The 70471-nt window shown below is 45.0% G+C and overlaps 4 protein-coding genes across 6 annotated transcripts; 3 read left to right on the forward strand and 1 right to left on the reverse strand.

Annotated features, from left to right (window-relative positions):
* Nucleotides 1–7240: 7240 nt before the first annotated feature.
* On the forward strand, nucleotides 7241–18267 carry SPARCL1 (SPARC like 1). Its single transcript, XM_075709522.1, has 10 exons — nucleotides 7241–7294; nucleotides 7423–7476; nucleotides 9074–10246; nucleotides 11410–11479; nucleotides 12136–12254; nucleotides 12858–12978; nucleotides 13760–13896; nucleotides 15596–15744; nucleotides 16680–16828; nucleotides 18239–18267. Exons 1-10 carry the CDS (start codon nucleotides 7241–7243, stop codon nucleotides 18265–18267), a joined length of 2055 nt encoding a protein of 684 aa, XP_075565637.1.
* An 11260-nt stretch (nucleotides 18268–29527) lies between these two features.
* NUDT9 (nudix hydrolase 9) lies at nucleotides 29528–38422 on the reverse strand. Its single transcript, XM_075709083.1, has 8 exons — nucleotides 38298–38422; nucleotides 36329–36562; nucleotides 34782–34877; nucleotides 33903–33989; nucleotides 32437–32548; nucleotides 31872–32018; nucleotides 31537–31621; nucleotides 29528–30123 (listed from the first exon to the last, which is right to left on the reverse strand). The coding sequence occupies exons 1-8, from the start codon at nucleotides 38420–38422 to the stop codon at nucleotides 29939–29941; spliced, it is 1071 nt and encodes a 356-aa protein (XP_075565198.1). The 3' UTR covers nucleotides 29528–29938.
* Nucleotides 38423–39189: 767 nt separating this feature from the next.
* Nucleotides 39190–47433, forward strand: LOC142593407 (estradiol 17-beta-dehydrogenase 11-like). 2 transcript variants are annotated; one of them, XM_075708828.1, is made up of 7 exons: nucleotides 39190–39414; nucleotides 41177–41284; nucleotides 41894–42025; nucleotides 43242–43348; nucleotides 44713–44850; nucleotides 45099–45215; nucleotides 46878–47433. In XM_075708828.1, exons 1-7 carry the CDS (start codon nucleotides 39205–39207, stop codon nucleotides 46963–46965), a joined length of 900 nt encoding a protein of 299 aa, XP_075564943.1. In that variant the 5' UTR covers nucleotides 39190–39204; the 3' UTR covers nucleotides 46966–47433. The 2 variants fall into 2 exon arrangements, with proteins under 2 accessions (XP_075564943.1, XP_075564942.1); XM_075708827.1 differs by lacking the exon at nucleotides 45099–45215 and having other exon boundaries at nucleotides 39193–39414.
* Nucleotides 47434–51495: 4062 nt separating this feature from the next.
* On the forward strand, nucleotides 51496–59226 carry LOC104036783 (estradiol 17-beta-dehydrogenase 11-like). 2 transcript variants are annotated; one of them, XM_075708818.1, is made up of 7 exons: nucleotides 51496–51746; nucleotides 53509–53616; nucleotides 54226–54357; nucleotides 55557–55663; nucleotides 57028–57165; nucleotides 57414–57530; nucleotides 58638–59226. In XM_075708818.1, the coding sequence occupies exons 1-7, from the start codon at nucleotides 51537–51539 to the stop codon at nucleotides 58723–58725; spliced, it is 900 nt and encodes a 299-aa protein (XP_075564933.1). In that variant the 5' UTR covers nucleotides 51496–51536; the 3' UTR covers nucleotides 58726–59226. The 2 variants fall into 2 exon arrangements, with proteins under 2 accessions (XP_075564933.1, XP_075564934.1); XM_075708819.1 differs by lacking the exon at nucleotides 53509–53616.
* The last annotated feature ends 11245 nt before the right edge of the window (nucleotides 59227–70471 follow it).

Genomic DNA, 70471 nt, shown 5'->3' on the forward strand with positions numbered 1-70471 from the left:
ATTCAAAAAGCAAGAGAACCTGCTAGGTCCCAGCTGTATGAGGTTTGCTATTTCAGTGGCCGACAACAACGCTGAATCAGAAACAACATAGAGAGACAGCAGGAAAGACTGCACTTTGCATCTCATCTATTCTTGAAATTCTCTCTAATTTTCAGTTGAAGATGCAGAATTCCTGCTATGAGCAGTGAGAAACAGTGAACCCTGGTGAAATTCCTGGGTGACTGAGCTGGACTAGTGTACAAAATGCATGTGGTACAGCATAGATGAGAAGGACAGGCATGCCAGATGCCATTACTTCAAGCCCTCTAGACAAAAATAATGTCATTGATCAGTATTTCAAGTGACTGCTGACACACATTATAATGGCAGCCCTTGTGAAGTCTTCTTCTCAGGGATAAGCTCACAAGTAGACTCTCTGATCCCCAAGAGTGCATTGTTTGAGTTTCAGCAAAGACGCCAGCAACTGCAAAATCACAAGGAGTGAAATAACACCCGAGCAGTAGGCTCCACAACTAAAGGCTGAAGGATGCAAGCAGTCATCTCAGCTAAAACTTGAACTGTTGAGTTATAACCTTTGGGTTTCCAAACAGAAGACACACAGTCATGAACATTTAAATGGCACTTTTTTTTTTATGCACTTATCTTAAGGATAAACTGACATTTAACTTGTCATCCAGTTTTCCAGCTTTCCCTACTGGAGGGGAAAGTGTTACAGTTTCCAAGTTCATCAAACCAAGTAGATGGATAAGCATTCAATCTTTTAAAACCTACTGATGTATCAGAGGTTTCAGTCACCCCGTCATACACTTCCGTAAGTCCGATCACAGGCTGGGACTGATGTTTGCCATGCTCAGCAGGCCCTCAGATGCATACAGAGATGACAATGCAGGGCTGTTGCGTGCAGCCCATACTCAGAGAGGCAACTCCTCTTCATAAAGCAGCTCTGCTCAAGTCCTGGCAGAGGCTCTCACGAGCTGGATGTACTCGCTATGCAGCAGCTGCAGGATCCTACCTTGGAGCTGTCTAACATGTCCCACTGCATCTGTGTTCAATAAGACTGAGTGCACCAAACCACCCCTAGCTCCATCTCAGCTCAGCAGCTGTGCACTGTCCTCTGAAAAAGGGTCATTCAGGGGTTGTTTACTCAGAGCAATTATCACATCCTCATCAAGAAAAGCAATTTTCGGGTTTTTTTTTTCCATTTTAAGCTGAGCTACACATATCCTGCTGGGAACCCCCTGCCATGGAATAAACAACTCAGAGCTCCTCCTCCAAGTTTCAGGCAAAACATATTCTTCTTTCCAAGCCTGAAAAAGGGGTGGAGGGCTTAGTGAGCATTGCTTTCTCAATACCCCAAGCTGAAATATTGTTAAATTCTTCATTTCTTTGTCAAAAAAAGCATATTCAAGAAATTTCATATTCATCTTTTGGCTAAGTTTTCCTACAGATTTTCCTGAAGAGTATTGTGACTGCATTTCTCCAGGGGGATGTCTGCTTGCTTTTAAAATAGCTTCTTGTGTAATAGTTCTTTACTGACAGTTCTATTAATCTCGTATGTTACAAAAGCTTCGTTTTAGAAATTCTGTTCTATAGGACAAATTTGGAAATTAAAGCAAGAAGAGAGTGTCTTCACATTTAGAATGCAGTGTAAAAAAAGTGAATGTCACTGCAGATCCTTGCATATGACAATTAGCTAATGCTCAATTTCTTCCATCACCATCATCTTAATTGGCATATATTACATACAACCCACAAGAGCTTTCTCATCCCTGCACCTTCTCAGGCTGGCTATTCTATTATTTCAGCAAAAATGACTTTTCCTTTCTAACACTGAAAGACTAAATGAGCAAGTACAAAAATCCCATTGCCATGAGCCACAACCTTTGCAGCAAAAAAGGGCTGTAGGCTTGCAGGAAGAGTTCCTTGTGTTTTTTTCCCCCCTCAATAATTAGCCTTACCCTTCAAGCTGCAAATCCCTTGGCTCCTGCTCCAGAAAACCACCTACAACCCTTCACATGGGTTACGTGTAGCAAGCAAAACAGATATCCTGGATTTTGGCAAAAGGTCTTGGCATATTGCACAACCAAGCCCCTGGAGCCTAACCAAACATGGAGTGACACCAACAGAAACACTCCTTTCACCCCTGGAGGACAGAAAGGACCGCAGCCCATTGTACAAAGATAATTTTTTTCTCCCTGTTGAAGTGGCTGTTGTGACTGACTTTGCAGCTTTTATAACAGTTATCCCAACACCCTATTGCTCGCTCTCCTTTCATGAGTACCATCAGGATTGAAAAAATCTTTGTGACTACAGCTATTGAACTCATCTGACAGTTTCCAGCCATCAGTTGCAAACAGCTCCCTGTACTGGCTGCACAATGGGACTGGTATCACAGGAAGGAGACACAGAATTACATGGTTAACTTTGAGCAGTCATGTCCACTATGAGGCTCCATCTAAACCCCAAAACTCCTTGCTCTGAAAACAGTGGGAGGAGACACTTACTGCACAGGAATTGGTATTCAGAAAGGCAAAACCCAGGAGTTAACACTGGCAATACTGGCACATGCATTACAGTTTAAGAGTGTGTTTTGAAATGCTACTTAATGTTCAGGGCACATTATCCTGCTGAATGAAAAAAAAAAGATACTCAACTAGACTATGTTCCCATACTCCATTCAAGGTGCTCAGGCTACCCCAAAAATTAAAGACATGCTTCCTGTGGGCCACTGTGGGTTAGTTACTAAGAGAAAACTACAAAAGCTGTGTCCTGCCACCTTAACTCAGATTTATTCCAACCACTTTTTCATTATTTGGACAAAGGTGGCAGAGGCAACTTTTACAGCCAGTGACAGAGCTGAATTTGAAAATTGTAATTATATGTAAAATCACAGAATCATAGAATTATTTAGATTGGAAAAGACCTTTAAGATCATCCAGTCCAACCATTAACCTATACCAAGTCCACCACTAAACCAGCTGAGGGTAGAGTAGTAATTTCATGTTTCCTGCCTTGGTGGCTGAATTATTTATAATGAGAGTAAAAACTAGGAATCATTAAGGTTGGAAAGGACCTCTAAGATCATCAGTCCAATCATCATCCACCCGAGAGTACTGAGGGAGCTGGCGGAGGAGCTTGCCAAGCCACTCTCCATCATCTATCAGCAGTCCTGGTTAACAGGGGAGGTCCCTGATGACTGGAGGCTTGCCAATGTGACACCCATCTACAAGAAGGGCCAGAAGGAGGATCCGGGGAACTACAGGCCTGTCAGCCTGACCTCGGTGCCGGGAAAGATTATGGAGAGGTTCATATTGAGCGAACTCCACAGGCAAGTACAGGTCAACCAGGGGATCAGACCCAGCCAGCATGGGTTCACGAAAGGCAGGTCCTGCTTGACCAACCTGATCTCCTTCTATGACCTGGTGACCCGCCTGGTAGATGATGGAAAGGCTGTGGATGTCATCTACCTGGACTTTAGCAAAGCTTTTGACACCGTCTCGCATAATATCCTCCTCGGGAAGCTGGCAGCTCACAGCTTGGACAGGCATACTCTTTGCTGGGTAAAGAACTGGTTGGGTGGCCGAGCCCAGAGAGTAGTGGTAAATGGTGCTAAGTCCAGTTGGCAGCCGGTCACGAGCGGTGTTCCCCAGGGCTCTGTTTTGGGGCCAATGTTGTTTAATATCTTTATCAACAATCTGGATGAAGGGATTGAGTGCACCCTCAGTAAGTTTGCAGATGACACCAAACTGGGTGGGAGTGTCGGTCTGCTCGAGGGTAGGATGGCCCTGCAGAGGGACCTGGACAGGCTGGACCGATGGGCCGAGGCCAACTGTATGAGATTCAACAAGGCCAAGTGCCGGGTCCTGCACTTCGGTCACAACAACCCCATGCAACACTAGAGGCTTGGGGAAGAGTGGCTGGAAAGCTGCCTGGCCGAAAAGGATCTGGGGGTGTTGGTAGATAGCCGGCTGAACATGAGCCAGCAGTGTGCCCAGGTGGCCAAGAAGGCCAACAGCATCCTGGCTTGTATCAGGAATGCTGTGGCCAGCAGGAGCAGGGAGGTGATTGTCCCCCTGTACTCGGCGCTGGTGAGGCCACACCTGGAATACTGTGTCCAGTTTTGGGCCCCTCAATACAAGAAAGACATTGAGGTGCTGGAGAGTGTTCAGAGAAGGGCAACAAGGCTGGTGAAGGGTATGGAGAACAAGTCTTATGAGGAGTGGCTGAGGGAACTGGGGTTGTTTAGTCTGGAGAAGAGGAGGCTGAGGGGAGACCTTATCGCTCTCTACAACTACCTGAAAGGAGGTTGTAGTGAGGTGGGTGTTGGTCTCTTCTCCCAAGTAGTTAGCAACAGGACGAGAGGAAATGGGCTCAAGCTGCGCCAGGGGAGGTTTAGAGTGGAAATTAGGAAAAATTTCTTTACAGAAAGGGTGGTCAAGCATTGGAAGAGGCTGCCCAGAGAGGTGGTGGAGTCACCATCCCTGGAAGTGTTCAAAAAACGGGTAGATGTGGCACTTCGGGATATGGTTTAGTCTAGTCTGCCCTTGATTGGTTTAGGTGGGCTTGGTAGTGTAGGTTAATGGTTGGACTGGATGATCTTAAAGGTCTTTTCCAACCTAAACGATTCTATGATTCTATGATCAACACCACCATGGCCACTAAACCATGTCCCAAAGTGCCACATCTACCCATGTTTTGATGGTGACTCATCATGTGCAGTTCAGCAACATGCAGAGCTTTTAATTTATAGTTCTCAAACTAGTTTACCAAAACAAATATGACAAATGAGATTTTTAGAAAAAGAAACTCAGTTAAGTGACAAGCCTAGAGCTGTGTTGCTCACCCAGAGCACAGAGATACAGAAATCAAGACTACCTGACTAATTCAAATACTTCTTTCCTCAGTCACTCACCAGGCCTTCAAAAGCATGCTATACAGTTTTTAGGCCTATACATGAAATTGGATTATGCCCCTGCATTTCTGGCAAGTCGCCTGCACGACCCTCAGTCTAACAAAACTTGCCTTGATCTGAAGAGACTGCCCATACAATGTCCAGTGAGGCATTTTGCATATGCTCATTAATGGCTTTTGTTGTATTCTGTCTTTCCCCCTGAAAACATCCTAACTCTGGATGCCAAAGAAATAACAGACAATTAGATAACAGATAATTTGGGGACTAAATAAGTTAACTGCAAGAAAAATGGTTTGCTTACTAGATATGCCCCGCTAATGAAGTATTTTGCTCTTCATTAACTAAAAGATATTGACATTAAATAACATGACACTTCAGATCTAAGCACAGGATGCTTTTGCAAGTTTGACACCAAAAATCAATGTAATGCTCAAAGTCCTTGCTTCACCATTCTGGCTACCATAAACACAAGCTCCCCTGGCATTCTCCTTTTAGGGTTTTGGGTTCCTCCCCCTCCTCAAGAAAACCCATCTGGGTGAACAAGATTTTAAAACCATACATCTAGCCTCATGTGACTGAGTACGGTTGACCTAACTGGCTGAAACCACTGCCAGTTTCTTCATATGCCAGGGAGTTCAACCAGCAAAAGACACGACGTTCTTCAACTAAGGACACGGTGATACGCGTTTCATTAGGAAAGGGGGAAGCAATGAAAAAGGACATATGTTAGGTGGAAAGTGAAAATATCTTAAAGGGCAAGGCGGGGGTGAAAATGGAGAAGAAAATTTCCAAGGAAGAACAGCCAGTAGAATGAGAGCAGAAACAGAAGCAGAGTGAAAATCCTACTGATTCGGTATGAATACAGAAAAAAGAACACAAGGAAATTAAAAAGAGTAAGAAACTAATGCAGTAAAAAAAAGAAGGGGAAATAGAAGCAATATGATTTGTTTATTTTTGCTTCTCCCACTGATACAGCTACAGATGTAGAAGCTTCCAGTTCATGTGCACTGCCAAAGTGAGAAAATTTGCTGTCGACATCCAAGGTAAAAATGAGTTGCCTGTCTTTCACTCACATGAGGGTATTAGCATAGACTGAAGAAACTCCTAATGTATTGCATGTTCTTCCAGCCATCCGTCTTGCACACTACTGTGCAGCGGAGTTGGGATGGTTGCTTCCAAAGCAGGACTGTGCCCATCTGTCAAGCAGCCCAGACAGCATTTCTGGGCTTTGAGACCTGCTGAGCAGAACTTCGCCACTTAATTCTTCTTACTACAGCCACAAAGGAGAGCAGCCAGGAGACAGCTTGGCTGTAGAGATGCCACAAACAGGGATTGTCTCAGAACTAAATAAAAAGGGACATTTTTTCACAAAGTAGTATCTCAGAAGAGTGGATAACGATTTACAGGGCTGAACCTATGTACATTCGTAACTCTGTCTTTTAGTAATACCACTAGAGTTTGTGAACACAGTGTACAGCTTAAGTTCTGTAAAAGAACTAAGACCAAAGTGACCTCTAGATAAGGTGGTCTAACGCCTGAGTTTACATACAAATGGACACTGAGTGGAAATTTTGTGGGTCTTCACACTAAGCAAGTGTCGAGCTTTAGCCTCAGCCTGCAACTAAGTACCATGCAGCTGCTCGCTCACTCCTCCTATCCCGATGGGATGGGGGAGAGAATCGGAGGAGTAAGAGTGAGAAAAACTCCTGGGTTGAGATAAGAACAGTTTAATAATTGAAATGAAGTAAAATGGTAATGATAATAATAACAATATAATAATAATAATAATAATATACAAAGCAAGTGATGCCCAGTGCAATTGCTCACCACCTGCCGACCGATACCCAGACAGTTCCCAAGCAGCGATTGCTGCTCCCTGGCCAACCCCCCCCCCCAGTTTCTATACTGAGCATGACGTCATATGGTATGGAATAGCCCTTTGGTCAGTTTGGATCAGCTATTCTGGCTGTGCCCCCTCCCAGCTTCTTGTGCACCTGGCAGAGCATGGGAAGCTGAAAAGTCCTTGACTAGCGTAAGCAGTACTTAGCAACAACTAAACCATCAGTGTGTTATCAACGTTATTCTCATACTAAATCCAAACCACAGCACTATGCCTGCTACTAGGAAGAAAATTAACTCTATTCCAGCTGAAACCAGGACAGCAAGTTACAGCAGCCACTACATTGCTTCCATCAGTCATTTCTAGACCATTCTAGACCATTATACCCAAATCCTAACTTTATTTCTTTTCATGTTGCTTGCAGAAAGGAAACCTCTAAACTCCACCACTGTACCATCAACTATTGTCTTCTACGAGATCTGAAAAGCATGAAGGCTTTAGCTCTCTTCATTTGTCTTGTAGGATCAGCTTTTGCTATTCCAGTAAGTCCTCATCATGCTATTGTTACTGGACACTTAATTTCCCATTCTGCGAATACTCTATGTTAGCCCATTGACCTATACAAGATTTTTATTTACATGCAGACATTGAATATATTTGTCTATTCTAGACACAGCCCTTAAACTACAAACTTGGAACCCATGGAAAGAAAACTCCAGAAAAGGTACTCTTCTTGTTCTTTAAACATTAAGAGGCAACCTGTATTGTTAATCTCAAATATATAAAACACATTAGCACATATGTAGTGGTCAGCGAATTGATTTAGGTTAAAAAAAAAATATATAGGCCACCCCTACCGCAAGAATTAGTACCAAGCATCTCACGCCTCGCATATTACATAGCTAGAAACAGGACAAAATCTAAAGCTCACAACAGAAGTTTCACTTATTGAAAAAATTACCTTAAATGAATCCCCACATACAATCATTACACCCATATTTGTACAAACAATAAGCTCCACTGACAATTGAACTTGTGGTTATTGCTACTCCAGTAAACAAGGAGGATGCAATCCTAAATTTATCACATGAAGTGATGATACGCAGTCTCAAACGTGTAAGAATTTTAGCCACCATGTGTTTCACTATTCACAATACAGAGCATTAGATACAGCTCATCTTGGAAAAGTACACTGTCGCTGACAAGCCAGATACACAGCCCTGACGGTAATGAGACAGATGACTTCAGCAGACCTATGCCATATGTGCATGCTAATGACAGAGCTCACAATTTTGCATTCATGGTTGACCGAAATTAAAATTCCTTTTTATTGCACCATTCTGGTGAGCATTTGTGGTTCAGACACAATGGACTTTGGCTCCAAGCCAATGAATGTTTTGGAACAACCAAATTCAGACCATGCTCTGTAGTAAGAAATGCAAAATCCCAACTCTTATGCTAACTTTTTAAAATTATGAATTATATTCATATGCAGCTTTCCAGATGCATTTCATGTCAATCCAGATGATGCTCTGCATTGTGAAAACCAAAAAATTAACTTTTCCTAATGAAGTATCCAGCAGAACAAATTATGGTATAAACACTAGTTTGCAGCCTACAGCTGTCTCCCAGAAACAACTCATACAGAAGATGCATCAAAACAAAACATTGCAATACTCAGTGAATCATCAGTTCCAAGTGAATATGCAACATCCTTCAAAGGTTAGTCATCCCCTAACAGTACCTAATTACAGCTACATTGACTGAAACTTGCCATCATATTGAGACCCAAGTATCTTTCACCAGCAACTGAGTTCTAAAAGTTTATTTTATCCTGGGGACAAAGGTATAACAAAAAGCAGCAGCTGAAAGCCACATCCAGGCACATCTCTGCACTGAGGTTTTGGTGCATAACGAGGCTTCCTCTCAAGACATGAGCTACATCTTTCTCAGACTACTGCTTCAAATACAGGCACCCATAATAGACAATCTTAATGACTGTTTGGCCTTGTATTTTCTAACTCTATAGAACTGGAAGCCCTTCACAGAAGACTGCTTTTTGCTTAAAGACATATAATATGTTGTACACAGCAGTGCCCAAAAACACATGTAAAAAATACTCTGTTCTTGAAATGTTATTTTCAAATTTTTTAATATCAGCTTGAAATGCTTGGTAACACATAGATTATTTTTATAAGGTCTTCAAGAAATGTGCAATATCCAATTGCATAATCCAATGCAATACATTGGAATCACTTCAAATAAATTCTAAGATTTATTAATCTACTTGTTATTTATTTATTTATTTATTTATTTTTAAGACTGAAGATATTAATCCTGAAGCCCCAAAGGAAGAGAACACAGGGTATGTAGACACAGGTGACTTGCTTCCCAGTCACAAAAACCTAAAACCCGATGTATCAGTACCAGATGCTGAGTACAGTGATGAGCCCCAGACCACTAGAAAACAAGGAAGAACTGGTAGCGAGCTTCAAGTGAAAAATAGCCTTAAAAGCATCAATTTCCTTGCACTGCACAATAAACCAGGTTTGGCATCTGATAACCAGGACAGTGACTCTGGAAGCAGCAGCAGAGAACAGTCTAGCTTTGAGCATTACCAGTTCAGGAGGCATGAGAAACAGAGCAATACAGCTAATCGACATGTTCTGGGCAATGCAGAAAATCCAGTGGATGCTCTGAGTCTTGATCGTGAGCACAGCACATGGAAATATAATAAAAATACAATTGGGCTATCTGAAAAAAACAGTGAAAGTGATGAAGAAGAAGGTGTGGAAGAAGAGGATGAGGAATGGGGTGAAGAAAGTGATTACAGAGATATGAAGCACAAAGGCCACCAGACAAATCAAGGTAACCGATACAAAAGACAGCAAAATGAAAACAGTATGCAGTCTGATGAAATCCTGAGAGATTCCAGTCAACCAATCCAGACAACCAAGAGACATGGTGAGAAATTTGACCTAGAGGAAGAAGAGAGGGAGAACAGCCAGAAGCAGCCCTATAAAGAAGAAATCCCCCTCCCTCAAAAAAACCATAATGAAGATCGGGATGACAAATGGCGAAGTCAAGAGAGGAAAGACAATATTCAAGTAAACTATCAGAGTGATCACGACACAGTGGTGAAAAGACAAGACATGGAGGACAGTGAGGTTGATGATGATGGTCATGACAGTGGTGATGTTGATGGCAAGGAAGATCTCAGCAATACCTGGAAAGAAGCAGCCTATGAGGAAGAAGAGAGAATCCAGAGTAATGACCAGGAGAGCACCAGTATTGAGCACGAAGGGGAAGGAACCACTGAAGATGACACTGCAGTTCACAGAGAGACCAAGTATTACCAAGATGTCAAGATTAAAGACCTTATTCACTCTGAACAAGATGATTATGATCATAAGCCACCTAATTCTGACAGTGAGCAACAACTGGAAATGAGTAGCTCTGTTCGGAGCATGAATTCAATGGAAAGTGAAGATAAGGTAAATTCTCTTTAAATTAAAGTTGGAATACTAGAAAAAGCAGGGGCAGGGTAGGGGAACAGTCCCAAATCAGATTTCTGATGATTGAAAGGACATTTTAGAGAAAAAACAGATGTAATAATTTATTAATATGCAGAAGTCTCATTTCCCCTTTTATTCACTATTCATCTGGTTCATGCTGTGTCACTTCACATGTAACATTTAGATGAATTCTACCAGAAAGGAAGTGAGCGCAACTCATGTAAGAGCTCCAGCCCTGATGGGCTATGTAATGAAACATACAAATAAATATGGATACACAGATACAAAACCTGGAAACCAGTATCAAACTGACTAGGAAAGCCTGTTCACTCTTCTCTCCCAAAGATTTTAAACACTACCATACAAAAGTGAACAGCTCGGAAAGGCAGAGCTAGAATCCCTGGAATAATTACCATCCTAGTGGCTAGGGCACTTTCACTCAAGATGAAGGATGTGGGCTTTGTCCCTTCAGACAAAGGAGGATGTTGCACCTAGGTATCCCGCACCCCAGTCAGCCATTAGATAACCAGTGGACTATCAGGGGTGTTCTTCAAAAGAAGGGAGTGAGTTTTCCTATGGCTGTTAAATAAGGATCTGTAATATTAAAAAAATGATAGGGGGCATCCATTTGAAAGAGGGCACGCACCTCCCCACAGCACCAAAGAAGGGTCAGAACTGAAGACACATCCTTCCCTTCTCCTCCTGCTTCACGTGTCTGGCCTGGCAGCTCACGGTGCTGCTGCTCCCAGGCACTGTTGAGAGGCAGCTCATGCTCACTGACCTGCAGGGCCCTGGCGCAAACTAAGACTGGAAGCACCAATTCTGCCAACCTTGAGGCACTATGCCGCTCTATGTCAAGTACTTGCAGAACTTCCAGGTGCTCAGGCCTTACTAAGCTCCTGGTTCTCTCTCTCCACCTCCTACTTCCCCCCCCCACCCCCCGCCGCCCCAAATAATAGAGCGCCTTAATACTACCAGAGGTTTTACACACTTCTCACACATTTTCCATAGCAACCTCTTTCTGCTGCAAGCAAACTGTGCCTCAGTCAGCTCTATATTTGTACCTGAAAAAAATTTGTCTAAGTATTTTTTTCTTCCCAAGATTTACCACAACTTCTGCTTATGTCTCTCTGACTGTACAGGTTAAGACTACAGGCAGCTCCTATGGTGAGATGGAAATTGCAAGCAACAGGAGTGAGAAAGCTCTCCTGGGTAAGCCACAAGCAAAGCCATCATGTTAGCTGCTAACTCTCTGCGGCTGGGGAATCTGCTGGTCTGCATTTCTTTTCTGCCTTTGGCATCATGCAATTTCACGACTGAACTGTGCTTGTGCATAATCCTGCATTGCAGTTATGTTCCCAGAGAATCCCTTCCATACACCCTTGGATTTACTAATATGTTTGTGAATAACATTTGTAGACAGTGCGCAAATTTTTGTGTCAGTTATACAGGAATGGGAATTACGTTGCATTGAAACTGTTCAGTTTCAGAACAGTAGCTTGAATTCAACGAGGAGTGGGACAAGTGCCAGTGCTGGATTCAGCAAGGACAGATGGGATATGCTTCGCCAAAAGAAGCTAGAAGTGAATGTCAGTCCTTATAGAAGAAATAGCTTTTTCTGAGGAATTTCTTTCTCCATCCAACTCAAACCTGGGACTGCTAGAAGTCTCACAAAAATCCTCATTTAAAGTTTGGCTTGTTTTATTCAATACAAGATCCAGCTGCATTTTAACAAACTTACAAAAAGCACTTGACTTCTTGGTGAATTTTGGGCTGTATTTTCCTTTGTCTGTCAGCAGTACCTGACAGAAACACTTGGCTTTGTCCCATCCCCTCTAACAGTAACTCCTTCTTGCTGTGATTGCTAGACCTGTGTAGGAACTTCCACTGCAAAAGAGGTAAAGTCTGCCATGTGGACAACCAAGGGAAACCCAGCTGTATTTGCCAAGATCCTGCTGCTTGCCCTTCCACCAAAGACTATGAGCATGTAAGTATTTCATTCAGTGCACAGCATAGGAGAAAGCCAACTAGAATGTTTACAAGATAATATATTCCCCTGCTATTATTTAGAATAATTTCACCCTAAAAAGCATGCAAGTGGGTTTGGGTGATTCCAGTAATTGTAAAAGTAAGTATAAAGTACCCAAACTCACTGACTATAGCTTGAGAATAGTATGAACACATGTAGCTACACAGTACCTAAAGTGATTTGCTTCACTTAGTGTCTCAGGGATCACAACTTTTCCCTGTCACTAAAAGTTCTATTTACATCCATTTGATGTTTTAGAGCATATACTGAATACTAGTACATATCTAGTGTAATAATCCTGTACCATCTCAGAAACTATATTACTACCACACAAAAATAAAGTATCTCGAAACTGGGTGTGTAAGTACAGACAACTAATCCTTATGTAGGCATATAAAAAAATACAATTTTCAATACTTCTGATCACATGTATTCCCTGTGGGTATTCACAACTGCTACACCATATGTTAATGATACTTTTATTATTATAATGCCTATATGAGTGACCAGAATTTTTTCACAACACAGTGGTGGTGGTTTTGTTTTTCACTCCTCATCTAGGTTTGTGGTACAGATAATAAGACTTATGATGGCACATGTCAACTCTTTGGCACCAAATGTCAACTTGAAGGGACAAAAATGGGACGCCAGCTGCACCTAGACTATATGGGCTCCTGCAAATGTAAGGCTTTTCTATGAAGAATTCACCTAGGTGTAAAGAGCCAGTAGCCTTAAGCACCAGCTAGCCCTAAGCTATCTTCCTGTGCTCTCCCGCTTCTGCATCAATTATCTGCTAATTAAAACCTTCAAACCCTAAATGTCTAAAAAGTCACTTTTTCTCTAATTAAGGGTATTAAGCATCTGAAACTTAAAGACATCCCTCCTGTGCTTACACCAATTTGTTATCAACCCTGTCTTCCCCTTGCACTGTCTTACATGCTCCCATTGCTATAGCATCTGAAGATGGCTTTTTAATACCTTGACCAGAAAACCAGTATTTATACAGCCAGTTAATAAATGAAAATGTCAGCCCCCCAAACACCCCAAAACTAATTAGATGCCAAATGCAGAAGTCAGGATCTAAAAGCCAGAACTGATTCCCAAGCTTTTCAATTGCTGCATACCCTGGGAGGAAAGTGCACTCTCGGCCAGAACATTCCTTTGCTGTTGAGAACTCTGCTTTCATGCAACTGACTGATAATAGTTTCACTGCACAACTCTGCTCAGAATCTCCACAGATATATAAAGGTTGTAGCTTGCATAACTGGTTAAGCATGTGCAAAGGATTGTAGATTTATAATTGAACCCACTAGTTGCATTCCCAATTTTATGTATTAACAGCTCCATCAATTTTAAGCTTAATAGAAGTTTGCTAGTGAGAATCAAATCTAACTTGGCTCAGAAATGCTCAAATGGGGACTTAACGGATCACTTGGTAACAAAAGCTTTCTTGTTTGGCACAGACATCCCCCACTGTACTGATTATGAAGTGGATCAGTTCCCCCTCCGGATGCGAGACTGGCTCAAAAACATCCTTATGCAATATTACGAACGTGATCTGGATAATTCTGGATTTCTAACTGAAAAGCAAAGGAGTAAGGTCAGCAATCATTTTCAAATAAGACCATACAGTTACATTGTTAGAGCCGGACTAACCGTGTGAAAAAAAGTGATTCACATCTTATGAGTTCTCCTATTTCCTATGAGCATTCTCTTTCTGGTTAAGGCAATTTAGACTCAACTAGATTCACAAGTTGCAAAATACACTTACATGTCCCCTCGCACTCATTTAAACTGAGACACATTTCTGCTATGAATGTTCCTTTTGTCCAAGCAAATGCAGGCCAAATGTATTACTTTGAAGTCAGGGTCTACAGACAAGAGGCAGAAAAGTCAGAATGCACACCTAGATAAACATCATTTGCTTGAGAAGACATGATACAGCTTCTGTTCAGGGAAGTGCTTTGTGACAAACCTCTTGGAAAGATCAACTAATACATAGATAAGGATGATTGAATTAATGTAGTCAATGCCATTTTCCAAAGGACTTGGGGAAACTACGCAGCCATAAGATGGAAGGTCTGGGTATGGATAACTAATTAAAAGTCAGCATAAGAGGGAACAGCCAGCCAAGAGCTCACCTGTGGAGTCCCATCAGTTGAAAGCACTTATGCCATTCAGCTTTTGTTAAGTGACCTGGAGGAGGAAAGTATCAAAGGAAGGAAGGACAGACTTGGACTCACCATGAAGAAAACTGCTCAAGGACCTCATGAGACTGAGCAACTGGGCAGTCACACAGCAAGTTTTGAGACAGAATTACAACAGAGAGTTTAGGGGACCCTCATGGGGGCAGGGGATCCCTGCCTTGGACCGACCAAAAGTAGCTCCTCTTCTGTTCTTGAGACACACCTTGTACTTGGCCATCAATACAAAAGTACCTGAAAATGGACTCAACAGGGTATTGTTTGCACTTTTTAATCCAGCCACATACACTGTCCATCTACACCATAATATTCAAGGGCTAAAAAATTACACAAGTCTGATGCTCAGTTTTAAGAGAAAAGAGCTGCTTTCTACCATCCAGTAGACCTGCAGCATCACACTACATTGGCTTAAAATGGAGTAAGCATGTATTACCATTGGGCCTTTTTTTTTAGAGGAGGATTTATGTCAAGTGAATTGGTGAAAATAGTTTGTTTTTATAGATGCCATAACTGCCCAAAAAGCCATAACTGTTAGAAAAGAGCTTAAGTTAAACCAAGACCTAGGCTGCTCTAACTCTGGAGTAGAAGGTGTATGCAGTAGGTCACAGCAGGTTTATACAAAATATGCTAGAGCATCATCAAAGACTACTTACACAGTTACCAGGAGGGACATCGACCTACCCAGAACATCTCATACTAAATGGTACAAATTAGATTATTTCTGAGATGGCTTATTTCACACCAAAAGCTGAGTTGCTTGCCTCAGGACAGAAGATTAACAAATGTGGTAAAATTGGTTTCCATCTCCTACCAACCTGGGGTTACTGCCCTGCTTAGCTGAGTATGCCCATTAGGCCACAGGAATTTCACTTCTTTTCTAGTTACTACCAAAGTTGACATGGACAGCAACAAAAATCATCTGGACTACCTGAGGCAAGCTTTTCATACTATGTATGGTCACAAACACTAAAACCCATTTCCCCAGTGGTATTCTATCAAGTTCATTTTCTCCAAACCACCTCCTTGCTGGATAATTCTCTTCAGGACAGATCTTCATCCCTAAACAAAAAATGTCAATTTCTCTGTTGTGTTCAGGTCAAAAAAATCTACCAGAATGACAAGCGCCTCATGGCTGGTGACCACGCAGTTGAGCTGCTCCTGCACGACTTTGAGAAAAATTATCACATGTATGTGTATCCTGTGCACTGGCAGTTTCATCAGCTTGATCGGCACCCTGTTGACAGGTAAAAATAAAAAAAATCTTTGTGAGTTCAGTTCCAATTTTCTGTTTAAGATCAGGCTGTTTTACTTTTCTAAACCACTTGAAGGATTCTCTACATACAGGACCAGTTCCCTCAGCTGATAGAAGCCAGTATCCCCCTCTTTCTAAGGGGGCATTAATCTCTAACACAGAACTTCTCTCATTGTTTTGCTGGAGCCATGTCTTAGGTCAGAACCTGCTATCCTCTTGCCTTTCATAATCATCATGTATTACACCTTGAGCTCTACAGTGTCTTAATAGCTACTAATGCTCTGATCCTGGAAGAAAACAAGGCTCATGAGATCCTGTTATTACCGAAGCTAAGAGCAACAGGCTAAGTACAAAGGGCAGAGGCCTGTCAGCAATAATTCACTAGTGAGGTACCCATAGTTTTCAACTAATACTGCAGAAGTCTTTCAGTTTGAGCAGATATGGTAAGACAGCACCAGTGTCACAGTTCAGAGGAAGCCCCCAGCTTCTGAGAACGTGACTCAGATTTCAGGCTTCTGGTCATGACACTCGGTGGTGGGATCCATGTTTCAAGGCTGCAGGCCCTCAATACCTCGTGCTGATCACACCTACTGTCTTAGAACATAACTAAACACCTTTGCAAGCTTGATCTCCTGGAGATTAATGGCAAAACTCCACAATTGATGAGTTGTGAACAAGTCACAGTAATACTTGTTCTAGAAAAAAATGTTAGCAAACAAATAGCAGTTAAAACATTTTAGTTTATCAGGTATTATACATCATCATAACTACCAGGGACAGATTCACTACAGCAGCACAATGACAGAATCTACCAGGGCAACTCTGTCAAAGCCACTGTCGTCATCTTCTAGCAGCTTAGATCATCTTTGATGATCCTGACGATTTTTTAATGAAATACAGCTCTACATACCTGCTCTTTTTTTTCAGATTATTAGTGCACTCGGAGCTTGCACCTTTGAGAGCCTCCCTTGTTCCCATGGAACACTGCATAACCCGTTTCTTCCAAGAGTGTGATGGAGACCAAGACAAACTTATTGCTTTGAAGGAATGGTGCCACTGCTTTGGGATTAAGGAAGGTAAACCTAAAAGAACAGCCAGGTGTACAGGGACAAAAATGTTCCTATCAAGACTAGGCACATTCTCAGACCACAATGTACAGGAAAGAAATTGTAGCCAGAAGCTCATGGCTACTGTGCACAGAGGCAAATGGAACAGTAATGACAAGACTGCAAAAGGTGCAAGGTTCTGAACTGTTTTATAAAGATAGAAAAAAGTTATCTTCTCCACGAGGAAAAATTTGGGAGGTAGTTTGTACTAAATATCAAATCATTCCTGTGTGGTGTCTGAACCTATATGTTCTGCATGTCTGTCTCTCAAGAAACACTCTATTTAATCTTTCAGTGCCAAAGGAAAGGCAAAGCAAGCTTGTACTTTTAAATCAGTGGTCAAAGCATATTGATTGAAAATGTATTTAAAGATCTCAAGCCAAGTAGGGAAAACAACCGAGATCTCTCACTGATAAAGTAACTATGCTCACCTCTAGATTACTATATACAACACAAATGCTGTCATCACACTGTAGTTGCAGGCCAAACCATCTATTTTACCTAATTTGTCAGACGCAACATGTGCTCAGACTGCATGCATCAGGAGGCTTAGACAGAGGCAGGGACAGTTTCGGAACCCTAAACAGGCTAGCCATATATTTGGTTCAGCCCAATCCACATCAAGACTTCCCTAGGAAAGTGAAAAGGTAGGTACTACTGTGCTGGTGATGTCCCTAGAATTAGGCAGCAGCTGAACAGGAGCTGTCATGATAGCAATTTGACATCTGCATGACTACATTGAACCTAAGGCATTCTTAAGCAATCTGCCTTCTTCTGATCTAGCCCCGAGTGACAGCTGAACAATACTGCCAGTCATTAAGCAAGGGTAGCAGTAGTACAGGTTAATCCTAGAACAGAAGGCATTTGGCTAAACATGCGGACTGGGGAAATGTGTTCAAAATCCTACTAGCAACTCCCTAATTTTAAGTGGAAGCTGATTCTGGTCAGAGGTTACACATGCAGAGCCTTCACTCTTCCCAGAATTTTTCCAGCTCTTCTGATGACAATTTACCAGTCACAAACCATGTGTGGAAATAAGCTGCGAGGAGTTATCATAATATACATGTACTACTGCCAATGATAGTTCATCCAAAGAGGGGTTTAGGGTCAGTCATTTCTGAAGAGGCGGGGTGGAAGGAATTCTTGGCTCACAAACAGATGAAGGAGACCTAACACTAGAAACAAGAAAGTGCCTATCAAGATGGTCTAAATGAATGGCTCATGAATATGATAGCAGCAACCATACTTGTTTTTTGTTAGGGATAGCGTTCCCCTACATGAGCCCTCTGAAACTTTAGTGTATCACTTTCTTGATAGTGATACAGCATAAAAATGTCTCTTTGGCATCTAATGTTAATAACATTTTCTTCTTTGTTGCAGAAGACATAAATGAAAATCTCCTGTTCTGAGCCTGGCTGAACAGAATCCCAGTGCTGCACTAAAACTGGTGAAATATGTGAATCCCATTTATTTCTGTAATTAACAGCTTTACAGTTTTCAAGACAAATGTGGCATAAGGTTCATTGCATTCTTATCAAATAACACAAGTGCAGAAAAGTTCTACACTCATTAACAGCAGAAAAATTTAACTACTCCTAGTGGTTCATAGCTAAACAACCAGTGTTTTCCCCTGCAGGTATCCATGATCTCTCTGAACCAATAAATAGTACTAACCTGATGACCAAGCTGTTCACGGAACTCTTCAGTAGAATTATAGGATTTTACCATATACTGAAGAAAATTACCTTGAAATAGGACTTGTTTCCTTTATTTACTGTATTGTCAGTTTATCATTCTGCATAGAAGCCTCAAATAAAAGTCTACCTAGATATATGGGTTTTGTCAGAACTGTGTCAAAGAAAAGGTATCAAGGCAATGGTTCAATTGAAATTTCACTTTAGATTTAAGGGAGAAGAAGAAACTAGAGAGTATAGATCATATACACCACCCCTTAAACCATAACTCCTAAAATACATCAGAAAAATCAGGGCTTTTCAGATACTTCTTGTCCCACCTCTTGAAACGCAATAGTAATAGTACCAGTGCCACACAGCAGAATTCCTGCTGACAAACTGTGTAACGAGCTAATTGTATGAGCATGGTGAGTGTGGATATGTGTCAAAAGACTGATTAGCAACAGGTCCATCATCACAAGTTGCAGAGGATATCACAGCTCCAACACGTCCTTATTCTCCTTAGCAGGCACATTCTTTCTTCCTCCCTCAGAAGCACCAACTGCTGCTACCATTTTTCCAGAGAAAGAAATGCTAACTATTTCTTTCACCATCTCCCAACTTTTGCTTGCCTGAAGACAGGCACAATTTAGGCATAGAAATCAGGCAGAATGAGATTATTCCTGAATCCCATTAACCTGATCTCCTTCTATGACCTGGTGACCTGCCTAGTGGATGAGGGAAAGGCTGTGGACGTCATCTACCTGGACTTCAATAAAGCCTTTGACACCATCTCCCACAGCATTCTCCTAGAGAAGCTGGCGGCTTATGGCTTGGATGGGCGTACTCTTTGCTGGATAAAAAACTGACTGGGTGACCGAGTCCAGAGAGTTGTGGTGAACAGAGTTAAATCTAGTTGGCGACCAGTCACAAGTGGTGTTCCCCAGGGCTCTGTTTTGGGGCCAATCTTGTTTAATATCTTTATCAACAATCTGGATGAAGGGATTGAGTGCACCCTCAGTAAGTTTGCAGATGACACCAAACTGGGTGGGAGTGTCGGTCTGCTCGAGGGTAGGATGGCCCTGCAGAGGGACCTGGACAGGCTGGACCGATGGGCCGAGGCCAACTGTATGAGATTCAACAAGGCCAAGTGCCGGGTCCTGCACTTGGGTCACAACAACCCCATGCAATGCTACAGGCTTGGGGAGGAGTGGCTGGAAAGCTGCCTGGCCAAAAAGGACCTGGGGGTGTTGGTCAACAGCTGGCTGAACATGAGCCAGCACTGTGCCCAGGTGGCCAAGGCGGCCAACAGCATCCTGGCTCATATCAGACATAGTGTGGCCAGCAGGAGCAGGGAGGTGATTGTCCCCCTGTACTCGGCACTGGTGAGGCCGCACCTGGAATACTGTGTCCAGTTTTGGGCCTCTCAGTACAAGAAGGACATTGAGGCGCTGGAGCATGTCCAGCGAAGGGCAATGAAGCTGGTGAAGGGTCTGGAGCACAAGTCTTATGAGGAGTGGCTGAGGGAACTGGGGTTGTTTAGTCTGGAGAAGAGGAGGCTGAGGGGAGACCTTATTGCTCTCTACAACTACCTGAAAGGAGGCTGTAGTGAGGTGGGTGTTGGTCTCTTCTCCCAAGTAACTAGCGATAGGACAAGAGGAAATGGCCTCAAGCTGTGCCAGGGGAGATTTAGATTGGATATTAGGAAAAATTTCTTTACGGAAAAAGTGGTCAAGCATTGGAAGAGGCTGCCCAGAGAGGTGGTGGAGTCACCATCCCTGGAAGTGTTCAAAACATGGGTAGATGTGGCACTTGGGGACATGGTTTAGTGGGCATGGTGGTGTTGGGTTGATGGTTGGACTGATGATCTTAGAGGTCCTTTCCAACCTTAATGAATCCTAGTTTTTACTCTCATTAAAAAAATAATCCAGCCACCAAGGCAGGAAACATTAAATTACTACTCTACCCTCAGCTGGTTTAGTGGTGGACTTGGTAGTATTAGGTTAATGGTTGGACTGGATGATCTTAAAGGTCTTTTCCAACCTAAATGATTCTATGATTCTATAACTTTGTGATTTCAAGCCAAGCACTTCACCAAAAACATTCCAGGCATGCTCTGCTGTGAAGCTCCAACTACTATTCCTACAAAGGAAGAGCAGAAAACACTTTTCACCTGAACCATGTCACATTTCCAATGAAAAGAAAATGGGATTCAGTAATGCTGTTTTAGTAGCTCAAGCAGCGGAAGTCCACCTGCCCCTCGCTAATTTGCTCTTGAACCAGCAAGGGCTGCTAATCCTAATCCAACTCCAGCCTGATGCCCTGGGAGACAATGAATCAAGCTGCAATTATTTTCAACACAGGAACTTCTTACACAAACAAAATATTATTTCCCACCAAAACCAGTTTCACTGACAGTTTCTCCCATAAGCCTGGCTTGTTGCCACTTCACATTCTGTAACATCACACAGCAGTGTATATAAATCAACCTGGATTGCATGTACAAAAGCATATTCTCTGTGCTAATTCCATTTGAAAAAGAACCTTTCTCTGGGACTTCAAATGTCTCAGGGAAAAATGATTTTGACCCACAGGCATTTTTTCTGCCTGACTGCAGCCTATTGCTTATTTGCTCTTTCTACAGCCAAGAGTCAACAACCTTAAAACAATCAAATATAGTTCACACAAGGACAACTCACAAGGGATTGACCTGTTCTCTACTGAGGCTAATACTCACCATCGCTCTGCTCAAACCAAGTATTAGAAAAAGAAAGAATGAAATTGAATTTATCAGGGCAAACAGGGAAGATTTGTCTTTAAACAGTCCAAGTTCTGCAGGGCAAATAACAACCATCACCGAGATGATTACAGCCATGGATATATGGAGCATCTAATGTATTAAGGAGCAGATCAGCATCCCACCCATTTTGAATTCTCAGTGATGCTGCCACTTCTGCTTTTCCACTGCAAGATGCAGAAAAGGAGCATTTGCTAATGTATGCATAGATAGATGCTACAGTCACAGTATGAGAAAAATTTTCACCTGAGCTCACCTCCCTCTCGTGAAGGAGCAAGTACCACCAATATTTAATCTACAAATTATAAGAACATTAAGAGTAAGGATGATAAATGAAAGCTAGTTTCCCCATCAGTACTTTATATTGTTACTATCCTAGCTTAACTTATAAATATTTTAATCTTTATTATTTCTTCATTTTGTGAAGTAGATAAAATTAGTGATAATTTTATTGAACTTCTGTAGACTTGTTTCCATTTAGTTTTAATGAACCTAAATTAAACATCTGTTTAGTTCTAAGTATTCTCCCTCTCTACAAGGGAGTCAACAGTGAAATCGCATTCCTACCAAGACTCAGGCACCCTTTGAGACACACACACTTATTCACATAAATATGCACATATAGAGAGTACACTCACAAATGCACTCACTGCTTACACTTAAACCATGGCACAATCTTATCTACTGCATGCAGCTGGTTATAACATGAACAGGACTAAAGTTATCTGACTACTGACTTTCTATTTCAGCTAAAACAGCAGGTCAACGTTAAGTGAGAAGAAAAGCAGATGGGGATAGATGTTTTTAGACAGGTCCATTAAGGGATATCAGAGTCCAGGATGCAGCCATAGCCTCCAACCCTAATGGAAGACTGACAACACGTGGCATATTCCAGGACAAACATCAACCTGCACTTCCTCCTGCTCCATATTCTAAACCAAAGCCCCCACTGCTACAGACATAACACTTGACCGGACAATCCTTCCCTCTGATCCAGGACAACCACTGCTAAGTCCTCTGTAGATCAAGTCTGTCCTCAGGAGGCAGAGCTGTATGTCAGGGCAAACGCGCTCCTCAGCTACATGCATTAATCCTCGTGACAATAAATTCAACAAAAATGGCCTGCTCTCATCCACTTAGGTCTCACCTTCTATGAGGCAGGACATTCAGCTCTCAAGGCACGCATGAACTCCTCCTCCATTAAATGTGGCTTTTTGAGTCACTGCGAGCAGAGCTTTCAAGACAAATAGGCTTAAAACCAGAAAAAAGTTTAGCTATAATTTGTTAGTTTAGGCTTAAGGGCAGACAGAACACCATAAATACCACAAATGAGCAACACCACCTCCGTCCAGTTTCCACCAACTGGCACCAAAGAGCACTTAACTCACAAAAACCTTTCCTCCAAAATTTATTGAAATTGCTCAGTTAAGTGGGTTCCCTCTGTGCAAAGAGGTGCAAGGATCTGATCCAACATTTACAAACCAGAAGGATATAGCTGCCAAAGGCAAGCTGGCTTACTTCTTTTAACTGACTTGGTCATCTGAATCTCCTTTTCAAAGGAGATCAATCTCCTTTGTACTGTACTGATACCAGATGTGTTTGCATTAAGTTTAATTTTCAGTCCCCTGCATGGCCATATGGAAGACTCCAAAAAGGAGGAAATACAGGTGACCACCACCCTGCCTGTGGATTCTGGCTCAAAAGTCCATGCCAACAGGTGTGGGGTCGCATTTTTACACTTTGTGGCAGAACACTGATCAGATTTGCACAAGTGCTTTCCCCAAAAAACCATCCTTACACTATAAACTCTGGATAACATGTTCTTTCTCTCGATGGCCTTGCATGTATGTGCTCTACAAGAAAAGAACTGATTAGCATTTCAGCACATTTCCCAAATATATCAGAAGTGTATTTCCATTTCTATCTGGTTTTGGGGTTTGTTTGCGTGGGGGTTTTGGGGGTTTGTTTTTGTTTGTTTGGTTGGTTTGGTTTGGTTTTTTTTTTACAGTCACTGTTAATAGTTATTTTCATTGAGGATGAGGACAATCTTTCCAACTAGTCAACAAATAACTGCGCAAACACAAACATGCCAATGTAGGAAATGCTATAGAAAGCATGTTTTGGTTCCACTCTTTCATCCCTGTGCTTTATGACCAATATCTACTCTATTGCCTCCACAACAGCCAAACAGGATGCTTTGTAACAAATTTACAGTTCACCTTGCATCCTTATTAAGCTGCAAGTACATGTGTAATCCAACATGTATGTATTATGCTTTATGCCCTCAGACATGTCCCCAGAAAAGAGCGCGGAGATAAGCTGCTGATGTCAGTGGTCTTGAACAGATTCAACATAATGCCAACTTCTTCTGAATTGTATTTTACAAGATTTTCCCCAGATACATGTATTAATTTAAACTTCTTATTTACCAGTTCAGACTTTTCTATAAAAATAATCAAACAGAAGGACCAAGCAAACACCATAAATAAAAACTTTAGAGACTTGTCTTTCAATAGCTTTTTGCTTAACCTGCATATATTCAGATGTCAGAAAGTACAGCTCTCAAACTGCAAGTACGCTGCCAGTATACAGTTGGCCTCAAAATGTAGCAGCGACTTTAATTCACAAGTTCCCATTTCTTCAGGAAAAAGGAGGTAATTTTTTAATTTGTAGCACTCCCTCTCAGTTAGCAGCTTCAGTACTCTAGGCATTATCACCCAAGTATTCCTCCAACATCAACATCACTGAAGTGCAGAACCCTACAGTCAGAATATCTATATTGAAAACAATACACAACAAATATTCCTTTTATAACACATACACTTCTATTGCCAAACCTGTCAATCCTCCAAGGATTAGTAGGGGTCATATATATATAAAAAAAAAAAGGCTTCTTTATCAGCTGAAAAGTCAACCAAACATCCAAAAGATATGATTCATGACATCTTGTGGTTTTCTGATGTAAGCCACAGTAGTCAGAACTGTATATATAGACACCAGCCATTCAACCAACACCATCATTGGAGCCAGCTGACTTCGTCTGATCCACTGACCAGCTGTTCAACATGCAATCCAAAGGTAATACAGATGCTTTAATTTTTACCTAGACTAAATTTCATAACAAAAATCATTTGGGGTATGGCTGTAGACTGCATGACTGTGAAGGGGAAGGAAAAACTTTTTTTCCACAGTGACAGTGGTCACTGTGCACTGGCATAGGTTGCTCAGAGAGGTTGTGGATTCTCCATCCTGGGATATGCTCAAAACCTGACTGGACAGTCCTGGACAACTTGCTCTAGCTGACACTGTTTGAGCATGTCTGGGGAATGGACTGAATCTCCAGAGGTCCCTGCCAACCTCAACCATTCTGTGAGTCTGAAAAAAGACCACATTACAAGAACTACTCAGAAATACCAATGCTCTGCTGCTAGGCCTGTTGCTTAAAACAAAAAATTGCAAAAGGCTTCTATAAACATTGTTAGGAAAGAATAAAATTAAGGAGAGGTAAAATCAAAGACAAAAATAATGAGAAGTAAAATTCTGGCAAGATCTCAAAGCACAGACAAGGCAGCAGGAAGCAGAAGCATAGCAAGCTTTATTCCATAATGACTTATCCTGACCATGTACATGAGATGACAGTTAAGGTCACACCACAAGCCATACTCAACCAGGAACAGCTTCAACTATCTGATTTTCCTTTCTCTCTACACAGAGAAGAGCCATACTCCCCCCAGGTCTTTCCTTTTGCCAAAACCAGGACACTATAACTCTTTGTTTTCAATCTGCTTCACAGGACTCTCTCTCAAAATGCAATTCCTGTTGCTTTCTTGTGTCCTGAGCATGGTTCTCACTGTTGCGAACGCAGTAAGTACTGAAGAAGAAACTAGACGGACATCCAATGTGAGAAATGTTAACATTGTAAACTGGAAACCACATGCTTTTAAACTAACACAGCAGCCTTAAAAATACTCATGTTTGGTACAGGCCTAAACTTATTTATGTTATTACCATTCTAGATTCTCAACTTATTATTGAGCCCTCCTTAAACTTTAAAGAAAAAAGAAATTGTAAGCACTGGTAACAAGGTCATACCCAGCCCAACAACAGGGCCTTTATTTTCTCCATTAGCTATTTCAGCTGACAGTGTTGCAGACATTGAAGATTAGTAAGTTCCCTTTGTAGAACTATCTTTGCTTCCTAACAGGAAAAGAAAAAAATCAAAACTAAAATGAAGTACTCAATTTTTAATTTTTTTTTAAAGACATAAAAGCAGGAGGAATTATACCCTACTCTAAAAGAAAATTAATTCTTTTTCTACAGGATAGCAGCAGTGAGAGCAGCAGTGATAGCAGCAGTGAAATCTCCAATTCATACAGTGTAGAGAAGGTAAGTCTTTTCTTTGTAAAGAGAATCTCACTAATTTTTACTTTTGTATTTAACTGGGGATTTTGGCACCGAACAGGAAAATACTGACACAAGATGACTTTCTTTTCATAGACATCAAATGTTTTCGTGAACACTGGCGATTGTGCCTTTGGATGCCAAAACCAGGAAGCTGACGCGCAAGCTCAAGTCTGAGGTAACGGAACTGGCTGGTAGTACAATGGGACATAAGTTTGCAGGAAGCTCTAGTCCATCAGAGATATTGAGAGAGTGGGTTCTGAATGACAAACTACCACAGAAGGGAGCTGGGGAGGGACTGAGATTTATCTTTGAAGCTCGAAGACAGTAATCCACTTTGCTTTCTAATAGCAGACACGCATTCTATGGGGTAACTGTTTTTTTTAATACAAAACCCCTCTATTTCTTCAGCTTGAAAAGAGGTTACAAACTTTCTCAAAATTCTGCTGCTGTTCCTTAGATATTATTTGAATATTTGTCTGGGTATCCTAATCCTTGGGGATAGATCATAGAATCATAGAATGCTTTGGGTTGGAAGGGACCTTGAGAGATCATCGAGCCCAACCCCCCCTGCAGTAAGCAGGGATTGAACCTGTGAACTTGGCGTTATTAGCACCGTGTTCTAACCAACTGAGATGATCTCTTAGATATTTTTAAAGTAGTAGTTTCGGATAAGTTAGAGACACAACATGTAGGGCTGAAAAATAATACTTTCCAACACATCTAACTTGCATCAATATACAAGCTAACATCACCCATATAAAGAAGTTAACCATTTTCCAGAAGATTTGCTTACTTACAAACTTTCAATATTGTAATTATGCAATAAATTTCAGGACGCAAATAAGCATCAAGACCTGATTAGTAAGGTACTGGGATATGCATAAATTAATTGCATTCTGTACAGCATACTGTCTAAGATCTAACACTCCAACGGAAAATTGCCTAACCAGAAAGCTTTCCTGGAAACATGACAATAAAAAAAAATACAGCCAAGTCCACTTAGCCTGTCAAAAAAAGGCTTTAACATGAGACCAGTGAGGACTGAAAAGATTCTTTACAGAAATTTTGCTTTCCAGGAATAACACACTGGCTATGGAAACGGTGCAGTTTTTCTATCTCATCGAGTATGGTACTTTCAGAATTGAAATTATTTTCTTCTGTTTTCAGCTTTAGTACTGTAAATTATGTTAAGCACTTCATATGTAAAGAGTAACATTAAAAAAAAAAATCACACTATTTTGACATGCCACAGTATAGTCACCCTTGTTCACAGCTATGAGCAGCTGCACATTCACCTCCCATGAACTGAAGGGTCTGCTCTTGTGGTCAAGCTTTCAAAACCCAACTACACTGCTAGAGGCCTGCTCTGCATTAATATATTAACTGCACATTAAACTAATTAACTACTATTAATTCTAACCTGCCATTCTCTTCTTACTCTGCAGAGTCCTGGAAAACTATGGATGTATCCTACAGAACACCGTTGCTTCTAGATAATCTTCAACTTCCTACAGCTCCTTCCTAACTTTTCTCACCAGTGCACTGGAAACTGAGGATAAGTAACAACCAAGTCCTGTTTCACATGCCCACCTCTGAAGTCAGTGTGGGTATAGTGCACAGCTCTCTCAAACCTTGTCTGATTACTTGTTAGGCTTGAATAAATGCTAAGCATCAGATTTCTTAGTTGTCTTCATCTTTTCTTAAGAAAAAAACATACCCAAGTCATTTCAGTGATCCTGTTTCCAAAGACCAGGTATAGAAAGGCAAGGGAACTCCTGAAGCTGGCTACTGCCTTTTGTCTATTCTGGGTTTCACAGGTTATCTCAGGTCTTGATCTGGCCCTACCAGATATTACCCAGTCTCCATACTATGCTCAGAACAGATTAATCAAAATCGTTTCTGCATAAGGAACCACTAGATTTGAAGAAAGATTTTTGTGTAAACCAAGTCTATGAAAGCTTCTACTGCAACAGAAAGCATTTATGCTGTTTTAGTAAGGCCACAGAAGAAATCAATGTGCAGGAAGAGGTGAGCAAGAATTTAAACAAAAATTAATAACTCTTAGCATTACTTTTTTCTTTGAAAGGAACATACTAATAACTCTACAAGGTTGCCAGGGTTCCCCACATAAATGCTAATTAGCTAATTGGGAGGAAGGGGTAGTGTCGAAAAGGAGCAAGCCATAAAATCATTCATTAGTTAAGCAGGATGTGGCCAACAGTCTCAACGATGCATGAGCATGTCACAGTACTGTTGCACAAGGTAATTCCAGACCATGACATTCAGCAACCTACTTCAACATATGGCTCAAAATTCATTGAGATCCCCTCCCCAGGTCTCAACCACAACTTTTAGCTGTTACTGTCACCAACTCTTGACACTATTACACAATTAAGAACAATTACCCCTTGATTAAAAACACAGGGTGAAATGTCAGCAACTATTGTGCAGCTCTTGTTAACAGCATAAATGCCACAGAAGGCCCACATCAGTCTCCTGACTGCAAGTTACTCACATTACCTAAACTGTAAAAAACCACCACAATTTACAAGATTATACTTTAAGGCTGCTCTTCCCAATGATCCTGTTTATGACAGAGTCTTCCCAACAGCTGTATTACCATGAGCAGTGGGAAGAGAAGAACCTTGAAAGGTTCTTCTTGTTGAGGTTCAACAAGGCCAAGTGCCAGGTCCTGCACTCGGGTCACAACAACCCCATGCAATGCTACAGGCTTGGGGAGGAGTGGCTGGAAAGCTGCCTGGCTGAAAAGGACCTGGGCGTGTTGGTCAACAGCTGGCTGAACATGAGCCAGCACTGTGCCCAGGTGGCCAAGGCGGCCAACAGCATCCTGGCTCATATCAGACATAGTGTGGCCAGCAGGAGCAGGGAAGTGATTGTCCCCCTGTACTCAGCACTGGTGAGGCCACACCTGGAATACTGTGTCCAGTTTTGGGCCTCTCAGTACAAGAAGGACATTGAGTTGCTGGAGTGTGTCCAGCGAAGGGCAACAAAGCTGGCGAAGGGTCTGGAGCACAGGCCTTATGAGGAGCGGCTGAGGGAACAGGGGTCATTTAGCCTAGAGAGGAAGAGCCTGAGGGAAGACTTTATCACTCTCTACAGCTGCCTGAAAGGAGGTTGTAGTGAGGTGGGTGTTGGGCTCTTCTCCCAAGTAGCTAGTGATAGGACGAGAGGAAATGGCCTCAAGCTGCGTCAGGGGAGGTTTAGATTGGATATTAGGAAAAATTTTTTCACAGAAAGAGTGGTCAAGCATTGGAACAGGCTGCCCAGAGAAGTGGTGGAGTCACCATCCCTGGAGTGTTCAAAAAATGTGCAGATGTACCACTTTAGGACATGGTTTAGTAGGCATGGTGGTGTTGGGTTGATGGTTGGACTGATGATCTTAGAGGTCCTTTCCAACCTTAATGAATCCTAGTTTTTACTCTCATTAAAAAAATAATCCAGCCACCAAGGCAGGAAACATGAAATTAATTATTACTCTACCCTCAGCTGGTTTAGTGGTGGACTTGGTAGTATTAGGTTAATGGTTGGACTGGATGATCTTAAAGGTCTTTTCCAACCTAAATGATTCTATGATTCTATGAAATCCAGCTCCAAAAATCAGTCATCAAGTTACATCCTCCAACAGTTACCTTTTTAGACAGAGGTGCTGTCAGACATTCAGATGTGAATACCATCCATACTGTAAACTAGAAAGCAATTAAGTGTGAAAACTAATCTCTCAAAATACAAAATCACTGAAAAGACGTGTTAAGTGTAACAACTCAGAAAAGAAACTTCACTTTATTATGCAGCACTTAAGTCATTATTTGGGTTATCATCCTAAAAGTCTCACATGCCTTAAGGATTCATACTCCTGACAAGAAATCAGTGCAAAAATACAGAACCAAAGTGAACAGCCTCTGAACTACAACCAGTCAGAATCCCAGTGTTGTCATGCAAATCTGCAGATACTATGAAAACAATGAAGACAAAGCAAAACAAGGTAACAGCTCCGCATTCATCTCATTTCACACTAAGAAATCAAAAGAAGCTATCTGAAGTCTCTGAAAAAGCCTCTATTTATTACTGCCAAGTGTTTTTGCCAGCTGAAATTCACAGAATTTTCACTGAATTTCCACTGAAAAGGACAATGCCATCTGTTTCAAAGCTGGGAAATGTATTCTCCCCTTGGCGTCCGTTGGTTCCTCATTTATATCGCTCACAGCACTCAGGACCAGGATCCTCACTCCAGTGGGCTCCCCATTTCTCAGTCACAAGCTTAATGAAGTAGCTGTGACTTGCATACAGCTTGAGCTTGTCACTGATGTCAATCCACTTCACTACTCCAGCATCATCACCTGCTTCCAGAGGCAAATTATCCATTGTCTCACCTGTGCATAAAACAAGAGTTAGGACATACTATTGCATCATCTTTCCTGTTTTTTCTTCTCACATTTGATCAGTTCTGCCCTTCCACATGGCTCCTCCACAAGTAGCAACCTTCAACTGGTTCTCAGAGAGAAGCCAATTAAGTTGCTCACTCATTCTATGCCAGAAACCTTTTTCACACTTGCACTACTTTAAGGCAACTCTGAGTGGCAGAGGTGGTGTTAACTCCTTGTCACCACTCCTAGGGTACCATGAGCAGCATGACAAGTTACTAGAAATCATTATGACATGTACTCACTACTGCAAGTTTAGTCTGTCCCTCTGCCTTGATTTTTGTTTGTTTGGCTATCGTTTGACTGCTTCCTTTCTCAGGTACTATTCTATAGGACAGACTAAATTCTGAGGCTTATATATGCTTATGGAAAACCAGAACAATTACAATTTTAGTAGGCCCCAAAATCAAAAATAGTACTTAAGGAGGGACACAGAAAAGCTTCCGAATTGCTCTCCAAAGTTTCTTACTCTGTTTCCAAAAAATGTCCCAGGACTTCACAGACAACAACCAAAGAAATGCTTTTAAAAGTATTACAAAATGTGTATTAGAAACAAAGACCAAAGGAACAGTATCTTCACTGTTTCTAGGGGCCGATAAATTAAGCACGTCACAGTGACATGTGAAACTTCACCACTGGTATCTACTACCCGAAACACAGTGGAAATATCACTATATGAAGTCTCTGTCTTGAACAAGTCAGAGACACCTAGACTGATTTATCTTAAAAGGTGAGTGGTGAGAATCCAAGATAACGGATCAATCTAAGAACTAGCAATATATGCCCATTCCTAATGATTTATAGAAGTAAAATAAAGTCCAACAATTACTCTGACAGAGTAAACGAGATGAAAGGTCTCAGAGCAATTACAATACCAAAGCAATAAATGCAGTGAAAATCTGCCAGCGGCTAGAGGCAGTGCTCCTGAAGCACACACTAGCTACTAAAGGAAAAATAGCAAAAGAAACAGACTATACTTCCACCCCAGACTCATTAAAAAGGGAAATTAAACCAACTCAAGATAAATACAGTGACAAGAAGGAACCCTTGTCCAATGTTCAAACTCCATACAAAGGCACATGGTCCATAGCTTAGAACTAGCTAACGAATAAATAATTTTCAGGCAAAGTCCATATGTTCCTTATTTCAAGACTGACAGAAACCAAAGGCGAATGACAGTTGTCATGGCTGAACATCTTAGGAGACAAGAGACCCAAGACACACATCATTTTTAGTCCAATGTTTTACACCTGACTTGCATGCTCCCCCAATTTCATTGCCAATCTCAGCCCAACATACGTCCCAATTTCAAACCAACATATAGAGTAAAAGGCAACTAAGAGCACACGTGGAGATACCCACCGGTTTCGTCATGATAGTTCACAGCCTCCGTCTCCATCCAGGCATTATCAGTGTTACGAGGGTCATCCACGTATCCTCTGTACACCTAAGGCCCCAAACAAACCAAAACCAAGCTCAGTGTCACAACAAAAAAGGTGGAATCAATAAGATGATTTTTTTCTTCCCCTCCAATACATTTGCCCTTACAGAGTTTTCAGTAGTCCTTTCCATTTCCTACACCATAACAACCTGAGCGTCACAGCTTATTTTCATTTCAGCTACACTTCTTCAGGTTCCGTGCAGCTGTGAGTTACATGCATAGCTCAAGAGGCTATCGCAAGAGACACAGAGCTCACCACAAAGTGTTCCTGGCTGAACAGCTTGTGGAGTTGCTTTTCCAATTCTGCTTTCTCCTCAGGCAACTTCTGCAAAGAGTTCAAGGCCTCCTCCCCAAATTCTCGCTTCAGGGTAGCACTAATCTTCTCCCCTGGGTCCACCATCCCCTTGGAGGGGGGAAAAGAAAAAAAAAAAGGTGACTATCCCTCAGATTCCACTTGTTTTTACTCCCCTTTGACTAGCTGTTAGTATATTACATCCACCTGCATCATACTCTGGACACAGGAGGAACTTTACACTTAGTTGTAAAGAGTGAGCACGCACATCCTTCAAAACCTGCAACAGATTAAATTGTGCCTGCATTAAGCAAAAGACATGGTCAGTATTAAATACGAATACCACCTTGCAACACAGAAACAGCAGAAGGCATACCAGCTGATGCTTGGGCAAGGCTAGTTTACGGAGCATTTCTCCTCACCTCTGCAACACAAGGTCATTCATCACACTTTTCACACACATGCCAGTTATTGCCTCATGGCCTTACCAGAGGGAAAATGTCTACTGTCTCTGGAGCTTTGCTCTTACCCCTGGAATGGCCCACTCCCCACAGTCTCTCCTCTTGATAGCTACGAACTGTAAGATGTTTTTGCCAGTAACTGGATGAACAACTTTATTGCCACTTCCATCCCTCTTCCACCTGCAGCAAACAACAAACAAGAACATGCTTTGCTGCTTCTTGACACAAGGGCCTGGGAGAGGAACAGCAAGGCGCCCGTGCTGTCACCCGTGTGGGGGCAAACAAAGCGGAGAAAGAACAGTCACGGGGGGGACCAATGGATGCCATCCGGCAAGATGGCAACCAAGGGCAAAGCACCGAGTTTTTCACACACCTCCACCAACTGTGTTTTCCTCAGCCAAAAGGGCAGAAACTGCCCAAGAGCCACATTTATGTAGCCACGCTGATAGCAGCAGCTCCTCTGGGAGCGACGTCCAGCACATCCTATCAGCTGCAGCGCTTGCCAAGCTGCACTTGTGTCTGCCCGTAACGAGAGGATAAGCATGCCTTCTGCTAGAACAGAACATACATGCAGGCTGCAAAACCTCCAAACGGCTCACCCAGCACCAGCACAAGGCCACAAACCATTGCCTTCAGTAAAGAATTAAGAACTACCTACAGTTAAAGCAAAAAGCTATGTAAACCAAGACAAAATAAAAACAGCTTTTCCTTTACTTTCAAGGAAACAACTCAGTAACATTGGCAGCTTTCTGAAAAGGGGAAGAAGTAAAATGCATTAGGATGATTTTCACAATGGTTCTATCTTCAGCATGGCACTTCCTAGCTTCCACCTTTGTTAACGACACAATCTTTTCTGAATGCTTTCTTTGTGTTAAAGTAGTTAGCATGTACACACAGATCCTGCTGGCAAAAGCACCACTAAAACAGAGCATACATTGACACAAAAAAAAAAAAAAAAAAGAGAGAGAAGCCTAACCCCACCACCTCCTCTAATATACTAGGCCAACCTAGTATTTCTTACAGAGCCAAAGGAGGCACACTGCTTTTTTTTTTTTTTTTTTTTTTTCAGTTGAGTCATTATGACAGAAAAACCTATTCCTGCAATTTATCATGCCCCATCTAAGGCCTTTTGGCATATCACATATACAGTATTGAAGTATCACGTAAATCTTTCAGTTTTTAATTCATTACTGAAGATTATTTGTATAATGTATTTCTATTGAATTACACTTCCTGGGCTGTTTTTTTTTTAAAAAAAAATCTGCTCCTCAGCATTTCAGAAGTGATTGCTTGTCATTAGCAGTGAGTCCTTACTCTTTTCCAGAGACAAAGACTAAAAAATTATGAAATTCATGTTCCGCATGTCTATATATCTCTCCATTCAGACACCCATATCTGAATGGGCTTAGACACAGAGGAAAACACACAAAAAGCCCATGAAAAGTAATAGCCTGTCCAGAGATGCACAGAAAAAGCAAAATGCATGGGTTTTTTTGCTCTACTGCAGGGCACCTTTCAGTCACCTATCCCTTACCTAGTTACAACAGGATCAGCAGCATGGTTTGGTCCCCAGCGCCCTAACAATCCTCTGCCTGTGAGGCCAGTCCTTCCCACCGGATTTCTGAAATAAGTGGCACAGTACATTAAATATATTTACTTCCCCACATTCAAAATATGTTCCAAGTATTCTAAAAAAGCAGCTTTAAAGAAGCTTAAATAACAACAAAGGAAAGGATAGCTACATACATTCAGTGCCACCATATGTTTTAAAGAGCAAGAGAGAAAAAGCATGGTTTTCTCCTTCATCAACCTCTTTTCATGTTTGATAGTACAGGGAAAGGAAATATACAAAATGGCTTTGGCATTTCCCAGATCTTGTGCCCTGAGATACTCCTGATCAAGCATTATTCTCATTGTGCACCCAGCCTTGTCTGAAAATGGTATCTAGTTTCCAAGACTATAGATGCATAGAGCATTCAATTATGTACAAATGGCAGAAAGAAAAGAAATTATTTTTAGGTGAGATTACCCATCTGTGCTATGCCAGAATTTGTCAATGGAAGGAAACACTTCCACTCCGCCATAGCATGCAAGTGGTACAAAAGCTTCAGAGCCCAACACCTGGTCAAACTGTGGCAACAATTAATTCAACAGACCCTACTATTAACAGTGTTAGACCATATCTGACTCCAGTGTGACCACAACTTTCTGCTGTAGTAGTACTGGCTAACCTCTTAGTGCCTCTCTGCCACAGCCTTCTTCCAGAAAGAACTCTCTGGCCCTGAAGCATCATTTTTCCTGTCTCTAGGGGAGACTGTCTTGATTTTGTTCTAGCAGATACAATATATCAAAACCAACAGACCTGTAAGAGCTATGAAATGAATATGCAAACAAAAAATACCACCACACTCACCGGGGCCTCCCATTTTCAACCACATAGAAACCATTCAGACTCTTCCTCTCCACTTCTCCATCTCTCTCATTGAATTTGGGAGAAAAACCTTTATTGCTGTATGGAAAAAAATAATTTAATAAAGACAAGTTATAAAATGCAAAACACCCTCTGCCCCACATAAGCTTGAAGGCCAACCACCAGATTGGCAACACCCATTTGACCAATGAGCAGTTTTTACCAGAACTTAAGTTGCAGGCCCTCCCTTTTCTATTGAAGGCTATAAAGTCTCAAACTTTACTGAGGACAGTCTTCCTGTATTTAGTTCTGCAGACATAAGTGTGCCCCTCTAAAGTATTTAACATTGCATCTCTCTAGATTTTCACTTAGACAAAGCGTTTCAAAGGTGTCCTTGTTAAGGTTAGAGAACATAGAAGGACATTATCCATTGATAAAACCAAGAAGATTTTTCTAATTAAAAAAATGGAGCAAAATTTTTTATTAGATATGATTTATCAGTTACAAGCTGATAATCACCAATTTTCAAATTAGCTTAATATCAATCTCCTATGTGCACATCTGAAATCTGGTAGAGAAGCAGCTGTCTACAGAAGTGTTACTTCCTTTCTGAAAAGCAATTCCTCTCAAACCATCACAGGTTTCAAACTACTGACTAGCTTCTTCCACACACAATTCATTTGGGAAGTTACACTAATACCTAAAAGATTACTCTGCATATTCAAGTATTACCAACAGCTACTAAGAGATTATCTGACACTTTCCCAACTATGCCTTGGCATAGCAGCCCTATGGAGTCTGAGGAGTAGTATGCCTTGCAATAGGCAAAATACTAAACCAAATTAAGAACAAATAGAAGGACATGTTCATGCAGCAATGGGAAAAAAGGAAATTAAGGCTGAAACCTCAAGTGCCATTATCTTCTGATCTTTCTACACAGATGTGCATACACAGGAATCACCATTTCACATCATCACAAGTTACCGTAGATGCATGCATCTAACTTTCTAGCCAAGAAGCATACCGAATTCCTTGAGAGGAGAATATATTCAGAGAATCAATAAAAATGAATACACACATTCACAAAAAAAGAATTACAATCATGCATTCAACCTGTCACACTTCTGGAGTCAGAGCACTCAAGAACTGCAACTCTACTTTAATTCTTTTCTCATCTTGTATTCAATCCATGAACAAACAAGTATATTATGAAAATGTTCTCCCAAATTCTTAAGGGGAATTAGGAGATTTTTACTTAGCTCACAACACAGAGAAGAAGCACTACACAGCACCAACAGCTGTCCATTATTCCAATTAACACTACTCTTATCTCATTCACCAGCTCAGTAAAATCATCTGCCAAAGACCTTCACAGCTAACCCAAACCATTCACTTCGCTAACCACCATTTTTGTAGGTCTTGACTTTCACCCGTGACTGCAGAATCACATATCACTTAAGCTGATGATCTTACTAACTCTGCTGAGTTAATAGCTGATCGCTATTTCCTGCTTCCACATTCACAGGAGAAGAGCCACGATTTCCCCTCACTTGATTTGGGGATCTGCCCAACTGGGTCCAGCCAAAACAGACATCGCAGTGTACTCCACAGGATTATAATCTTTCCACTCAATCAGCCAGCCCACTTTATCTTCAGGAACTAGGCTACGCTCAACTTGTGATCCTGGATACGGGGAGGTGAGAGCTTTGCTGTGGTAGGACTTAACATTATAAGTGTTGGACATGTTAAGATGAAGATGGGACCAACAGTTCGCAGACGAGTTACTGAAAGAAAAAAAAGAAAAAAGCACCTAATTAATTAGGCTTTAACCCTGTTATTTAATCCTGGATCTGCACAATACATTATAGCAAGCGGAACAGACCAGGCTTTTTCCACAAAACAGCTCTCAGTAATATATTATTGCTTCCTTCAGACATCATGCAAATGTATGCCTGGACCAACAAATTCTGAATTTTACCATCAGCTTCTTGAAGTAGAAGAGTACTCTACTAGACACACATGAAGATTTCATAGCATGACTGAGAAGCTGAGAACTAGAACTACCATTCCGGATTGTGTGGAACACTGACCAGTTATTAATCACACAGAAGGAACACCTCAAAGGCATTTACCATAAATGCAGCAGGAAGGCCTGCTTGAGCATTAAATCTCCATGTGGGCATTTCATCAACAATCCAACCCAGCTTTATAAGAGTCCTGCTCTCACATCCAATGGTAGACCAGGTAAGAGCAAAAATGAAATATCCAAAGGGCTGAGCAACACAGCTCTACAAGTTGCTGTGACCACCAAAATATCATATTGTGCAATACCAAGCAGGATAACACATACCTTGTTTTTCAATTCCAAAGAAGGCTAGAACTATCAAACTAGTTAAAAGAAAAAAAATACTTGAGACCTCTAGTGATTTTATTTTGTCATGGGGTTTTGGGAGCTGAAAGATCAGTCAACAGTAAAATACTTAACAGCAGACTGGATTACAGTACCTTGGAAGATCACCAGCTCTTAAAAATTCTATACAGATTTCCTTTAACACACAAAGCAGCCTTCCTGTACTCAATTTTTTTTTTAACTATTACAGAAATATAGAGGATTACTCTAGATAAGAGGCTCAAAGCTCAGCAAGGGGCTATAACCTACAAGAGTACTCTAAAAACAAGATATTTGTAAGTTCTTAGTGACAACTTTTTTTTTTTTTAAATCCATAAACAATCACTTCCAGCATATAAGGAAATATATCACCTCTGCAAAAATGCATCCAGGTATTAACAACTTAACATCTGAGCAAGGTGATGATGGGACCTATGATCCCAATGAGATAAAAAAGAAAAAAGCAACTCATACATTAAGTATTAACCCTGCTATTTGAACCCAGATATGAATATTAGATTATAACTAGCAGAACAGGCCAAGCTTTTTCAAAACCAGCAGTTCCAGTTCTAAACTCCTCACTCATGCTTATGAAATCTTCAGGTGTATCTAGGAGAGTAGGTTCTGCTTCACACTGTAGCTGAGAATTCCTTGGTCACAGTTACAGCATGAGTGTGCTGTCACTTTCACTGCTGAGGTGATGTTCTCAAGAGCACAATTCAACTCATGAACCACTTGAGGCTCATAAAAATCTTTAACAGCGATAGGGAAAACGGCTTGGAAAAGGGTGCCAACCTCCACGCGCAGATTGATGCTACATCGCTTTTGTATTTTTCAATAACTGCATCAGTTTAAAGGACAGCCTGATTTTTGTTTCTGCCACGTCCAAAAGGGACGCCCTCAGCTACACAGCACATCCCATGCCAAGCTCCCCCTCAGCTGGCAGGGGGTGGCGGGGCAGCCCTGAGATCTCGGACAAAGCCGTGAGGCAGCTGCTCCCTCGAGAACAGGGCACCACCTCCACGGGGCCAAAGGCCAGCAGAGGCGGCGACCCAGGCGGGCCCCCAGGCTCGGCAGCACCGCCGCTGGCCTCAGCACCGCGCAGCTTCACCATCAGCAGGCCACGGTACCTGAGGGGCGGGCGGCGCTGGAGAACACACCGGGCAGGCTGGGTGGACAGCGCAACAGTGACAGAAAACACGGCGACTGCCCGAGCGAAACCGGACGCCGTCACCGCGCCGGCGAGGAGGAGCATCAACGCCACCACCGACCCCGCCTTCGGCAGGAGGAACCGCCGCTTGCAGCTCCGGAGAGCTGGGCCCGGGCCCGGACCCAGGCCTGAGATGCGGCCGCTGGACCGGCTAGGCGAGGCAGCCCGCTCGGAGCCGCCGCCGCCGCCCGAGCCCCGGCCGGAAGCCGGCGGGGCCCCCCCGAGCGCCGCCCGCCGCGCCGAACCCCCCGCCCCACGCCGCAGCCAGCGGCCCTCTTTATAAGCTCGCCTCTCATTGGCCGGAGCGCCACCAATCGCGAGCGCCTCCAGCCCACGGGCTTCTCCCCTCCCGTGGACACGCCCCCTCACGGGCCGCCGCTGTCCGATTGGTTGCTGCGCCCCTCGGAGGTGTGGCCGGGCGCGGGGCAGGCGGGGCCGTTAGCAGCCACCGCCCCCGAGCCCCGATCGCGGCGCGGCCCCGGCGATCGCGATCCCCGCGATTCACCACGCCCCGCGCGGCGAGGGGAGCCGGGCGCCCGGCTGTGGCGAGCCGGGGAGGGCCGCGGCTCGGGGGTGGCTCTGCCGGGGCAGGGTCCCGTGACTGACAGGGCGAGCGGTGCGTGCTCCGGCGGGCCGCGGGCCGCCCCCTGGCGGCGGTGGAGGGGAGCGCCCCCCGCGCAGCCCCACCGCGCCCGGTCGCACCGCACCCGGGCCCGCCCCGCTCCCGCCACGGCCCCGGCCCCGGCCCCGGCCCCGGCCCGCTGTGCTGCCGTCAGACGTTGCGGGGCCCTGCTCAGTCAAGCAGTCAGAGGAGTTTCACAAAAACAATGAATCCGCTTCTGGATTTCCTCCTGGTTTTGGCTACGCTCATCTACTCCTACTTAGAGGCCTTTGTGAAGCTTTTTGTCCCTGCGAAGAGAAAGTCCGTCGCTGGAGAGCTGGTTCTCATCACGGGTGCCGGCCACGGCGTAGGGAGAGCAACTGCCTTCGAGTTCGCCAAGCGTCAAAGCAGGCTGGTTCTGTGGGACATCAATAAGGTAACGGTACAGTTCATGTCTTCACTCCTTAAGCTCCGAGGCCTCTGGGGTGTTGATAGCCTAAGAAGGGCTGCCTACAAATTGCATCCCCGTCCCCTCCTTCCACGCCCGCTCCCATCGGCTCAGGGTCAGCTCGCTGACTGGGACGCTGGGTGCCAGCGGAGGGTTTGGCCCCACTTGCACCGGAGGACGTAGGTGTCAGGGTCCCACAGCTACTCAGCGCTAATCACCGAGGTAGCATGCCCAGCACGCCAGAGAGTACCTGCAAGAGGGAACGCAGCCGTCAGCAAGCTGCTGTTGGAACTGCTGCCGAGGCTGGCAGAAAAAAGCACGCTGAGGCCAGAAGCCTGTTTCTACAGAGAAGCAGGTTTACCTTCTGCTCGCTGTCTCTCTAGCCTCAGATATGTTGCGTACGTTGCTGGAAGTCGTGTGTCTACTCATATCGACAGGCATCGCTGCGTTGAGCCGCGTGTGAGCCCTGCTGCCCTCTGGCGCATTCACACGTGTAGATGGCACCTTGCTAACCCTTTACGCTAGCCCAGACTCTTTATTTCAGCTAATTTGACTAGAGTGCAAAGAGCCCTTGGCAAGGGGAGGAGGATGGACAGAGACAAACACGCAGAACGTCGTTCGGTAGGGATCAAGGCAAAGTGCTGTGCGTAGGAGCGATGGGCTGTGCAGAGGGGGCGAGTGGCTGGGCAGCAGTGCGCGGGAAAGGCTTCTGACACAGTGGATCAGAAACTGCAGAGGAGTCCATCGCGTCATCCTGAAGCTGCCTAAAAAAACCAACCCACCACAACCAGAAAAAGACAGGCCTAGCATAGGGGGATGTGTAAATAGGGGAGATATTATGGAATATTTCAGTGTCCGTTTATGCTACCCATTATGGCTGAGACTTTGTGTGTGCTTGTGTTCGAGAATCACATCCATGTTCTTCAAAAAAGGTGTGAGCTGGGGCAGGGACGGGGGCCGGACGGCGGTACAATTCACAGTGTCCCGATGCGTAAAGGGATACTGCCAAGTAGAGTTTTGTCTGCGTTCACTGGAACGGAGGAAGAAGGAAAACACTTAGCTTAATAGCAAGTGAGTGAGCTTTGCTGCTGGGAAAAAAGTATTGTAAGGATGGAGAAAAGCAAGCATTGAAATACATTGCCAAGGGAGGCAGTGGATCCTGAAGGTTTTAAGAACGATTTAGGTGATGGTAGAGGGTCAGACTCAGCATGACCCTGTTGATCCTGCTTTGAGGCTTTTGAGACGGGCTTACTATTTCTTTCACTCTACTATAAAAGATGGACATCACCAGGTGCTCTTCACACTGTCAAAAGGCAGTCTTCTGTCATAGGAGCAGATGTTCAGACCCAGGATGTGAACTGCTATAACACTTTGCACTTGGTTATTACTGAGAAAAGCTGCCATTGTTTCCCGGGAGCAGTGCTTGGGATTTGGCATTCATCTGGGAATCGCGGTTTCAGTCCTTCACCGAGACAGGCAATGTCCATAAATGCATCCTAAGGGAGCATCTCTTCCTTTCTGGCAGTCACTCCACACAGGCCTGAAATTTCAGGTGGGAACACTCGTCCTCCTACAGACCCCGGCTACAGCTCTTTCCCTGGGTAGCCATGAACTGTTCAGGGGCTTGGCAGCAGTTAGGCAATCAGGAGAAATCTTCGGGCTCTAACTGGTCTGACGCGGTGCCCGAGCAGCAACACGTGGGCAGGGTATGGTTGCGCACGTGTGTGTCTTTCTCTTCTGCATCTTACAGCACGGTGTTGAGGACACGGCAGCAGAATGCGAAAGACTGGGAGCCACTGTTCAAGCCTTCGTGGTGGACTGCAGCAAAAGGGAGGAAATCTACAACGCTGCAGAGAAGGTAGGAGAGCAGGGGCACGTCCAAAGGCTTATCCAAATATGCTTGATTTTCAGAAAAGTCAGGAAAACAAGGGAGGAGTTATTGTACGGAAATTGTGCAAGCCCTTGCAATCTCCCCACTTCTTGCTGCTTTCTGTACAGAGAGTGAAGCAGCACTTCCCAGATCGCAGCCAGTCATCCTCTTTTGTGAGGCTCCGGCGTACCGCGCCTCATTGCCGAGTTTGCTCTTTAGACTTCCAGCCCCTGAAGGAATTTCTGCCTTTCAGTTTTCTGAGCAGCTCACAGACAACACGGGGGACATCTGAAACATTTTATTGTAAAGGATACGGTCCAGCTGGCTCAAAACAAGCCCGTACGTCCATAGTCCCAGCTGTGACTACCCAGAGCATACTGTGTCTGCGGAAGACTGGCAGCAATTCAGGGAGAAGCATCAGATCTAAGCCAGATTTCATGGTACTACTGCACATTTCCTACCACATCTGGAAATGCGGTGCGATCTTCCTAAAGAAACAACACTAAGATGTAAATTAACTGTCACTCATCTTCCACAGCCTTGCATTTTTTTGGCAATGAATGACACACATCTTTCTGGTTTGTTTCTGTCCAAAAGGTGAAAAAGGAAATTGGGGATGTCTCCATCCTGGTGAATAACGCTGGTGTGATTACAACTGCCGACCTGCTCTCGACTCAGGACCACCAGATTGAAAGAATGTTTGAAGTCAACATTCTTGCTCACATGTGGGTAAGTGCCACTACCATCTTGCCATGTTTTTTGGGGAGCGTTGTTGAGGAGACACATTTAGACTAACAATTATTTTTAGCTACCGGTGAATTACAAAAGCGCCTTTTGGGCATGCATAGCACAGTGGCACCCAGCTAGACTGACTGTTAGGAAACTCAATTAACCTCTTGCTGATCTGAGCCTGGCCCAGTGTTTTCATTCTCTCTTTTCTCTGCGTGAGCCAGGCACCGACGGCCTCATCTGCAGCAGGGGTTGGTCTCTGTTATAGGGGTATTAGGGTTCCTCATGGCATCGGGCAGTTTGGGCACCCGCAGCTGAGCACCGAGACCCTGCAAGTGGAAGCCAGCCAGCCAAAAAATAGGAAGCAATGGTTTTATCGGTTGCCCTGCTCGAAAGGCAGCCAGCACGTGGCCCGGATGGCCAGGCAGGGCGGGCAGAGCAGGCGAGGGCCAGCCCTGCATCTCCCAGCACAGCCCGGCCGCAGGGCGTAGCGAGGCCCGGCCCCTCCCTGACTGCACCCACCAGCCCGGCCGATCTCCCTTGGCGCTCTTCCCCTCGCCGTTTGTTCCTCTTTGCCGTGCCACCGCCTTCGCCCCTGCTCCTTGAGCTACTTCCGAGCCCGTCTACCATCAGTCCTGCCTCTCCTCGTGATCTGTGCCTCTCCCACCTCTCTGCGGACCTTCTCCCAGCAGGCTGAGTGGAGGTAACACAGCTGGGCCCTATGGGAGCTGGGCCTGGGGTCCCTGGCCCGCCCGCAGCTGACCCGGGGGTAGGGCAGCTGCCGGCAGGGGTTACAGAGCGGGAGGGTTTCAGCTGTAAAGGACTTGTTGTCTGCGGCAGAAGAGAAGAGATGCTGCGGACTGAGGAGCGTTGTATTGTGCGTGCTGGGGTGAGACGCTGGTAGCGTTGGCGCTGACACCTGAAACCTAAAAAGCAGCATAGGAAAGATGTGAGAATCAGCTCCTGTTTCTAGCCGACTTCCTGAAACATTCCCGTGTGGAAAACAGGTTGCCAACTGTACCAGCTGAATGGTGAACGGGTATCTCTGTGGCTCTTGGAATCTGAGGTGCTGTGCAGCACATAGCATTAGCGACAGCATTAGTTGCTTAATGAATGATCGTCAGGGTGTCACTGTTGAATATGCTTAAGAAAACATTGTTCTTTTCTCCCTTTCCTCCCCCCGCGTTTTTGCCTCTTGGTTTAAATGACTTTCAAGACCACAAGAGCTTTTCTGCCAACCATGATGAACAACAACCACGGTCACATTGTCACAGTGGCTTCGGCAGCAGGTCATTTTGTAACGTCTTTCATGGTGGCTTATTGGTAAGTGATTTTAAAATCAGCTCTCTCCATTTGCTTGTTTTTAATTGCATCTTCTCCATCAGCAACCACAGAGTAACCAAAATAATCCTCCCACTGAATACGGTACGTCCAAAGGATGGTGCAAAGGAGACAAAAAGCACAACAGCCAGCACTTCAGGATGCCTGGACGTTCCCGCCAATTCACTTATTAGCTCTGACTGAATTGGGAGCAATGCTTGTATGAAGGAAGAGTCATGTGACACATCAACTAATGCAAGCTTCTCCTTTTTTCTCTCCCTCACTGATCCAGACTTTTGCTTAGCAAAAAAGGTATCCTCCTCCCTGCTCGTTCTTAGAAAGTAGCACTCCTGTGAGTTGTTGTGGTGTTGTCAAGTAAACCCCTAATGAGTAGCTTTTGATCTTTCTACCACTGTGGCAGTGACTAGTGTATAGAAAGACTTCTGCCATCATGAGATAAAATGGCTTTTTGACTGTAAAATTACCTTTCAGAAGGTAAAAACACGATAACATGTTGTGAGCAACCTAACCGATGCAACTGAGAGGGCGGTGCATTGCCTCTTTCTGCTAGAAGCATTGGATCACGGTGCACAAACAGAAAAACTGTTGGATTGCATATTGTTGTTCTGCGTCAGATCTAGCCCTCTATAATAGCAGCTCCAGGCAGAGCGGTCTTCCCCTGGGAGCGCTCCTTCTTAGAGAGTCACTCACTGTTGGCAATGTGAGAACTCCCCAGCCAGGGATTTTACTGGCATTACACTGTCCAAATCAATAGCAGTTGATAAACCGATTCTCTGGTTCCACTTTCTTTTGGAGTTGACTTACACTCCTGGCCTGCACAAGTTCCTGTGGCAGTACATTCCTCAGCTTTTGCACGCATAGCGCTCCTCGATTTCAAAACTCACACGCAAATGTCAGGTGACACTCCTGTGTGGTGTGAGAAACAGTGGAAGGTTGTTCTCCTTTTCTGCTCTGCCCACCCTTCTCAATTTTAGAGATTCAGGCTGCATTCCTTCTAAGAATCTTCTCACGTGGGAAAAACCAGGAAGTCCATTGATGGATGCACATTTGTTATCATTTTCTAAGAATTCCTGACATTTGTCTGTCTGTTCACCACTAAGGCAGCTTTTTCTGAAAGACACCTGCTCTGCATGCCACAATTATGTCCCCAAGCAGCAATATCTAATGCAGCACTACAGTCTGGCACAGGGAAAGCTAGAATTAGTCTCTGCCCTGCCTCTCGGCTAGATTGCGCTTTATTTTTTGCCTCCTAGTCAGTACTGTGTGATGTTTTAGGCCGTTTCCAGTTGTAGAAAGCTAGAAATAGTATCTCTGCCTTCTCATTTGTGCTTTTTCCCTTCGTGCAGTTCAAGCAAGTTTGCTGCGGTTGGATTTCATAAAGCTCTGACAGAGGAGCTGTCTACCCTGGGAAAGGACGGAATAAAAACATCGTGTCTTTGTCCAGTTTTTATAAACACTGGATTTGTCAAAAACCCCAGTACAAGGTAACTACCAAAACTCTGCCTTCCTGTCCTCCTTTCTTTGCATCAAGGCGCTCCATATTAACCCCCGCTTTAGGCCTTGTATTCCAACTGACTATATAAAAACAGTATATAAAATGGGCTAAAGAAAATCTGCAGTGTCATTGAACCCACATAATGGTAGTGTTTGTGCATGTGTGAAGCATCCTACATCAGCTGGTACCACCCCTGTTTTACCACCGTAGCTCCAACATGTATGCTTTCCTGTGTAGGCTTGGAAAGATATTGGAGGTTGACGAAGTTGTAGAGGCCCTGATGGAAGGAATACTGACCAACCAGAAAATGATTTTTGTTCCATCACATCTAAGCATTGCTCTACTTTCCGTAATGTAAGTAGCACAAGAAAAAAAAAAAGGCGGGGGAAGGGGGGAAGGACACATATCAATGCTAACTACCTGAGTATACAACCCTCAAACTTGTACCATCTGATTCAAGATTAAGTTTTATTTTATGAGGAACTGCATTTTGTATAATATGTATTTTGCAAAGATATGGTTTGGCAGCACCAAACCCTGGAATGACAGCTGGACAGCAGAAGTTCACATTCAACCCAGTTTAATTTATTTTGTATTATCTTCAGTGTTTGACATCACTATACTCAGTTACTTAGCAGTCCAGATTTGACATCAGTATGCCTGTAGTAATTAGATAATGTGTAACTGTCTGCAAGACAGAGTATTATTTTTTAAACAGTCAACCATCTGAAATATTTTAGTATGAGAAGAGCACGTAACAAGGTAATGAAATAGCAGTGGTTCTTCTAGTGACAACATTTAACAACCATTTGTGCTGCTGGCAGCGCAAACTTCTGCCTGTTGCCACCTAAGAGCAGGAGGAGCTGGATGACAAGGGCTCTCCCTTTTCTGAAGAACCTCAGTTTAGAGTTAGTGACAACAGCAGACATCATCCACAGAAAGAGTTTCTTGAGCCCTCTCATAGGTCCTTTTGATCCACTTTCTGGAGCTAACTGTTCTCAGTGAAGAACTCAATTGCTCTATAGGGATAGATAGGGAAGGAGAGGGAGAACAAGAAAACACTGTTTCTTCACAGATCACCACTTCCCCTGGGCTTGCAAATAACAGTTTCTCTGAACCAGCATCGTTCCAGAAAGAGCCGAGGACCTGCTGCTTATTAGTGTTTGTTTCCTCATGTCAACACCAAAGACTGAGGTCTCAGAGGCTGGGAAAGTTGCTTCCAAAGGGCTCTACTGCTTCTCTCTGCAACGTAAAGCAAGATTTGTCCTCTCATACATCTTTAATATCCAGTGTAGCTGCTCTGATGAAGAGGCGATCTTACCAGAGCTCAGGTTCCAAACCTAGAATTTACATCAGAACAACTAAGTTAACTTTTCTCTTAACTTCTACAGTATCTTATGAAACACCTGGTAATATCTTGTTTGCAAAACCTAACACCAGACAGTGGGTAAAAGATTTCAAGTCTTTTTGCATCTCTTAAGAGCTGCATGCTGACAGTGCAAGTCTGCAGAAGCATAGACAAGTCAAACCTAATGCTGTCAAAGCCCTTAGGATAACACTTTGCTTTTTTGTCTTAACTTGGGGCAGAGGGACACAAAGAGACATGACTCATAAGAGAAGAAATCCTAGGAGAGGAAACTGCACCTCAGTTTTAACATCTCATCGTTCCATAGGCCTGCTACTTTTCAGAGCACAAAACACTCTATACACAGCTATCTCTGTTCAGTATTGAACCTTCTTGGATCCTGCAGCAATATTGCAACCCAAATACTGCCCAGTGGGTACCCAACCTTGGAACTATCATAAAAGCACATGGGTGGGATTGGAGTTAAACTAGACAGAGATTGATGAAGACTATGTATTCTTTGGAAATAATGCCCAGTTTAAAACTTAATCTCAGTCTGTGTGTGTACGCTTCCACTCCCAAACCAGCTCTTCCCTCACCTGTGGTGCTGCTTTTTCCCATAATTTAAGTTTCTTATCTCACATTTAATTTCACCTTATTATCTCTTTCAGGTTGTTTCCAGAACGTGCGTTGGCTGTTCTGAAAAAGCTGACCGATGCCAAGTTTGATGCAGTCATTGGGCAGAGAAGCACTCAGTGAAAAGTGAAAATTAATTCTCATTTCCCAGTGGCACGAGTAAAAACAGAACATGTGCTAAGCATAGTTCAGCTGGTTTGATTCAGAGCAGAACTAAGACAGATGCTTCCAGGCCGCCATTTCCAAGCACACTTAAGGGTTTATCCCACACCTGCAGCAGGGACATACACATCTCTAGAAGTGTAAAGAGCTGCTTTGGCTGTACGTCGCATCACCTCTAACTCCTGGTGCAGACAGAAATTCCTGCAAAGCCCATCTTTGGGACAGCACAGCTGCCTACTGAGGTAGATGAAGTACTAGTGAGGTACTGAGGTGGGAGGCCTCTTTCACCACAATTTATCTTTTTAAATTTAAAAAAAAAATGTGCTCTAATGGACACTCACAGTTTTGTGTGCTTTTGTAGTGAGTACCTGAAATAATACCACATTATTTGTAATGTTATACCTAATTATATCGATTATCAATTATGCATTAGCACCATCAACACTCCTTATTCCAAATAAATACAGTTCTCTAACCCAAAGGTGTGTCTCGGCAATGAAAATGGTAACCAGGTCCGAGCAAGGACAACGGAGCAGGTGCTGCAATGCTGAAAGGGTCAGCCAGAGTCTGCCGACCAGCAGGCCAGGCTGCAGGGACGAGGCAGGTCCCCAGTCACACCGGGAAGCCACATCAGGGTCAGCAAGGTCCAGGGCCAGGCACGGCACGCCGGCAGCGCAGCCCATGCAAGGGCCGGGGCCAAGGGCAGGGCTTAAACACGCGCGCCAGGCCAGGGGGCAGAGGGTGCACGGGGGAAGGCTCCAGCTGAGCCTTCTCACAGCTCCTCATCACAAGCCAGCGGCCTGCCCTGACCAGGAGGTTAAACCCCGCGAGGTCTTCGGCCTGTGGTACAAGAGAGACAGCGCCCGATCAAACACGGGTCAAAGACCCCTTCAGAGCACAGATTATCTTTCCGCCTGCTTGCACAACCCCTGACTGCGCCAGGCACTTGCTGGCTCGCAGCCGTCCAGGGGAGGCCTGAACACGCTGCCACCTTTGGCACAGCTGGAAATGGGTGGCTTCCAGTAGAATCCATCCCGCTCACCTGGGCGTTTCATGTTGCTCTGTGAACTGAGGCTCTTCAGAAAAGGGAGAGCCCTTGTCATCTAGCTCCTCCTGCTCTTGAGTGGGAAGAGGTATAAGTTTGTGCTGCTGACAGTACAAATGGCTGCTAAATGACACAAAAATGGTTTCCTTTTTGCTCATGTAACATTCATGTCACAGGGCATTCAGGGTGTGTCAAAGCCCAAGTTCCCAGCTTGGGACCTTTTGCTTCATAGTGCAAAATTCCTGTAGCCAACAAAGAAAAAGAAAGAAACGGTTTGCAAAATTCAGGCATCAAAAAAATTTAAAAGCTAATTAAAGAATACTTAGGCATGCTTTCTATTTAAAACCAACGCCAAATGGCTTGCTTTGTGCTGGCCCTGCTTTTTTTTTTTTGTTTTTTTGGAGCTGCCTATTGCCCTCTTGCTAAAATGACAGTCCTGTCACATATGCGAGACACTGGAAGCTAGAGCACATCTGTTTGGCTTTTTATTATGTTCACTTTCACCTATTCTTACCTAGTAAGGAGTCAAAGGGTCTAAAAATACAGATGCTTCAAAAGCCCTGTCAGAGGGAGCAGCATAGTGGCCAAAAGGTTTGTTCTTAACACTGGAGCCTAAAGGCTAAATCAGTACTTTGTTAATTTGTAGGCATTTGACAGTTGTCTCTTGTATTCCTGGCAAACATTCTTAACATTCCACCCAGCTTAGCCTCTGCTGGTATACACACCTTTCACGTTTCTGCTATTTCATGGCTTGAATCCTTGCTCAAAGGAATGGTACGGTACAGTCCGATGACTGTAAAGAAAAAACTCAAAAAAACCCCCCGAGATAGACAAGTCAACATCCCGATGTGTAGTCTCTTCTCAGACAGGGGAAGGACTGGCTCCAGTAGGATGCATCAGACAAGATATTTGGCCTCTCCTGGCCCACTATTCCTGAGCATCATTCAGATTCTGATGGCAGCATTAAATTGGAAGACAAAATCCATCTAGGGAATGAGAGACATCACTCTCCTGCAGAGTCTGTTTCTCAGCACACGTGCACCTAAGGAAAGGGAGACTATGTTCACCCCTGCTTTGCCAGATCTAGTCCAGTCTCAAAGTGCCCAGAGGAATTACCAGGCAACGCAACTTGTACACTACTCCAGATGTGGCAACAGTTCCTCTCTGTGTCTCCTATGGCTGCAAGTCTTCCGCTCAGCATAAAGAAACAGACCCAAAAGCAAGGATTTAAGCCCTCAGCTCCTGAACACCAGCGACAGATTGAACCATCAAGCCTTCTGGGCTCCTCTGTTCTCTTCCTGTCCACAACAGACAACTGAAACTTATCCCAAAGTCTGGTCACTACAGGCGCCTAGCAGGACCCTATGTGAGCAAGCTTCCTATAGCCACCTACAGCTATGTCCCAAATGTGAAGAGCGGTACCTCACCTCCTGCCTTAGGACTCGCTATGAGTCAGGTTGGTGACTCTGGCCTCATGCTCTGCCTCCCTCCAAGGTGGCTCTTGGAGTTGGCGCTTCTCTGCCCTCCCTGCCTCCTCCGTCTCGGCCACGGCACTGACTGGAGCCCCATGCCAGGAGAATGACAGCACTGCTGAGCCATGCAATTAGGGTCTGGCCCAAACGCCGATGTGTTAATTAAGAACAGAATGAAGTTCCAAGAGAAAAGTAGGAAGTGCCTAGCTCCGAATCTCTCTGCTGGAGTCCCAGCCTCCCGCAGACAAGATAAGCAAGGGTGCAGCCAAACCACCAGGACAAAAAAAGTCCTTTTCAACAACTCAAATCTTAACTGGAGACCGATTTTGGTCAGAGGACACATGTTCATGCAACCTTCTTCCCCAAGTGGCTCAAAAATATCCTTATGCAATATTATTAACGTAATCTGGATACTGCTGTATTTCTAACTGAAAAGCAAAGGAGTAAGGTCAGCAACCCTTTTGACATAAGACCATGCAGTTACATTGTTAGAGCTGGACAAACCACTTGAAACTAGTTTTCTCTCATTTCCTACAAGCATTCCTGTTCTGGTTAAGGTTCTGGACACTCCATTACACACAAGCAAGTCCAAGTGCAAGTCGTGCAATTTAGACTCAATTAGACAAGGACAACCATTCAATGCCATTTTCCAAAAGACTTAAGGAAACTAAGCAGCCATAGCATAAGACACTAAGGGACTTGGTAGGATAACTAATTAAAAGTCAGCATAAGAGGGAACAGCCAGCCAAGAGCTCACCTGCGGAGTCCCATCAGTTGAAAGCACTTGTGCCATTCAGCTTTCATTAAGTGACCTGGGAGAAGATGATATCAAAGGAAGGAAGGACAGACTTGGACTCACCATGAAGAAAACTGCCTCAAGGACCTCATGCGACTGAGTGACTGGGCAGTCACACAACAGGATTTGAGACAGAATTACAACAGAGAGTTTAGGGGACCCGCAAGATGTTTTTGCCAGCACCTGGATGAACAACTTTATTGCCACTTCCATCCCTCTTCCACCTGCAGCAAACAACAAATAAGAACATGCTTTGCTGCTTCTTGACACAAGGGCCTGGGAGAGGAACAGCAAGGCGCCCGTGCTGTCACCCGTGTGGGGGCAAACAAAGCGGAGAAAGAACAGTCACGGGGGGGACCAATGGATGCCATCCGGCAAGATGGCAACCAAGGGCAAAACACCGAGTTTTTCACACACCTCCACCAACTGTGTTTTCCTCAGCCAAAAGGGCAGAAACTGCCCAAGAGCCACATTTATGTAGCCACGCTGATAGCAGCATAGCAGCTGATAGCAGCAGCTCCTCTGGGAGCGACGTCCAGCACATCCTATCAGCTGCAGCGCTTGCCGACCTGCACTTGTGTCTGCCCGTAACGAGAGGATACGCATGCCTTCTGCTAGAACAGAACATACATGCAGGCTGCAAAACCTCCGAGCCGCTCACCCAGCACAAGGCCACCGGGCAGCGAGTTCAGCGCGGGGCTGGGCGAGGCAGCCCGCTCGGAGCCGCCCCCCGAGGCCCGGGCAGGAGCCGGCGGGAACCCTCGAACACCGCCCCGCCCCCGCCGCCAACAGCTCTACAAGCTCGCCCCTCATTGGCCGGAGTGCAGCCAATGCCGAGCGCCTCCAGCCCACGGGCTTCTCCCCTCCCGTGGACACGCCCCCTCACGGGCCGTCGCTGTCCGATTGGCTGCTGCGCCCCTCGGAGGTGTGGCCGGGCGCGGGGCAGGCGGGGCCGTTGGCGGCTGCCGCTCCTCGCGCCCCGATCGCGGCGCGACCCCGGCGATCGCGATCCCCGCGATTCACGACGCCCCGCGCGGCGAGGGGAGCCGGGGAGGGCCGCGGCTCGGGGGTGGCTCTGCCGGGGCAGGGTCCCGTGACTGACAGGGCGAGCGGTGCGTGCTGCGGCGGGCCTCGGGTGCTGCTGGTAAATCAACAACCAACACCCTCGCCGCAAGAGATTAAAGTTCAGTCAGGCAGTCAGAGGAGTTTCACAAAAACAATGAATCCGCTTCTGGATTTCCTCCTGGTTTTGGCTACGCTCATCTACTCCTACTTAGAGGCCTTTGTGAAGCTTTTTGTCCCTGCGAAGAGAAAGTCCGTCGCTGGAGAGCTGGTTCTCATCACGGGTGCCGGCCACGGCGTAGGGAGAGCAACTGCCTTCGAGTTCGCCAAGCGTCAAAGCAGGCTGGTTCTGTGGGACATCAATAAGGTAACGGTACAGTTCATGTCTTCACTCCTTAAGCTCCGAGGCCTCTGGGGTGTTGATAGCCTAAGAAGGGCTGCCTACAAATTGCATCCCCGTCCCCTCCTTCCACGCCCGCTCCCATCGGCTCAGGGTCAGCTCGCTGACTGGGACGCTGGGTGCCAGCGGAGGGTTTGGCCCCACTTGCACCGGAGGACGTAGGTGTCAGGGTCCCACAGCTACTCAGCGCTAATCACCGAGGTAGCATGCCCAGCACGCCAGAGAGTACCTGCAAGAGGGAACGCAGCCGTCAGCAAGCTGCTGTTGGAACTGCTGCCGAGGCTGGCAGAAAAAAGCACGCTGAGGCCAGAAGCCTGTTTCTACAGAGAAGCAGGTTTACCTTCTGCTCGCTGTCTCTCTAGCCTCAGATATGTTGCGTACGTTGCTGGAAGTCGTGTGTCTACTCATATCGACAGGCATCGCTGCGTTGAGCCGCGTGTGAGCCCTGCTGCCCTCTGGCGCATTCACACGTGTAGATGGCACCTTGCTAACCCTTTACGCTAGCCCAGACTCTTTATTTCAGCTAATTTGACTAGAGTGCAAAGAGCCCTTGGCAAGGGGAGGAGGATGGACAGAGACAAACACGCAGAACGTCGTTCGGTAGGGATCAAGGCAAAGTGCTGTGCATAGGAGCGATGGGCTGTGCAGAGGGGGCGAGTGGCTGGGCAGCAGTGCGCGGGAAAGGCTTCTGACACAGTGGATCAGAAACTGCAGAGGAGTCCATCGCGTCATCCTGAAGCTGCCTAAAAAAACCAACCCACCACAACCAGAAAAAGACAGGCCTAGCATAGGGGGATGTGTAAATAGGGGAGATATTATGGAATATTTCAGTGTCCGTTTATGCTACCCATTATGGCTGAGACTTTGTGTGTGCTTGTGTTCGAGAACCACATCCATGTTCTTCAAAAAAGGTGTGAGCTGGGGCAGGGACGGGGGCCGGACGGCGGTACAATTCACAGTGTCCCGATGCGTAAAGGGATACTGCCAAGTAGAGTTTTGTCTGCGTTCACTGGAACGGAGGAAGAAGGAAAACACTTAGCTTAATAGCAAGTGAGTGAGCTTTGCTGCTGGGAAAAAAGTATTGTAAGGATGGAGAAAAGCAAGCATTGAAATACATTGCCAAGGGAGGCAGTGGATCCTGAAGGTTTTAAGAACGATTTAGGTGATGGTAGAGGGTCAGACTCAGCATGACCCTGTTGATCCTGCTTTGAGGCTTTTGAGACGGGCTTACTATTTCTTTCACTCTACTATAAAAGATGGACATCACCAGGTGCTCTTCACACTGTCAAAAGGCAGTCTTCTGTCATAGGAGCAGATGTTCAGACCCAGGATGTGAACTGCTATAACACTTTGCACTTGGTTATTACTGAGAAAAGCTGCCATTGTTTCCCGGGAGCAGTGCTTGGGATTTGGCATTCATCTGGGAATCGCGGTTTCAGTCCTTCACCGAGACAGGCAATGTCCATAAATGCATCCTAAGGGAGCATCTCTTCCTTTCTGGCAGTCACTCCACACAGGCCTGAAATTTCAGGTGGGAACACTCGTCCTCCTACAGACCCCGGCTACAGCTCTTTCCCTGGGTAGCCATGAACTGTTCAGGGGCTTGGCAGCAGTTAGGCAATCAGGAGAAATCTTCGGGCTCTAACTGGTCTGACGCGGTGCCCGAGCAGCAACACGTGGGCAGGGTATGGTTGCGCACGTGTGTGTCTTTCTCTTCTGCATCTTACAGCACGGTGTTGAGGACACGGCAGCAGAATGCGAAAGACTGGGAGCCACTGTTCAAGCCTTCGTGGTGGACTGCAGCAAAAGGGAGGAAATCTACAACGCTGCAGAGAAGGTAGGAGAGCAGGGGCACGTCCAAAGGCTTATCCAAATATGCTTGATTTTCAGAAAAGTCAGGAAAACAAGGGAGGAGTTATTGTACGGAAATTGTGCAAGCCCTTGCAATCTCCCCACTTCTTGCTGCTTTCTGTACAGAGAGTGAAGCAGCACTTCCCAGATCGCAGCCAGTCATCCTCTTTTGTGAGGCTCCGGCGTACCGCGCCTCATTGCCGAGTTTGCTCTTTAGACTTCCAGCCCCTGAAGGAATTTCTGCCTTTCAGTTTTCTGAGCAGCTCACAGACAACACGGGGGACATCTGAAACATTTTATTGTAAAGGATACGGTCCAGCTGGCTCAAAACAAGCCCGTACGTCCATAGTCCCAGCTGTGACTACCCAGAGCATACTGTGTCTGCGGAAGACTGGCAGCAATTCAGGGAGAAGCATCAGATCTAAGCCAGATTTCATGGTACTACTGCACATTTCCTACCACATCTGGAAATGCGGTGCGATCTTCCTAAAGAAACAACACTAAGATGTAAATTAACTGTCACTCATCTTCCACAGCCTTGCATTTTTTTGGCAATGAATGACACACATCTTTCTGGTTTGTTTCTGTCCAAAAGGTGAAAAAGGAAATTGGGGATGTCTCCATCCTGGTGAATAACGCTGGTGTGATTACAACTGCCGACCTGCTCTCGACTCAGGACCACCAGATTGAAAGAATGTTTGAAGTCAACATTCTTGCTCACATGTGGGTAAGTGCCACTACCATCTTGCCATGTTTTTTGGGGAGCGTTGTTGAGGAGACACATTTAGACTAACAATTATTTTTAGCTACCGGTGAATTACAAAAGCGCCTTTTGGGCATGCATAGCACAGTGGCACCCAGCTAGACTGACTGTTAGGAAACTCAATTAACCTCTTGCTGATCTGAGCCTGGCCCAGTGTTTTCATTCTCTCTTTTCTCTGCGTGAGCCAGGCACCGACGGCCTCATCTGCAGCAGGGGTTGGTCTCTGTTATAGGGGTATTAGGGTTCCTCATGGCATCGGGCAGTTTGGGCACCCGCAGCTGAGCACCGAGACCCTGCAAGTGGAAGCCAGCCAGCCAAAAAATAGGAAGCAATGGTTTTATCGGTTGCCCTGCTCGAAAGGCAGCCAGCACGTGGCCCGGATGGCCAGGCAGGGCGGGCAGAGCAGGCGAGGGCCAGCCCTGCATCTCCCAGCACAGCCCGGCCGCAGGGCGTAGCGAGGCCCGGCCCCTCCCTGACTGCACCCACCAGCCCGGCCGATCTCCCTTGGCGCTCTTCCCCTCGCCGTTTGTTCCTCTTTGCCGTGCCACCGCCTTCGCCCCTGCTCCTTGAGCTACTTCCGAGCCCGTCTGCCATCAGTCCTGCCTCTCCTCGTGATCTGTGCCTCTCCCACCTCTCTGCGGACCTTCTCCCAGCAGGCTGAGTGGAGGTAACACAGCTGGGCCCTATGGGAGCTGGGCCTGGGGTCCCTGGCCCGCCCGCAGCTGACCCGGGGGTAGGGCAGCTGCCGGCAGGGGTTACAGAGCGGGAGGGTTTCAGCTGTAAAGGACTTGTTGTCTGCGGCAGAAGAGAAGAGATGCTGCGGACTGAGGAGCGTTGTATTGTGCGTGCTGGGGTGAGACGCTGGTAGCGTTGGCACTGACACCTGAAACCTAAAAAGCAGCATAGGAAAGATGTGAGAATCAGCTCCTGTTTCTAGCCGACTTCCTGAAACATTCCCGTGTGGAAAACAGGTTGCCAACTGTACCAGCTGAATGTGGCTCTTGGAATCTGAGGTGCTGTGCAGCACATAGCATTAGCGACAGCATTAGTTGCTTAATGAATGATCGTCAGGGTGTCACTGTTGAATATGCTTAAGAAAACATTGTTCTTTTCTCCCTTTCCTCCCCCCGCGTTTTTGCCTCTTGGTTTAAATGACTTTCAAGACCACAAGAGCTTTTCTGCCAACCATGATGAACAACAACCACGGTCACATTGTCACAGTGGCTTCGGCAGCAGGTCATTTTGTAACGTCTTTCATGGTGGCTTATTGGTAAGTGATTTTAAAATCAGCTCTCTCCATTTGCTTGTTTTTAATTGCATCTTCTCCATCAGCAACCACAGAGTAACCAAAATAATCCTCCCACTGAATACGGTACATCCAAAGGATGGTGCAAAGGAGACAAAAAGCACAACAGCCAGCACTTCAGGATGCCTGGACGTTCCCGCCAATTCACTTATTAGCTCTGACTGAATTGGGAGCAATGCTTGTATGAAGGAAGAGTCATGTGACACATCAACTAATGCAAGCTTCTCCTTTTTTCTCTCCCTCACTGATCCAGACTTTTGCTTAGCAAAAAAGGTATCCTCCTCCCTGCTCGTTCTTAGAAAGTAGCACTCCTGTGAGTTGTTGTGGTGTTGTCAAGTAAACCCCTAATGAGTAGCTTTTGATCTTTCTACCACTGTGGCAGTGACTAGTGTATAGAAAGACTTCTGCCATCATGAGATAAAATGGCTTTTTGACTGTAAAATTACCTTTCAGAAGGTAAAAACACGATAACATGTTGTGAGCAACCTAACCGATGCAACTGAGAGGGCGGTGCATTGCCTCTTTCTGCTAGAAGCATTGGATCACGGTGCACAAACAGAAAAACTGTTGGATTGCATATTGTTGTTCTGCGTCAGATCTAGCCCTCTATAATAGCAGCTCCAGGCAGAGCGGTCTTCCCCTGGGAGTGCTCCTTCTTAGAGAGTCACTCACTGTTGGCAATGTGAGAACTCCCCAGCCAGGGATTTTACTGGCATTACACTGTCCAAATCAATAGCAGTTGATAAACCGATTCTCTGGTTCCACTTTCTTTTGGAGTTGACTTACACTCCTGGCCAGCACCAGTTCCTGTGGCAGTACGTTCCTCAGCTTTTGCACGCATAGCGCTCCTCGATTTCAAAACTCACACGCAAATGTCAGGTGACACTCCTGTGTGGTGTGAGAAACAGTGGAAGGTTGTTCTCCTTTTCTGCTCTGCCCACCCTTCTCAATTTTAGAGATTCAGGCTGCATTCCTTCTAAGAATCTTCTCACGTGGGAAAAACCAGGAAGTCCATTGATGGATGCACATTTGTTATCATTTTCTAAGAATTCCTGACATTTGTCTGTCTGTTCACCACTAAGGCAGCTTTTTCTGAAAGACACCTGCTCTGCATGCCATAATTATGTCCCCAAGCAGCAATATCTAATGCAGCACTACAGTCTGGCACAGGGAAAGCTAGAATTAGTCTCTGCCCTGCCTCTCGGCTAGATTGCGCTTTATTTTTTGCCTCCTAGTCAGTACTGTGTGATGTTTTAGGCCGTTTCCAGTTGTAGAAAGCTAGAAATAGTATCTCTGCCTTCTCATTTGTGCTTTTTCCCTTCGTGCAGTTCAAGCAAGTTTGCTGCGGTTGGATTTCATAAAGCTCTGACAGAGGAGCTGTCTACCCTGGGAAAGGACGGAATAAAAACATCGTGTCTTTGTCCGGTTTTTATAAACACTGGATTTGTCAAAAACCCCAGTACAAGGTAACTACCAAAACTCTGCCTTCCTGTCCTCCTTTCTTTGCATCAAGGCGCTCCATATTAACCCCCGCTTTAGGCCTTGTATTCCAACTGACTATATAAAAACAGTGTATAAAATGGGCTAAAGAAAATCTGCAGTGTCATTGAACCCACATAATGGTAGTGTTTGTGCATGTGTGAAGCATCCTACATCAGCTGGTACCACCCCTGTTTTACCACCGTAGCTCCAACATGTATGCTTTCCTGTGTAGGCTTGGAAAGATATTGGAGGTTGACGAAGTTGTAGAGGCCCTGATGGAAGGAATACTGACCAACCAGAAAATGATTTTTGTTCCATCATTTCAACGTGTTGGTTTACTTCTTGAAAGGTAAGTAGGAAAAAAAAAATCAAGGAAAAAAAAAGCCACTTTTATCAAATATAACTTGCTGAGTGTACAACCCTCAAACTTGTACCATCTGATTCAAGATTAAGTTTTATTTCAGAACACATGACAAGGTACCCAAATATTGCAGTGGTTCTTTCTAATGACAACAGCTGACATCATCCACAGAAAGAGTTTCTTGGGTCCTCTCATAAGTCATTATGATTGACTTTCTGCAGCTAACTCTTCTCAGTGGAGAATTCAACTGCTCTGTAGGGAGGGAGGGGGAGAACAAGAGAACACTTTTCTTCACAGATCACTATTTCCCTTTTGCCTGCAAACAACACTTTGTCTGAACCAGCAGCCTCAGAGAAGTTCCAGGCAGAGCTGAGGACCTGCTGCTTATTAGTGTTTGTTTCTTCATGTCAGTGTGAAAGACTGAGGTCACAGAGGCTGGGAAAGTTGCTTCCAAAGGGCTCTACTGCTTCTCTCTGCAACGTAAAGCAAGATTTGTCCTCTCATACATCTTTAATATCCAGTGTAGCTGCTCTGATGAAGAGGCGATCTTACCAGAGCTCAGGTTCCAAACCTAGAATTAACATCAGAACAACTAAATTAAGTTTTCAGTTAACTTCTACAGTATCTCATGAAACACTTGGTAATGTTGTGTTTGTGAAAGCTAGCAAACTTGGGTCTAACTCCAAATTTCTTTTTATGAGGAGGTGTAAAGATGTTTGGGGTTTTTTTTCCCCCCAAGAATTCCCCAAATTAACCAGATAAGGTTTTGAACACAAAGAGAAAGCAAATGCACATGTCTATGTTCAGTATTAAAACTTCCTGGATCCTGCAGCAATATTACAACCTCAATTGTGTCCAGTATGTACCTGTCCTGGAACTGTCATAAAAGGAGGTGGGTGGTATTGGAGTTAAAACTAGTCAAAGATTGATAAGGGCTACGTAATTCTTTGGAAATAATGCCCAGTTTAAGTCTCAGTCTGTGTGTATGCACACATTCTTCTCCCAGACCAGCTCTTCCTTCACCTTCAGTGCCACTTTTTCCCATAATTTAAGTTTCTTGTCCTACATTTGATTTCACCTTATTATCTCTTTCAGGTTGTTTCCAGAACGTACCTTGGCTGTTCTGAACAAGCTGACCAATGTCAAGTTTGATGCAGTCATTGGGCAGAGAAGCACTCAGTGAAAAGTGAAAATTAATTCTCATTTCCCAGTGGCACAAGTGAAAACAGAACATGTGCTAAGCATAGTTCAGCTGGTTTGATTCAAAGCAGAACTAAGACAGATGCTTCCAGGCTGCCATTTCCAAGCACACCTAAAGGCTTATCCCACACCTGCAGCAGGGACATACCTGCATAACATGGAGTGTCAACAAAGCAGAGATGCATCTCTAGAAGTGTAAAGAGCTGCTTTGGCTGTACGTCGCATCGCCCTATCCTTGGGACAGCACAGCTGCCTACCTGAGTGCAAAGGGATTACCTGAGAATATGTTAATCATGACTCATCCCTCAGCAAAGGTATCTTGCAAGAAGCAATTTAAACAGGAGGTGGGTGGCCTCTTTCACCACAATTTATCGTTTTAAATTTAAAAAGAAAAGTGCTTTAATGAACACTCACAGTTTCGTGTGCTTTTGTAGCGAGTACCTGAAATAATACAGCGCTATTTTTAATGTAATACCTAATTACATTGATTATCGATTATGCATTAGCACCATCAACATGCCTTATTCCAAATAAATACAGCTCTCTAACACCAAGATGTCTCTCAGCAGTGAAAGTCATAACGAAGTCCTAGAGGTGCATTTAAGGTATGGTATCAAGTAATACACCCTTTCCCCATATATCTCACACTGCTCATCTGCAATTCCCAGACACCTTTAAAACACTTTCCTGTGAAAACAGTGCAGTATATCTCTACAAATTACTGGGTGCCCTCCTGCATTTCATGCATGCTACAGAATGTGATTTATTACATGAGAACACAGACCGAGTTGGACTATTTTTCTCCTTACATTACAAAGCAAATAATCCAGCCTAATGAAAACTCTGCAGTCTGTCTGCTTCAGTATTCATGTCAGACTTATGTATTGAAGAAAACAGCAAGGTTATGCTGAGCCAGGAAAGCCTTCGTTCACATGCAGTGGGCACATTTAAGTTGAAGTCCGCAGGACTTCTGCACCTGTGTACAATGCAAGAGAAGGCCTGAACGCCTGTGAACTCATGCATACATCTTCCTTTTGGCTAACCCATTCATCACAGCACAAAGTTACACCCATACAGACACCAGATAACACACGTGCCTCCACCTATCTCTTTTCCCTCCGTCTCTTCAAACACATGTGCAGCAGACTGAGGGTTAGGTATTCCACTCCTCTGAAACGCTGCCTCGCTGACTGGAGAAGATGCTGCAGCAACAACATCCCTGTGTGACCCTGGGCTTTACCTTCCCAACCCTGCTCTGCCTCTTGCAGGGGCAGGGGAGCAGCAGGGCAGGGATTCTTGGCAGGAGGAGACACGCCAGGTGCCACAGGCGGGGGCGAGGCAGGCATCGCACCAACGGGGCAGCGCCCCACTGCTCCTGAGCGAGGACAACGGAGCAGGTGCTGCAATGCTGAAAGGGTCAGCCAGAGTCTGCCGACCAGCAGGCCAGGCTGCAGGGACGAGGCAGGTCCCCAGTCACACCGGGAAGCCACATCAGGGTCAGCGAGGTCCAGGGCCAGGCACGGCACGCCGGCAGCGCAGCCCATGCAAGGGCCGGGGCCAAGGGCAGGGCTTAAACACGCGCGCCAGGCCAGGGGGCAGAGGGTGCACGGGGGAAGGCTCCAGCTGAGCCTTCTCACAGCTCCTCATCACAAGCCAGCGGCCTGCCCTGACCAGGAGGTTAAACCCCGCGAGGTCTTCGGCCTGTGGTACAAGAGAGACAGCGCCCGATCAAACACGGGTCAAAGACCCCTTCAGAGCACAGATTATCTTTCCGCCTGCTTGCACAACCCCTGACTGCGCCAGGCACTTGCTGGCTCGCAGCCGTCCAGGGGAGGCCTGAACACGCTGCCACCTTTGGCACAGCTGGAAATGGGTGGCTTCCAGTAGAATCCATCCCGCTCACCTGGGCGTTTCATGTTGCTCTGTGAACTGAGGCTCTTCAGAAAAGGGAGAGCCCTTGTCATCTAGCTCCTCCTGCTCTTGGGTGGCAAGAGGTAGAAGTTTGTGCTGCTGACAGCACAAATGGCTGCTAAATGACACAAAAATGGTTTCCTTTTTGCTCATGTAACATTCATGTCACGGGGCATTCAGGGTGTGTCAAAGCCCAAGTTCCCAGCTTGGGACCTTTTGCTTCATAGTGCAAAATTCCTGTAGCCAAGACAGGAAAAGAAAGAGTTTGCAAATTTCAGTGAAAAAAAAAGAAGTTAAAAGCCAGTTAAAGAGTATTAGGTATTGGTTGTACTTAAAACCAAGACACTCCAAACCCCAAAACATTTGAGAGAAGCATGCTTTGAGTCCTGAAGGATAAAGGAGGCAAATTTGCATGCATGTTCAGTGAGTTATTTTGTAAGTATGTTTCCCTGCCTCAGAGGCATCCCCCAAATCTGGGAACACTGCTTTAATGTCTTGTGTCTACTCTGAAAGAAGTTTTGTGTTTTGTGCTGCTTCTGCTTTTATTTGATCTACACATTCCACCCTTGCTAAGAGGACAGGCCTGTCACAACTGAGAGCCACTTGCTCTTCTCCATGTTGCCTGAGACTGCAAGCCTTCTGCTCGGCATAAAGAAACAGACCCAAAAGCAAGGATTTAAGCCCTCAGCTCCTGAACACCAGCGACAGATTGAACCATCAAGCCTTCTGGGCTCCTCTGTTCTCTTCCTGTCCACAACAGACAACTGAAACTTATCCCAAAGTCTGGTCACTACAGGCGCCTAGCAGGACCCTATGTGAGCAAGCTTCCTATAGCCACCTACAGCTATGTCCCAAATGTGAAGAGCAGTACCTCACCTCCTGCCTTAGGACTCGCTATGAGTCAGGTTGGTGACTCTGGCCTCGTGCTCTGCCTCCCTCCGAGGTGGCTCTTGGAGTTGGCGCTTCTCTGCCCTCCCTGCCTCCTCCGTCTCGGCCACGGCACTGACTGGAGCCCCATGCCAGGAGAATGACAGCACTGCTGAGCCATGCAATTAGGGTCTGGCCCAAACGCCGATGTGTTAATTAAGAACAGAATGAAGTTCCAAGAGAAAAGTAGGAAGTGCCTAGCTCTGAATCTCTCTGCTGGAGCTGACCCAGTCTCCCGCAGACCAGATGAGTAACAGTGCAGCTAAAGCACCAGGACATTGGCTAGAGGTCTGTGGAGCTCCTTCCCCAGCTCTTCTAGCTGCTCCACTTTCAGAAAGCACAGGAGTGTGAGGGCCCCACAGGGATTTTATGTACCAAGTGCACTCTCTTCCCTGATCTGCTGCACCCAGGATGCAGATGCCACTGCTGTGACTGCCCTGCTAGGTGACAGAGGCTCTGTTCCCCGCTGCGGGAGGTGTGAAAGAGAACTGTTGGTATCACAAACCCTGTAGCTGTGTTTGTAAGCTACATGGCCAGGCACCATGCTCATACACTGTTTTGCAGTCATCCATACTGTCGAATGTTAGCCTGCTTCCTGGCATAGTTTTGGCCCATAACCGTGTCTGGCAGCGCATGCTCTGGCATAGCGTAGGGCAGTGCAAGCCCTGGTACCCAGCTGCTTGGCAGGCCGCGTGGGTGAGACCATCTGCTTTGCAAGAGGAGTGGAAGTTTATGGACACAGAAGCCTTCCAAGGACACCATTCAGATCAACACTGAATAAAACAAAGGAGCAGCTGTGATAGTTTCCCTTTGCCCACTGTATATGCAGACCTGACTGGTCTGAAATTTGAGAGGCTCATTATTAGAGGAAAGAACAACATTTAACAACAATATTTAATGACAATATTTAACATTCATAATTACAGTCTTCGTCATGAAAGGTAGAATTTTCAAGAATCTCTAAGTGGCTTCAGTTCATCTTACTCACGTCGAATCTTACTGAATAGCATGGATTAAAACTCCCCACAGCACTACAGCCTGATCTGTCTCTTTAGCAAAGTCTGAGAGTACTTCTTCGGAGACTGGCTCTGCTGCATTTTTCCAAAGTCCTTGGATCCTACTTAGAATGTCAGGAGATTTATCCCAAAGTGTGTTTCTTGTCACAAACCTAGGCCACTTACAAGTGAAAATAATGGCTGTACATCGTATTGCCACTGTCTGCTAGCACTGAGGTCTCACCCTCATGATTGGGGCAATACTCATAGTATTTTAATGCTTGCAGGTAATACCAGTTTGCATAAAAAAATATGCAATTTTAGGCATTTCAGAACATTGCTTTCTAAATGCACAGAACTTCCTGAACCCAGCAGTTCAATGAAAGAGCATTTGGTTTTGTTTGTTTGTATTTTTTTTCCCTACTGCTCCACTGCAATTAAGCATTTGAGATCACTGGCTGTTCATAGTGTTGCAGAACTGTCTGCAAAATTCCGTTCTGAAACAAATTTTTGGTATGCTAAACCTTTCAGATTCTTTCATGCTGCATCTACTATCTGACCATGCATTTTGCTCTTTTCCAAGCAGGTCTCTTGCTTTCTGTACTTACGCTACAGTTCAAGCTCACCACTAAGAGGATCGCAGTTTTACTGCAAAACCTCTATTAGAGCATGAATAAACTTACATTTATCCAGCAAGGCAGGTGTTACTAGGAGTAAACACGTTCTCATACAAACTATTTCCTCCCTGCATTCTCAGCCTTTTAATGTTCACAGCCAGTAGCCAATCATTTTCCAAAACATCACAATCAAAATGTTTTTCAAGAAACATTCTAGTTAAACAGATGCTGCAACAGGAAGATATGCTCATTGCTCAAAAATAATCCAGTGACAATAGTGACTGTGTTTTTATATTAAGGCATTCCAGACAGTCATGTTCACTAGTATCTACCAGCTTGCTAATCATGAGGTAATCTCTAAAATCCCAAACACTGAGCAGGAACTTGCACTAATCTTTTGATGACCACATAGCTTTGATGATGAAATGCTGCTGCTTTCCTTTGAGGAGCTGACCTGGAATATAGTACATAAGAAGTCATAGCACTGACACCTGCACTCTAAGAGAGGTGGAAAATTGAAGATCATGTAATAACTGTTTTTACTGTTATGCAGAGGCAGTGGTCTGCATTTACTCTCATCTAGTGATTTCTGTATAGTCACACTGAAATTATACTAGCAAAAGACAAGATTCAAGTCTCTCAGGTACGAAAAACAATGAGGGGGAAAAAAAATTATCCGGAGCTCAATTCTCAAAGCCCTTAAAGCATACACGTGCAGTTAAGACCAGTTCTGGCTGCACAGCCTAATCATGAGTATTATCTTCCCAGCTGAACACTTTGTTCGTGTGGTACATTTCCACTTCCATCCTCCTCTCTCTCTTTGACATAAAATGTATCAAGAGCCCTTTTAAACACAAGCACAATTCCAAGGGGATTTTAATGAGCTTGTCTGGGAGGAGGCTACACCATGATTCACAGCAAGCAAAGTAATATGGGACATAAAAAAGATAAAACATTTTAGATGAATTGGTTATTTCCTTAGAAGTACCCTTTTAGGTCACTTAGAGCTACACATCAGTTCCTGTGAATTTAATGAATACTTTCAGCCAAAAAAAGTGTAAAATATTTTGAGGAAGGTAAATTGAGCTAAGTTTAATTTTACAGGGGAAAACCAAATGCAAGCTTTTTTTTTTTTTTAAATTAAGTCACCAAGACAAAATACGTGATTTCCATGGCTCTGATAGGGAAAAAAAAAAACCCCTTTACTCTGTGATACAACAATGCAGATCCTGCTTCACAAAGGCTCTGCGTTTTATACATACAGGCTAGCTGTTATATGACAGATCTCTGTTTGGCCAAGGAAGCTCTGCTTGGGCCACACAGCTAATACGGGTCACAGGATACATCAGGATCGCCCTGTGCCAGTTTAAAATGACACATTTTACAATTGTTTCTCATTTCATGCTCTCTCTCCTCAGGAGCAAGGAACAGATAAAAAGGAACGAATGGCAGCATGTGCCAAACAGAGGTGTATTCTCCTTTAAGCAGGGTGATGTAAGTTCATGTATACCGCAGGCCCCTATGTAAGAAAGCAAGAGCACAGATTTTTCAGACAGTTATTTTTCAAGCCATGGATTGTTTCAATCTTGCCCTGTCACACACAACACTGTCTTTACATCTGCAGCCTCAGAAGTCATCAAACTTAGGACACTGTACACAGTGACGTTAAGCACAGATCCTCTGAAGTTCTTAAACACATAATATGGGCCGCAGACAACCAAATCCTAAAGCGTTATCCTCAAAACTCTAAAGGCAGTTTTAGATAATGTCTGTGCTGTGCGATGCTGAGCTACCTCAGTGCTAGCTCAAAGGCACTGAGAAAGAGATGTTTTGCATATATCTAGATAGCCCCATGCTTCTCTGCTACCTTGGAGCCTGGCAGCGGTACAGCTGTGTTAGTGCAGCTCTGTAGTAACATGGTTGGGAAAGGGATTGTTCTTCATTCAGCAGCTAACTTGAGGATCTCTGGATGATGCCAAGTGACACAGTGCGAACCTATACTCAGTGCATGACATCTTCTTGGCAAGATACAACTATCTGGCATTCAGTCTCTACCCGAAGCCTCCTCAAGATAGGTGTTTATGCTCCTGCACGATCTCACCCTATAGGCATATCTGACACCTACGGATTTATCTGAGCTTAGCACACAAAGCCACAGTCACTCAACACCCAAAGATACTTTGCACCCAAGCCTATGTCCTGTCAGGTCATGATTTCTCTTTTGGACCAAATGAACTTCATATTTCCCCCTGAAGAGTAATGCTGGGGGTGGGGGCAGGATATGTGCAGGAATCAGCTAGTTAAGCTTTCACAGTTGGCCCTTCAGTTAATATATCTGCTTCTCTCTTCTTTTTTTTTTTTTTTTTTTAGAATTGTTATTATCAGGGAGTAGCAATATTTTTAAATTAGTTTTTCAGAGGGCATTCCTGTTCTCAAAGCATCCCTGCTTGATAAAGTCTCTAGCCCCTGCCTGACTGGGCACAGTTTGAAACTATTTCTTAGTTTGTTAACATTAATCCTGGATACAAGATGTATTAAAAATAGACAGCAGAAAGACACATGACAATAAAGGCCAGTTTTAAGAATCTGTGTTTTAATTTGTTGCATTTCTCAGTTTAATAAGTCAGCCTTTACAGCAAAGAGATAAAGTATTGAAGTCTTACAGATCCCTTAAAGCCAACCAACCAACAAAGTAGTTTAGCAACCACCCAGGCCTAATTAGATTATTTTAAATGACCACTAATCCTGCTACGAAACTTCCAATTCCGTAGGCTCTACATTGCCTAACTTCAGATACAGTCCAAAGCTTGGGAGTCTGAGGTCCCTTTCACTACTAATATGCATTATGCAGCATAGCATATGCACGCTAGTCTTTTGTGTTCTGAAATTATTGTTGCAGAGCTAAGGTGATGACTGAATTAAATACATCAGGAGACTAATCAGATTTCTGTTTCCTAAACTTTAATTCCTGACCAGTGTAATTTAACAAATATTAACTTTATTTTCTAGAAGTTTTCTGATTCTACAATTGCTAACCAAATGAGCCGGTATAGTTTTAAACTCAAGTCTTTAAGAGAACCCAGTTACATAAGTTATTTTATATTTACTGACAGAACAAAAGAAAAGCAGTTACCAGAACAGTCACAATGGATCGCCAGCAATCCAGCCTCAAAATTTCTCCATGTTCAGGAAAAGGTAACCTCTTTCTGTCATCAGAGATTACACACCACACATGTAAATCACTACTTGCAAGGACTCAGTAGATAAATGTATCTGAGGGCAGGAGGGGAGCACTGTGCCAAAACCCCCAATCGCAGCAAAACTGAACAATGGCATCTTTGTGGGTTGAAGGCCTGATCAAACTACTACTGAAGTTGATGGGAGCCTTTTCAGTGGTTTCCAGGGGTGTTGGATGAGAGCCACAATACAATTTTTGCCTTTAAAAACTCCAAAATAAATGTACATCTCCTCCTAAACACATTATATGTATATTCTGTGTGGAACTATAAACCTCCAGCCACTCATTCTCAGATAAGCACAGATTTATAAAACACCTTCCTGCTTTTCAGCAGAATTGTGTTGTATTCAGGAAAAAAGGAAATCCTAGAATTATTATGCACATCTATAGAGGTGAACTTGGCATGCAGCACAAGAGTCCAGCTTTCAATTCTGCAGTATGTAACTGGAAAAACTATTGAGTTATTTAGCTGTAGGGCTGGAGGCGGAGGGCATTTTAAGTTGGCTAGCTGTGCTTGCTTTTGTACAAGGCAGTTATTTAAGAAGACTCTGTACTTCCCGGGGCATGTATTTCTTTAATAAGGTCTGTCTTCAATTCTAACAGCCTGTAAAACATTCCTAGCCAACTCTTTTCAAGTTCTCAAGTCAAGCTTTAAGCAAAATGGGACCAAGACTTACCCTTATTGCTCCACAGGCAGAAAGAGGCACTACAAATGAAGAGACTGAAACAAACCTGGGGGAAAGCGTGTAATGGGGAAACGTATCCCTGCACTGAAGGGGGTGTACGGCAGTACTGTGTGAGGCACATGTATATATATATATATACGCTGTATGGGCCAGAGCTGGTGGACAGCTGGGAAGGAAGGAGCTGCAGAAGCTGCAGCCTTTTCCTCTCTCCCCTAGCCCCTTCTCTCTCTGAACTCATGGAGAGCAGTTTCTCCAAAATCTGAAGCGGGATCACTCTGATCTGCATTACCTAGGAGACTGCAGTAGTTCAGATTTTGGGGGTGGACAGGGTGATGGTATTTCTTGGGAATCGTTCTGCCTGCCTCTGCTTCCCATTGAAGGGCAGATTTTTTATGTGCCAAGAAAAGGACATAAGCTTTGGTACATGGCGTTGAACCAGAAAAGGGAAACATGGTTATGAGAGAATAGCAAGCCAACAGACTCATTGTCACTGTGAAACCGTCCAGGGATGGATGCCTAGCACATGCTCCAGCAGCACTCGTGTGCCTTTACTCATGTGCAAATTTTGGTTTTGTTTAAATTGGCCCGGAAAATATATTTTTCACAGAAACCACTCTCTCGTGGAAAGAGAACAGAGACCAACTATAGCAAGAAGAGTAACTATTCTCATGTGCCGCTTGATAGACGAGCGGCACCGGCACAGAAGGATTAGCCACCCTGCGCAGCCATCAGCTCTTGCCGACCCCCGTGGCCCTCCTCCGTCCGAGAAGGTGAAGCAAAGCACGGCCAGAGCAACTCACGTCAGCACCCCTGCATCAAAGCCTGCCCTTGGAGCAGCGGCAGCTGCTTTGTGCGCTCACCGTAACCTGCCTGCGCTGAAATAAACTCTGCCGCCGGCCCACGGTTACACAGCGACGGAGCGCGAGGTCCTGTTTTTAGGGCGAAGCTTGCCTTCGCCCCTCTTTTCTTCCACCGCACCATTTCACAGCAGCAAGACCCTCACCTGCAGCTGCCGACCCTCACAGCGCCTGTTTTGCCCGTGTTTCTTAAAAGGTGGCCCTGGAACTACAGGTGCTGTCGCACGCTCGAGCCCTCGCAGCACAAAACTCCCGCCCCGCCAGGTCCAGCGTGGTGCCGGGGAAACGCCGCGAGGCGTAAAACCGGCAGCACGGGCTCGGACACCGACCAGGCCCTTCCTTCGCCTGACGGGGTTCCTTGGGGGGGGAGGAAGGGACGTGCTGGCTGTTGGTAATGCCACGGGCCACGCTGGAAGGAGCCCGACATGGCGGAGCCTCGCCGCGCCGGGGCGCGCACCGAGCACCCGCCACGGGCGCGAGGCAGCCCCCGCGCGGGCTGCGCCCCCGCCCCCCCCACGAGGCAGCCCCTGCCCCAACGGCCGCCCCGCCCTCCCTGGCGCGGCGCATGCGCCCCGCCGCCCTGCCCCGCGCGGGCGCGCGCCCCCCTCCTCCCGGCCGGCCGGCCCGCCGCCGCCGGAGCCCGGCTCTCCGCCGCAGCGCAGGTGAGCGGGGCGGGCGCCGGGAGGGAACCGCGTCTCTCCTCCGAGCCGGCGGGGCCGCCGCCGCCGCCTCCCCCCCACCCCCCGCCTTCCCCTGCCGCGGGAGGGCTGCACCCCGCTGCCGGGCCCTTCCCCCGCCGCCGTACCGCGCTCGTCCTCGCTCAGAGCCCGCCGCCGCCATGGTGGGCTGCCCCTGCCCTTATGTAACTCAGCGCCCTCCCCTCAGGTGTAACGCCAAGCGGTCCCGCTTGCTCCGGCGCGGCCGGGCGGGCTGGTTTTTCCTCCTCCTTGCAGCCCCCCGCGTCCATTCGCAGCCCCGGGGCGCCCCGCCAGCCGCGGGGCAGGGCGGCCCGGACCCCGCTGCCGTGAGGCGCTCCTTCAGCCGGGCGGGCGGTAACGGGCCCCGCTCCCTTTCATTGCGAACGGTTATTGCCACGAGCGGCTTCGGAGACCCAAACCGAGCGTGGATTTCTTGTAAATTAACCCAGAATTGGTGCAGATCACCCAGGGCTGGACTGTGCCCCTTGCATGAGCACGCAGGGGTGGCATGCTGCCTGGGCTGGCCTCTCCTCGGCATCGGAGGGCTTACTCCTTGGGAGGCGCCCGTGGAGCCCTGCGCTCACAGAGCTCTTAGCTGCCGTGCGATTCCATCACAGAGACAAAGTCCACGCAAGTAAACGGAGCTGGGAGTCCCTGCATTTCAAGATGCTGCATGTAATTCACTACTGCAGAGACCACAGCCCAAGAAACTAGCACCCTGGTCAACTTTATATTGACATCTTCTAATGGATAACAAGTAACGTCACTTCAGTTACCCCAAACCAAATATTTCTTGTGCTAAAAAGCACCAAGAAATTACGTGTTGCTACTGGAGAGAGCCTCAGGAGTTCCTAGCCTCTCCTTCCTTCTCAAATAAATGAGAATTTCAGCTGCCATAACTCCACCAGCTCTTTATATCGCCTGCTTGAATTTCCTTCCTGCTTTGATAGGTTCCACCTTCCCATCTCCACTCAAGCTGACTGCTTACTGGCTGCTGGGAAGTATCAGTTGATCAAGCTCTTATCCATAAGGGCTATGGAGGTAGTTCAGAAACCATATAGGGCCTCCTGGTTCATAGATCTGCATTTCCTCTTTTGCCTAGTCATTCCTGTGTATTCTGCAGTAGTAAAAGGTATAAAACTTAGAGATACCTGGCTTTCTGTGCCTGTTGCAAAGGCTTCTGGAAGTATAATCAAGAAACAATTCACACGTGTGACTGTAGAAAAGTACCACAGCAAGTAAAATAGCTCATCAGATGTTAACAAGCTAAAACCACAACAGGTGCATCACATGCCTTTGATTGTTTGTAATGGAGGTTAAGCTGCAAAAGGTTCAGCCACCTTCTTTAAGCAATTGGGTCTGAGGTTTTTGAGTTAGTTTGGGCTGATTCCCCTATAAACTGTGTGAACTCTTGTGCTTTGTAGACATGTGTCCGCTTTGTAACATGCCAAAATTGTACCTGTAGTTTCTGTGCAGCATGTGATTAGCAGTGTACTCATGACCTGGTTTATTTTATAAAGTATTAGTGAGATGTCAGTGTCCTGGCATCCAGTTTTCTAGTTGACCATTTATTTGTAAAAGCAAGTTTAATCAATGTGGTCACAAGAGGACACAATTGTTGTGTAATTACTGCCAGTAATCTGATGCAAGGCAGCGTAGTACCATGTTAGCCAGTGTCTTAGTTCCTCCTCAGCAGGCTTCACCAAACAGATTTTGTAATAATAATTTCCTGCAGGAATAGTTGTAGCTTCCTGGGTTGTGAAGCCTTTTATCACCTCTGCCCCCTCCTGATTTCAAACA

This window comes from Pelecanus crispus, chromosome 4, assembly GCF_030463565.1.
Source record: "Pelecanus crispus isolate bPelCri1 chromosome 4, bPelCri1.pri, whole genome shotgun sequence".
In the NCBI taxonomy this organism is placed as follows: Eukaryota; Metazoa; Chordata; class Aves; order Pelecaniformes; family Pelecanidae; genus Pelecanus; species Pelecanus crispus.

Coding starts and splice junctions, on each gene's coding strand:
- LOC142593407 (XM_075708828.1), top strand. CDS start 39,205: ATGAATCCGCTTCTGGATTTCCTCCTGGTTTTGGCTACGCTCATCTAC. Junction 41,285..41,893: donor TCTACAACGCTGCAGAGAAG/GTAGGAGAGCAG, acceptor TCTGTCCAAAAG/GTGAAAAAGGAAATTGGGGA. Junction 44,851..45,098: donor GTCAAAAACCCCAGTACAAG/GTAACTACCAAA, acceptor TTTCCTGTGTAG/GCTTGGAAAGATATTGGAGG.
- LOC104036783 (XM_075708818.1), top strand. CDS start 51,537: ATGAATCCGCTTCTGGATTTCCTCCTGGTTTTGGCTACGCTCATCTAC. Junction 53,617..54,225: donor TCTACAACGCTGCAGAGAAG/GTAGGAGAGCAG, acceptor TCTGTCCAAAAG/GTGAAAAAGGAAATTGGGGA. Junction 57,531..58,637: donor GTTGGTTTACTTCTTGAAAG/GTAAGTAGGAAA, acceptor TATCTCTTTCAG/GTTGTTTCCAGAACGTACCT.
- NUDT9 (XM_075709083.1), bottom strand. CDS start 38,422: ATGCTCCTCCTCGCCGGCGCGGTGACGGCGTCCGGTTTCGCTCGGGCA. Junction 36,563..38,297: donor CAGCGCCGCCCGCCCCTCAG/GTACCGTGGCCT, acceptor TTTTTCTTTCAG/TAACTCGTCTGCGAACTGTT. Junction 30,124..31,536: donor GAACTATCATGACGAAACCG/GTGGGTATCTCC, acceptor TTTTATGCACAG/GTGAGACAATGGATAATTTG.
- SPARCL1 (XM_075709522.1), top strand. CDS start 7,241: ATGAAGGCTTTAGCTCTCTTCATTTGTCTTGTAGGATCAGCTTTTGCT. Junction 7,477..9,073: donor GAAAGAAAACTCCAGAAAAG/GTACTCTTCTTG, acceptor TTTATTTTTAAG/ACTGAAGATATTAATCCTGA. Junction 13,897..15,595: donor CTGAAAAGCAAAGGAGTAAG/GTCAGCAATCAT, acceptor TGTTGTGTTCAG/GTCAAAAAAATCTACCAGAA.